This window comes from Orbicella franksi, chromosome 7, assembly GCF_964199315.1.
Source record: "Orbicella franksi chromosome 7, jaOrbFran1.1, whole genome shotgun sequence".
NCBI lineage: Eukaryota > Metazoa > Cnidaria > Anthozoa > Scleractinia > Merulinidae > Orbicella > Orbicella franksi.
The window spans coordinates 12,266,461-12,338,361 of NC_138151.1; the positions used below are offsets into that span (position 1 = coordinate 12,266,461).

The window sequence follows — 71,901 nt, forward strand, 5'->3', positions numbered from 1 at the left end:
GAAAAGCACTCTAGCCTTGTAAGCACTGGAAAAACTGCAAATATGAAACAAGAGGCTGCAGTGTGAAGATGAACAACAGGACAGGGATGCAGATAGCAAACACTACCCGAAAGGTTCCCCCCATTACAGATGCTTTACCAATAATCTTGTCTTATAGCAATGCAGGATGTGTATGCTTGAGAGATAAATAAGGCTTATATGAAAGACATGCAGCTAGGATTTGCCTGTCAGAACCTATTTCTATTTTAAACAAAGCAATATACCAAACATTGGAACCAATAATGAAGCTGGTAAACGCACTAACCTACTAGTGTTAAGACTGTCTCATCCCACCAGCAGCATGATGGTGTTAAGGCATTGAACAGTGCAAAATGCAGACCTTGATTTGAATCTGGTCAGGCATTGTTCACCTGGCAAAAATCAGAACCTGCTGCCTGCAGGCTTTAAGATGAGACCATTCTCAGGATGGTGTCAATAACTAAACCTTCATCTGGACCCTCATTTCTATGAGAAAATACAATATTGTGCTGAAATCAAAGAACTCTATGTCAGTCAACTCATTCATGCTTCTGGCAATGAAGTGATTTGGGCAGTAAAATTGTTTATTAATGTTGGTGGAACATCAAGAAGGATTGTAAATGCACAAATGTATTTATCCTGTACGATATGATGTGCATGCACTTTAACATTATACATGTACATGTATTAATGTTTATAAATATCTCTTTAACTTAATAATCTATTTTTAATTGTACAAGGAACAATAACTTAATGAGTAAGCCCCTAACAGACACTTGCACTCTGGCCATCTCTATCCACGCTTATGCAGTCCCAACATCTGTAGACAGCCTGTCTGACTCAGAAAGTAACTCATCCATCCCTTGCATTAACTTATGTGTTTGTATTTAACATAATAATTATTCACCTCTTAAATGGCATCCTTCCAAATAGATGTATACACTAAAGCAAGCTATTATTTTGTGGTTAACTTTGTTTTTAAGATTAAACATGTTACAGTTTGAAAGGCTGCTTTAATAGCTGTTGTTATAATTATCACTTGTACTGTACCTTAACCAATCAGTTTCCATGTTGATATCATATTATCCTGTGTTGAAAATCCAGGCTCCTTTTTATTTGATGATGTGTGCATTCTGTGGAAACAAACAATGTACATGTAAGAGGTTACTCTTCTAGTAATAATTAAAACTACATTACTTACATTCATTGTACATTTATAATTGAAGTCTGTCAGTGACTATATATACAAGTTTTGTACATGTACAAGTACTCTGCACCCTGAATGTGCATGTGTCATTGACCAATCAAAATTCAGAAATTATATTCATTTGATCAACAAAATTCTTTGTTCATTTCAACATTTGGTTCCCCAATTGCAGGTATCCAATCACAACTAAATTTTGTAATTGGACACCATCGCCATTCACATATCATTCATTCATGCTTAACTGGCTTAATTCTTCTTAATGTTTCCTATAGTGTTAAAAACTTATGGAAAACACTACTGAGTTGTTTTTCTCAATAAAAGTCCTTTAAAGACGTTTTTAATATTGAACTTTGTTATTGACGGTATTATTAGTAATCTGTCTCATTAGATTTCAAATTACTGACACAATTACACCGTAAATTGTGCTTGACTCAGTCCAATTACTGTACACATTGGTTATTCTACAGTGTAATTGACAAAGGGTGATGTCAAGATGGCTGGATATTAGCCAAGTTATTTAATTGGACCAAAAGAGTTACATGTAAGGTCCATAAAAATGCCAGTGTTCAGCGATATTGCCCGAACAAGCTTCATCAATATAGGAATTATGGGATAAACAAATTTTTCTTGTGGGACACAGTACTTAATCCAGCATGGCAACATAGACCATCTTGCCCGCTGGGATAGCCAATCACAGGGTAGGATTTGGTAAATCTTGCCTGCTCAGGGAGCTACATGTAGCCATACAAGAATAATATTGATATAAAGAGCAGCTAAAACTGTACCTGCATTCAGGGATTTGTAATAATTATTCTGCTTTGAAGGATAACATCAACAATTTACAGGGAGTGTCATTACGGGCCGGGCACCAGGCAAATTGACCGGCTGTGAGGATGATTTTGCCTGCCTGGTTTGACTATGTACATGTAGAGGAAAGTTTTTCTTAGAAGGGTTGGTAATGGGGTTAACTGTTTAGCGTACAATGTTTTTTTTTCTTGTTATCGAAACCATAAACGAGATCAAAAGACTCAAAAGAATCAAGACGCATCTCAAGAGAATCAAGACTCATTTAGAGAGATGGTGGTAACTTACTTCTGATCAATAATGTAAATAGCAAGATATGAACTGATTACTGCATTAAAGATGATCAACTTTTGAGCATATGTGATACTTACACAGGCAAATGGGGGGAATTTCCACAACAAGTAACAACATTTTTAGGATACGAATGTAAATTTTAGTTTACTTTGACTTCATCATATAACTTTTCTGGAAACTCTTTCTACCATGTTATTTGGTTTGTTGTGAGTCCTGTTGGGATTTGACCCCAATTTGTACTTATTTCAGAACATATTCTGAGCTTGTGGTCTGCCTGCAATTCCATATTTGCAGTTGTCTGGTTGTCCGTGACAACTAAAAAAAAAAAAAGACATAGGAACAACCAGAACAACACAAAAAACTCTACTCTTACTTTACTCCTACTCTACTTTACTCTACCAGAAAAAAAAAAAAAAAAAATTTCTTAAATTTACTTATGAGTTCCCTGTATTCTGAGTGTTAATAATCCTTTTGGAATTTTTTAGAAAACAGATAAAGATCTGCAGCTTTCTTTCATGATAAAATCAGCATTTTGGTCTGCCATCTTGGATGCTATGGTATTCTCTATGAATGAAAGGCAGCCTCAATTTTCATTTTGTCAACTGCTGATGCTCTGTATTGCATTTGCATCTGCAACAACACGTGGCACGATTGCATCAGCTGTTTTGATCAGGAAATGGTGTTTAGTAATGTTGACACTTTGGAAAAACAAGCCAAATACAAGCAGTATTAAAGAGCAAAAGCATTCCTTTCAGTCTTCATAGTGGCAGTTGATTAGAGCCCTTGGTTTTCATTCGTACCTGGCCAACAGCCACAACTACGGACATTACTGGTCACATGAAAATAAGAAAAAAACGAAACTTTCCATTTACATGCTGTTTGTTGCCATACTTCCCAATTGAACGGGCAAGTAAAATATTGCCAGGACAAGTTTAAGGACGCAGTGTGACCCAGTGGTTTAGGGCCCTGGTGTTGTAATCTGGAGGTCCCAGGTTCAAGGCCTCCACCTTGCCACTAGCGGGATTTGTTTCTCAGTCATCCTGAATTCAAATCCCTTGTCATGCTTTGTAAATACCCACCTGGTCTACATCCTGCCAGTTGGGATTTTTAACTACGTTGTACGTTTATTTGACACAATTATTTGTTTCCTTTGTTTCAGTAGCATGCCTGTAGACTACATGTAGCTAAGCTTAGTGCTTGTATAGTTAAGTGTATGACCACTATAAATACATGTAAGATTTACATTTTTTACATTTACATGTTCAAGCTGGCATACTTGCCTGGCTGACAACTTGGAGAAGAAAACAACCTGGATCCCTGAATTGTAGTTACCAGTTCCAGGGCTTCTCTCTTCGCTTTTTTGCAAACCTACATGTAGCACAGCTATTTGATACTAGTACCGGTAATTATTTGTTGTGAAGACCAACCTGCTGATTATAAGCATTTTATGCGATGACTTTGGTATTCAGCGTGAAGCCCTAGTGATGGCAGGTATATTTTGCAGGTTGCAGGTTGCAGGTTGCAGGTTGCAGATTGAAATTTAATTATAACTGGAAAACCACTGGCACTTAAAAGAAATGTATAGGTGATAGACTTACCGTGACTGTTACATGACCCTGTTTACAGTCACTCAGAACTCAGAACGGTGGCTTTCACCTGGGTGCCAAACTGGCCATAGCGATGGGAGGAGAGCATATTCCTATGATTTTAAGCCTGCAATGAATTATTGTTTTTGAAGAAACATCTGAAATATCATCTGAAATATCTGCTGAATTTGGTTTCTTCCCTGTGAGTACCAAAATGAAAGCACACTGAGCTTGTGCAAGTATATTCCGTCGGTTGAAATCTTATATTATCTCATTTCTTTATTTATTTGCTTGATTTGTGATGGCAATCTTCTGTTGCTGAGGAAAGACCCGAGCCAAATCTGGAATCGATGGAAACATTTGTGGAGCGGCCATCCAGATGGATTTGAAGAGATTTCACTGATCTCGGCGTGTCGATCGATAAGTACTTATAGCAGATCGATCGTGTTTTCGATGGACATGAGAACATCGCTCACACCAAGTGTGATCACAAACATGTTGGGAAGCGTACGAAGTCTCTGGTTTCTGTACACGGCGTAACAAGTTAGAAGATTGGCAAAGAAGGCCTCGAAATTAATAACAGCGTGTTTTCACTATGTGAAAGAGGCGAACTACCTTATGTAAGAACCCCTGACGAGTTTATAGGTTATTCATTATTTTTAGTCCCAACGGTTTTCCAGTTATAATTAAATTTCAACCTGCAACCTACCTGCCGCCCTAGTGAATCGGAGAGTGTTCAAATTCACCGTCAAAAGACTCTTTCTGCCACTTGCATTTACTTCTGCAAGTTGCTTTCCAGTTTCAAGGAATAAATCTTACTTATGATTATATAAGAACAAGCCACAGAAGAGCAAATAAAAACAGAAAAAAGCCAAAATGCCTTACCCTTCAAGAAACAACTGCCGCCATATTTTTGAAAATATCATGCTTCTGGACACGTGACCTGAGATTGTGATTTTAGTGTTTGATGGGATACTCAACCGGATGTGACATCACGGGCGCGAAATTCCGAAAAATTGTGAACGGGGCGGGACAAATGGAAAGGAAATTTTCCTGGGAATGTTTCCAGAAAAAACAGAAATCGTTGACTTTTCAAAAAGCGAACCATTCAACCAAAAATTCAGGAAATTCTGAGAGAAAATTGAAACGGAACAAAAATTCCTTCACATTTCAAGGAAAGTTAAATTGCATTGTGGCGCGGTTTCCATCCACTGGCCATTGGCCGAATAAAACATAGTTCACATGTCCCCGAACCCGTCATATGGAGAGAGTAGTCCTGGTGAGGGAAGTTCCCGGGGGGGGGGGGGGGCGGAGGGGGACTCCTCTATAAAAAGGACGGGGGTGCCCGTCGTACCTTTTAGGGGTTGAGAAAAGCAGTTTTGATTTCCAGAAGAGTTCCAAATATTCCAGATTGTAGTTTATCGTCCAGATTAGTGGAACGAACTCAAAGGATAAACAATTTCTTATGTGACTTCCCTTTTTATTGTTTGTTAAACACATGACGGTCAGTGTTCCAGCGTTAATCATTTAAGAAATAGAGGACATCTACCCCGTTTCTATCGAGTTTTAGTATAATTCTACTTGTATACTAATGCAAATGCTGTAATCTGATTGGCTGAGCCATTGCACACCGATTAGCCATTAGTGAGCAGTGGCTTGATTTTTTCGACAAAATTGCAACGTTTCCTCGTTTCTCCGAAGTTTTGAAAGATCAAATGAATTAACAAAATTCCTGGCACGAATAAAAGGAGGGCATTAACGGTTTCTTGAATTAAAAAAGCTCGAAATTTTTCAAAGAAACTGATAAGCGCGCGTACATAACTGAATGTCAAATTGACAATTAATTCAGTCCGTGCGAATTCTCTAAGCGTGAAGTTTAATACTAAAGCCCCGGCCAAACGATCGCAACATTTCAACGCAGCATATCGCAATATTGTTGGGCGCAACATGTTGCGCACGTTTGGCCACCCTGTTGCGACGTGTTGCGACACGTTGAGTGTTGTTGGCTCAAATTTGAAAGTGGTCAAATTTTTCATGCAACATTTGTGGATGTTCTATGATGTTTTAGTCATTTAGCGAGGTTCGTACAATAATGTTGCACCCGGGCACGCTCACTAGTTCGATTTTCAATACTCAACAGGTCGCAACAGGGTGGCCAAACGCACGCTACATGTTGCGCCCAACAATGTTGCGATATGTTGTGCTGAAATATTACGATCGTTTGGCCGGAGCTTGCAAATGTTGGGCCAACAATGTTGCGATAAGTTGCTCTGATATGTTGCGATCGTTTAGCCGGGGCTTAAGACCAGAAATAATTCTAATAATTCGCCATTTCCACATCCCCCATAATACACATTGTTTGCCCCCCTCCCCCCCCCCCTCCTCCAAAAAAAAATTCTACATAACCTTTGTTTCCCATTTCTCCTGGGTATTACAGTCGTCCCAAGAGAAACTGAAGACAATGCTTATGCAAAATTTTGGGGGCAAACAAGATGTGTTATGGGGGATGTCGGAATGGTAAGCATCAGTTGTCAAAAAGTCAGACATATTAACTGTTCCAGCAGTGGTCAGTAGTAGTGAATCATGTCCTTGAAGGAGTTCTTAGTATAACTGATAAACAAACAGGTTATGCTTTTAAAAATCTAAAAGCCACAGCTTGATGAATATACATAAGGGTCAAGACAAATTGGTTTAATGTAGCACATTACTCATACATTTAGCATCATCCTTCTCCTAATTAACAATAACAATAACATTTATTACTTATATTGCGCTTTTTCTATTAAAATAGTCAAAAGCGCATTACAATTAGATAAATTGTTACAAATTACAAATTGAGAATTAAAACTACCAACGCATCTTGAAATTTAAGACATAAAATCCTATAAGATATTCAAGAATTGAACTTACAATAAAATCTTAACAAAAGGCCTTAGAGGCCTTAGAGAACAAATGAGACCATCGCCATCATGAATTAACTCTCCGTTAATTGATGTTGCCTTTCCCTTTGCTCCTTCCTGTAACGTTTAGTTCCTACAACTGGTAATATCACTTAATGTATTTTATTCCAATGTACTTACTGAGATTTTCGCATAGAATCGATTGCATGAAAAACTCATACGAAAATTTCTTCATTCAATCACAATCGCGAGACGACTTTCTCACACGTGGGAAAAGCGTTTCATCCAATCAGAAATTAGCTGTCAAAATGAATCAGTCAGTTCGCAACGCGTTCGCGTTGTTGTTGGCGCCTCTTCAATCTTCATTCACAGAAGTTTGTAGCGTTTCCACAAGTTTACTCCCGCAAATTAGCTATAAACCACAGACAATGGCGGAAAGTTCGAACAGGTTTATCGCTTTAGATAAACAAAAAACGAAAAGACTCGATCAAAAACCCGACTAGACGCTTAAGGTTAGCTTGCTTGGCGAATTCCTCAAACAGAAGGAAGAGGCAACAATAGCTTTAAAGAAGGCAAATATGCTGTAAGCATTATCGACGACAAAGAGTTTTATCAAACAAGGAAATGTCTGGAAGCTCAAAGCAAACGACTTAAAAAAAAGTAAGGCAAGGGAAACAAATCAAACGCAGCTGATCATGAAGCGTGGACTGATGACGATTGGTTTTTGAAGAAGCGACAAAGTGCTTGCACACAGACGGAGTGAATGGAAAGTGCTTGGTACGGTATTTACGCACTCGTTGTTTTTGTATCAGAAACTCGAGCGAAAATACCATACGCGAGCACTTTCCATGAAGTAATCTATATAGTATTTTGTCAACACTTCAGTCGAAACTGAACATATCCAGAAAATGGCTTTCCACAGCGCATTGGCAATAAGAGTTCAGAGATTTTCATTTAATTTTAGAAACATGCATAAATCATTTTATCTTGATTGTGCAGGACTCAGATAAAGTAAAATTACTCTTCGTGTTTTATGAAAAAATAATATACATTGTTGGAAAAAATAACAAGAGCAATAGCAGAAACACGAAAAAAATTGTCGTTTTCTTATACCTCCCAACCAAGAGAAGATCAAAGGAAGAGAGTGAATCCCCCATACAGGCCTTATACCAAAGGTAACCTCTCTTAAATTATTTTTAGCCAAAGTACCCGGTCCGCTCAGGCGTTGCGTGGATTTTTGTGGAGGATTTGTTTATGTATCGTTTCGTTTCGAAGCGAAGCGAAGGAAACCACCAACGCTGTGGAGACGTCTTCGTTGATATTTTAATATCAAAGGAACAAGTCTTAATACATCTCGAAACATTCATAGGAGTTTAAGAGACAGATGTTCCCTGAACAAACAAAAGAACTGAATGAACGGCATAGAAATGAGCAGTCAATCGAGTGGAAAGCAAACGAACGCCCGCATACAACGCAACCGACTGACAAACAGATGGTCGAAAGTGCAGACAGAAGCTCGCCGCCCAAAGAGCAAAAGGAGGAGCATAAATTGATTAAAGCAACATCGATAACAACGCCGAGGACACTTGTTTGTCTATCGCTTTCAGAGATTTAAACACAGCATGTAAGACAGCGTCAAACGTCGAAAAAGAAATTCTAAAAATTAGCCGTCGCAGTTTAAGTTCTCCCCAATATGTAGAATGCGGCCTTTTCGCGTTGTTGTTTTGTAAAGAACGGCAAAGAAACGAACAAAGAATTGCACGCGCACGCGTAAACAGCCATTCTACTCGTTGCCGTCTTGGTTTGAACAAAAGAATGAACAGCCAAACGAACACAAAGTAAACGAAATCTCAGCTGAGCAAAACGACGGCCGAGAGGCGGTGCAGAAAAAAATCTGTGCTATATGAAACGTCTTTTGAAAACTCAAAACTTATAAAATGACTTTTCGCCACATTTCCCGCCATTTCGTCTCTGGTAGTTTCGAGAAAGTTGCTTGGGCTGTCCACGCGTCGCGCGAGTAACATTCTCGGAGGAACTGGGTACGATGTCTAAAAATAACTTAGGATGGATAACCTTGGGTACAAGGCCCATAAGGGGGATTCGCTATCTTACCTTGATAATCCCTTGTCCCGACTAAAATACGTTTTCTGATTGTAGGAGAACGTGTCACGTGCCGTGGGTCAAAACTCACTAACTCCCTAAGGCAAACAAAACTCAGTAACTCTCAAAGGAAACATCAACTTGAACTTTCGACTCGCACGTGATCAAGTCGTGCTACTCGAAACCGCGGCAAATTTGTGTGCCAACCGACGTCAAGGACACGATTTTTTCGCAGTTTTGGTTCTTCTATTTTTGAGTTGGGAGGTATAACAAAACACTTAAGGACTGGCCCTGCGGGAAACAATGAGGGAATATTGAAGTCGCGAGGTGAAACAAAACCTCTCGGGGAAATAAAACGTTGTTTGTTACACAGGTTTGTCAGCCACATCAATGACATCATCATCACTTGTGAAATCATCATCATTTGCGGAATTCCCTTGAAACTGCACGACGGCTACTCTTCGCCGACTTTCCCGTCTACGTTTCACGCACCATACCGTGACAAACGAAGCAATACCCACAGCGATAGCAACCCCAATTCCGATACCAACGCAATCACCCGGGCTGATGCTTTCTTGGTTGGTCTTCCTGGTTGTACCTATAACAAAAAATTAAAATATTGCTTGAATTGATAGTAGTATGCCTTTGAGTTTAGACAGTTTATTGAAATGGAGCTGAGCTAGGACACAAGCCGAGGATACGTTAATTCTGCTAAAAAACAAACAAACAAACAAACATGGAACAAAATTTAAAATTAATTATTTTATTAATTAGGGCAAACAGAAAATGAAGTGCAGTTGATGAGTGTCAATAAAACAGATACGATCTCCTCTTAGGTGCCTAATATAAGTATTTATATAGTAACCCAAATTATTCTCGCATTTTGATTGGTCCTCGCCTATGATCTATTAGAGGACAGACGCACGATTGACGTCGTCATTACGAAGTTTCTCCCTCTCTGTTTTAAAATGGCGGAAAGCTTTGAGAATTTAGATAAATTTTACGTCACTGGGTTAAAGATAAGGTACAAAAAAGTCTTGTTGAGGCATTGAACAGGTACGAGAAGCAGGAAAAAGAAAGAAAAAACCGTTTCTTTAGAAAGTGACTCACGAAAAATACTCGAGCAGCCTCAGTCGACAGTTAAGCGTTACTAAACCAAACACAAATTTGGTCTTGAAATTGAATTTAAGGTTATTCCTCAGTATTGCATTGCGCATCCTTACTGCGCACAATTTCACGCGTGATTAGCGCGCCCGCATTAAAAATATGGCGGCTTTTTGGACCTCTCCATAGAGGTAAATCGTCATTTTCTCGCAAACGAGTATGGTGACCTATCATTTTTTCTGTTGCTTTGAATTGAGTAATAAATTTCTCTGTGTAAAATAGATATGACCAATTCTCAGCGTAGAACAAGAAGCAATCGTCGGAAACGTGAATTTAGCAAGCAATCGTGACAACAATCACGGTGCTATTATAAGGATTTATATGGGTATAAACAAGGTGCTGTTGCTCCTAAACGAACATGGGGACCCCTCATTTTTATTTCAGAATTTAAATTCCTATAATATAAACAATCAATAGACAAAGTTTCACAAAAATCTCAGTGCAGGTTCTATTTCAGTGGAATGACCTTAAGGTAAGAAACCATTGCTTTGTCCCGATTTTATCAAAGCCAGTAAACAAAATGTTTATGAGATCAATTTATAATTATTTAAAAAATTCTCAGTCTCAAAATAATTGTTGACACAGACTGATGTCAGGAATGAAACATCAAAACATCACTTGCTAAAATCAGTTAAAATAAGCTTTTTAAAACACATAGCCTTGCTTTCTGATGCGAATGTTCCAGTCCGTTTCAGGGCACAGCAGCGAACAAAGTATAGCTCACTACAGTTCACGGCCAACTGAATCGCAGCTATAAGGTGTCCGACACTATCAAACTGATTTGAGAATCACCAACCACAGAGGACACAAGTTTCCACCTTCACTAACGCTCCTTTCATTCAAAACTCGAATAAGTCTACTCGCCGTAACTTAAGGCGACTTTGGGTGATTTTAGGAAGAAACAAAAGTTCGATTTTCTTTCGTGCGTGAAATTCCGCGCAATTAGTTTTTCCGTCCGTGTCAAATTTAATTTCATCGAAAGGATTTTGAAGGTCAGATTATAATTTCAGATATCAATGAAATTTTGAGTTTCCCTCGTAAATTTTCTTATCAAAAATGTTGATTATGTAAAATTGGCTAACATCCAAATGTCACGTAGGGGCCAAACCACCCCCCTAATGTTTCATGAAGCCTATATTTGCTTGGTTTATATATTTCTGAACCAAGTTCGGCAGATAAGCTTTCTTTGTTCTCCAGTTTATTTTAATTTGGAAGTTGTGACAAAATGTCAGATTATGACGTCATAATTGATGACGTCACCAAAACGTGCTATAATTTTTTGTAAAATCTGATGCAAAGATTATGTAATTGGAAAGGCCTTGACTTGAGGAGTAAAATGCCGAAAACCGTTTTTAATTATGATGATTATTTTTCGAGATATGGTAAATTAAATATTTTTTGCTGTACCCACCGGAATTTGCTTAACCATACTGTCCTTCTTAAGTCAGTCTCTCTGGTTCATTTTGTTCAGTTTTTTTCTAGGAAGGCTAATAATCTAGAAAAATAGAAAGCTTGATGTTGTCAAAAATCGTATGGTTTTAGAAATTTGATTTTCGGCTTTGTTAAGATGGTATTAACAGTAAAAAAATGAGTGACGTCACAGGTTATGACGTAACAAAACTAATTTTAACGCAATAACACTAGAGGGATAATTTTTTATTCCGATTTTCTTTATTTTTGCTTTAGTCATTTGGCGCATCACATGTGCAACATAGCCGCATTTGCTGGAACAAAATTACGGCTCCAGTTTGGGGATTTTTCTCAAGGGGGGGAATCCATTTTTCGCAGAGTTATTTTTCATTATTAAAAATGCCATATTTCATTTAATTTTTGTGATATGGACAAAATTTTTTCAGGTTTCAATTCCCCTTGATGTGCTCTTTCGAACACATTGTAAAAAAAAAGCATACTGAAAACTTCAAAAGTGGCAAAAAACATGACGTCATCACTGTGACGTCACAACTTTGACATTTACTGACATTTTTCATGTAAATATAATTGGCAATAGGTCTCCTGCTCATCTGCCAAGTTTGGTGTAGAAAGAGTCAACACTTTTTAAGCAATGCAAAATAATGTGAAATACCCAAGAACTGACGAAACATTTGGGGGGTGGTTTGGCCCCTACGTGGTAAACAGGGAAACATTCAAGTGAGGCAAATTTTAGGTAATTATCAAGATGGTATATCTCGAGAACATTAATCAAGCACCGCCTCGAAAGATTCACTGATAGTCATATCTTTTGCCTTCCAGTTGTCCGTTGTTTTGTCTCTGGGGAAACCAGGCTCTTAATTGTTTTTTTTTTAAATAGCTTCCCGGTAAAATCGAAGGACTGGACGACTTCTCTGTTCGGGCAATTCAAAAGTTTGGGGATAAATCCCATTCGCCCGGCCTAGTGAAAGTCAGTACAATTTACTTCGCTGAAAAAAATCACAACTCCTTGAAAACTAATTAAAGATTAGCAAACGATTACCCCGCTTGCAGCCACCAAAATCTGGTAATTCAAAGCCCAGATGGGAAAAGTGTCCATCCTAAAATATAGATTAAAAAAGAGAGGAAAACTCTCCATAATCTCACCTGCCGTACTACAGTGTACTGACACATGAAAACCGCGGGTGTTTTTATTATGTCAAAAATTCCTGAAATTTCGTTGGAAAGTCAAATGGAAAGGTCCATTTCGGTTTCTTCCGACCAGAATTTTCGGGATCACCTCTGGAGGTGATCCACTTATTTCGGTCGGACCGGTCCGACCGAATTTGCCGTTCCATTTTTGACAAACTGGTTCATTGCCCTACTTCTCTTCACTTATGTAGGGAATTCGGAAAAAGGAATAGACAATGGTAAGAGCCCGATTCCTCTTGGTTGGCCGGTTTGATCGGGAAAGGTCGTTCCATTTTCCTCGGGTATTCCCACTGGTCTCTGACCGGTCGATTTGGCATAATGGAGCATCCCGCATGTAATAAAAACCATATTAGGACATTATGCCCGTCAGTATTGGAGTTTTTGACGGGAACCTTTCGGGGCTCGCAAAAAGAGACTCGCGGCTCGCGGCTCGGGCTCGCAGCCTCGCAAAATAGCCTCCCCCTGTCAATTTTGGCATGGGAGTTAGCAAATGGCGGGCGTTTTAAAACACAAAATGGCGAAATGACGAAATGGCGAAATGGCGAAATGCAAAAATGGCGTAATGGTGAAATGGTATTAAAGATAAGAGCCAAAGTTATAAGATATTACCGTTCCACTGAAATCTCCATCTGTTGCCGAATTTATTCTGTAGATTAATCCCGACAAATAAAAGAACCTCTACAATCACAAATTCGCCGTCACGGACCTTTGGATAATTTGGACTCCAGTCTCTCTCTGTCAACAGGGCGCGGTTTCAGACGCCTAGGATATTCTTGATCAAAATGGCGGCGTTTAGTTTTGACATCGGAAGAAAACGATTTGTTTGTCTCGTATTTACCATCGAGCAGCGGCTATGACGTTATGCTCTGGATCTAGAAAAGGTAATATTATAGGCTTTGCTTGTCTCAGTGCAAAAAATTGCAAAAGTTATTAGTTAAAAAAAATTTATATGTATGCCTCTTATGATTGTTTTCTTTAATTTGTTGAGATTTATTTACCTGTACTTACAGTCCAAGTTGCTAACCATTTCATTTTTTAAAGGGGGTGTGACTAGTTACGGGAAAAAAGTTCTTGCACAAGAAAATTAGGAGAAGGAAATCTTATACAAATAAGCATGGGAAAAGGGGTAAAGAAAGTAGTAAGCAAAACAATTACAAGTTCCAATGCAGAAAAAATATTCCTTCTCGGAAGAAAGTTTCCACACCCCCACTCCTCTCCCTCTGAACTCAAAAATTAAATGCTCCGTCCCCAAACAGAATAAATCGGGCAACAATTGCAACTTTTACTGGAACGGTTATATCTTATAATTTTGGCTCTTATCTGTAATACCATTTCGCCATTTCGTCATTTCGCCATTTTGCTATTTCGTCATTTCGCTATTTCGTCATTTGGTGTTTTTCAAAAACACGCCCGCAAATGGCATGGCTTTCCAACGTTGCTCAGTCCTTTTCAGGGACCCAATCGATTTGTTGCCCTCCTGCCTCAGTCAGACAAAACATCCCAATACCATAATGAGCACCACATGCTAGGTTCCTTCGTAAGAACACCTCCTTTCAAATTTTACTAACTACTTGTCAGGTTCCAGAAAACTTTGACGACCCTGTTTATACAGTGAATCGAATATTTTTAGAAGGTTTTTACCACGGTTGATCAGACCACCAGGAAATGTGCCTACCAAGCTTTCACTAGTTTCCACCTGGCACATTACAAATGCCCAAAAAGACATTTCCACAACGAAATACTAGAAACCAGACAATAATTTACCAGACACACTGATCTCCGCCATTTTGGTTCTCCCAGTAACTCTTGCGCCGCTAACTCGCGGGTCTCGATCCCTGCCTGTGCCACGAAAATTTGAGTTCTCCTGCTAAGTGTTCCCGAATGTAGATTTATTTCAAATCACGCAATAATAAATTACTGTATTCAACTTTCGGAGAGTATTAGTTTGGCGATTTGTCTTCTTTCTTGTTTTTTGTAAACGCCTGTTGGAGTAATCATACTCGCGTCGCGTGAGCGCGAGTAGCTCGCGTGAGCTCGCGTGCACTTTCGTCACGTGTTCCAAAGATTGGCCTGGCAGCCATGTTTACTGAGAGTTATTCACAGATAATTTTCTGTATCCTAGTTTTCGATACAGTAGCGCAGACCACGTAAAGTGTATAAGATGATGTGAATACCTGGCTTTATCAAATGTACGAAAAGGGTACCTAAACATTCTGCTGCAAGTTGGTTCGTCCAATTACGAAATTGAAACGTTTACAGTTGGTCGAGCGTGGAAGTAAGATGCAAATAATGATTTTTGCTGGAGAAATGGCCCACTTTTGTCACTCTTTCACACTGGGTAAGTAAAGTATTTAAAGCGTAGACTCAGTTCGGTTCAATTGACTTTGGATGACCATATTTTTACTGCTCGGTGTAAAAGTGACTAGAAAGAATTGAGCCTTATGCAGAAATATCTTTCTTTTTTTTTTCTTTTTATCTTGATGATCTGGAACACCGTTCACTGTTGTTGTTTATACACTGCAGGTCTTCGAAAGATTTGATTCAGTAATATCTTACAAAAAGTAATAAGCTTAAATGAAATTATTGCGGTATAGTCATTTGTTATCTCTTTCCATAAATTATTTAATATATTTCCTGATGATAACACAGAGTGTCACCTTTTTGTATTAAGGTGGCTCGATTGGGTTTTTCAATAGTGACAACTTCCAACTTTAAATATAAATCACAACGAACTAAACCATAATTCAGGAGATTGAATCCGCACTCGGCTCTTGCTAGGGATAGACCAAAGTTTCGGGTGCGGTGTATTTTATCAAGATCGGAGTTACTATAACAACGGAATGACGTCATTGCTGTTTTTACTCACGGTCGATTTTCTTGAAATCTAGAGGTTTTCTTCCTAAACTATCTACTATCCTTGAAGTTTTTATAGTGTGCCTGATGTGTAGCGAGTTTAAACAAATTCTATCAGAGCGATTTCGAGAAATTTTCGCCTAAAGTTTTCGACTGTTAACATGAAACAAATCTAATCGAGTTGCTCTAGTATATGTTCTAGTTTTATGTTCTAGTGCGTTGTGATTTATATTTAAAGTTGGAAGGTGTCACTATTGAAAAATCCAATCGTGCCACCTTAACACTTTTACACAAGAAAAAAATTTAAACTTATTAGAAATATAAAGCCATCTGTGAGAGAGTATACATCAGATTATCATTCCTATTTAAGTATTGTCTACATGTAGAAACTATTCCTACTAACATGGGGGCTAGACAGGTACAGGACTATTATAATATTAGGTTTTCATGTATAAGGGAACCATGGCTTTAAGGCATAATACAGTAATTGCTGGGTCCTCAGCTTCTTAAAGGACCCTAGTCGGCCTCTGCTATTTTCGATGTCATCAAGATTATTGATGCTGCACGTGAAACGAAATCTTATTGCTTTACTGTAAGTTGTGTTCCTGAAAGTATGTCCCTTTATCTTTAGTAGTTTCAAACAACCTCGTTCCCAGGGTCTCTCATCTTACCGCCCCCTGGAGCGAGCGAAGAGAGACCCTGGTTGGGTCTGGTCACGTGTCACTTTGACAATTGAGAACATCAGGGAGGGGTCCTCTGTAATCTGCAGTTTGTCGCATTGAGCTTTGTCGCTGGCTGCGACCGCCACATTATCCGCGGCGTTTATCAGTACTGAGCTTTCAGGTTGAAATTTCGAATAATATCTGTTCCAACGTTAAAGGTTAAGCAAGTCTGTCTCGAGGCAATTTAGTGGTCGTGATTTTCAATGTTGCCGTCTTACCCACTGGATTTATGGAAAGTCAGTCATATTTCAACTGTGGACGTCGAGCAGCGCAATTTCATCCCATAGTAATTGTTGTTTCTCCTTTGAATACACTCGATCAAATTCATGCAAAAAACATAAGAACGTCTCTAGGAAAACGTATAGCTTTCCCAAAGTAAAGCTACGGCAGTCTCTGAAGAGAAGCTGGACGAAGATAAATATGATATTCGTGCAACGCACTGTGCTTGCAAACAGTTCTAATCAAATAGCTGGGCCCGGCGTCACCTGCGGCGTCACAATATAGAATGCAAGAAAGCAATATGTTCACGGAATATTTTAATCTTTGTCCCTGGAGAGCCAATACTTACAGCCTTAAAACATATCTTGCAATAGAAACGAACCTAAACAAAGTATAAGCACGGCGCCGGCATGGCAAATTACAGAGGTGTCAAACTCTGAGAAGCGACGTGCAGTTAACAGCGGAAACCATGCAGACCAACGACCTCTAAAAATATGCTGTAACATAATCAAACGACTCCGCTCTACTTATAATTTCCATTTCTTGTAATAACACGGCATAAAAAGTGCCCCTCAGAAACACGTTTAAAGCAAAGAAATGTCGAGAGATCGAAAATTAAATGAAAATGTGCACAATTCTCTCGAACCGTTGTCGTCACGTACACTAATTTATTAACGACACAATAAAAATTATATTTTTCATTTTCTAGCCTCCTTTTGGTCGAAGATAAATCCATTTTATCAGCAACGACGGCGAAATGCATACCGCGACGAGTTCGTTGTATCCTTCGCGCTCTGCAAAGTTCGGGGCGCCGACGGCGCGGAGAAACTTCAATAAATCTTTTCACTCTTTCGCTCCTTTCGAAGTGACTTTGGCTTTCAGTGATCAATTAAAGGCCCTGAATTCTCTAAAATTATTTAATCGCCGGTAACAAGACCTACACTTCATTCTGAGGTTAAGATGAGTCAAACATCTTCCATACACAGCCTCGGCCGCGGTGTGCAATTCTCCATTCACCTTCTTGAGGAGATTTTTACAATATGTAACGTCCTTCACTGAACCAAACAACCTTCAGCGACTTGGATTTTTGCTATCAGATGATGGATAGGTTTTCCTTGGCGTTTGCAGAATATTACCGTCGGACATTGCCGCAGAACATCATATCGTTCTTGGTTTACTTTGGTGACAACACATCCCGCACTCTCGTGGGCTAAGTATAGACAAAATTCCTACTAGGTCGCCCATCCCCTCAATAATTTAATTGTCATCTCCCAGATTCTGGGAGACACATGACCAGACCCAACCAGGGTCTCTCTTCGCTCGCTCCAGGAGGCGGTAAGATGAGAGACCCTGGGAACGAGGTTGAGTTTCAAAGTGATTTTCTTTGCTTCGACCGTGCTCCGAATAAAACATAATAGCCAAACTCTTGTAAGTAAACAAAAACAAAGGTGTGGCTGACTAGGGCGAGGACGCAATCCATTCAGTCAAGATTTCTCGGCTGAAGTTCGAAAATTTCTTGGTGTCGAATGGATCGCAACGGGTCCAAACGGTCTCGTTCGAATTCCATTCCACTCGCAAAACGAGTTCCGCACTCATTTAAATGGAGGATGTTGGATCACTGTTGCTCGTATTAGAGCTAGATGACGATTTCGACGGTGATATCAATAATATTGTGTGAGCTGATTCATGCTTAGTACGTTAACCAGTATAACGGGTTATTTTTAGCAGATCGTTCCCAGATATTTCCCGTATGAGTTCAAACACCACTTTCGAATGACGAAAAGAACATTCCCAATTCTCTCGGGAAATAAATCGTCTATAAGAGCCGTTAACAACCAAAACATACACTTGGCTTACGAAGCAGCCACAGACCTGTTGTAACTGCACATGGATGTACCTGTAACACCGATAGATCCGCTGTTAACAATCCATAAAAGCTGCATAATAAGTGTTTTCTTCCATGATGTACAAGAAAAATACCGAACAGCGAGGTACTGGGATTGAGAATGGGTCAGAATGGTGAAATGGAACGGTCCATTTCGATCGGATCGGTCCAACCGAGAAAAGTGATCCACCTCGAAAGGTGGACCGATTTTTTCGAAACTTTTCCGGCTCGACCGTACCGATCCATTCAGTTCTAGACCGAAATTTCCTGAAATTTTGGTTGAATGGATCGCGCCCTGAGGCTATGCTCTTTGGAACTGCGAAAAGACTCAATCTTCAGGGAGATGAGCTTAATATCTCTGTCAATGGGGCATGTATCAACAATACGTTTGTTTACGAGTATTTGGGCGTTGACCTAGACCCAAATTTGAACCTTACATCACACTTTGATAGAATTCACAAGAAAGCAGCCGGCAAAGCTAACCTCTTAAGATCAATTCGTTCCTCGATCGACCAAAAATGTGCTGAAACAATCTATAAAACAATGATCTTGCCTATTTTTACATACTGCAGATCACCTGGTCTTGGTTGGTCAGATACCCGAAAAAGTCTGATAAAGAACATTGAACAACGAAGTTTGAAAATTATTTGTGACAGCAATCTAAAACTACCATCAGCAGAGAACTTAATTAAACGCAAAAGCACTCAGTTTGTCTTCGACTGTCTTCAAAATAATGTTTGCACTTCCTTTAAGGGCCCATTAACCGATTTATGCGCGCGCTCGCGCGCGTTGCTAAGGAGGTGAAATTTCACTTCCGGTTACTTACGTCAGCCTGAGCGCAAAAAATAAAAATAACTCAAGAACTTCCAAATTTGCTCACATTTTAGATGCTTTTCTTTGTGTTTCACAAAATGCAAAGTAAAAAAAGTACAAGCAAAGAAAAAAAAAGAGAAAGGTAGGGTATAAAGATAGGCGCTGATAGGATAACTTCCCATATATATCGGGCGCACTTCCGGTTTCTTTAAATGCTAAAGGAAACGCGCTTTTCCCTTAAATCCAGCCTTTTTTGACGGATTTCGATTAAAGCCAACGTTGGAAACATAGCTATGCATTCCTTTTTCAAAATCATGCTTTTTTCAGAAAATTACGAACTTTTTAATATTTTGAAATTCTCTCAAAATCTGACCTTTTAGAAATGAAACAAAATCTATGCATAGCGTAATGAGGATTTAAATTAAAATATTAAATCAATGAAAAAAATTCCGATAAAGTATTTTGCCTAGGAGCCTTTGCGTTTTTTCAGTATTAGTCACATGACCATGGGCGTGGCCTGATGACGTCATCACTAGTGTTGCTGGTCATGAAAAAGTTAAAACACATGAAATAACTCTGAAGTAACTAGAAATGACGAGGTTACATGAGAATAAATTTTCCCTAGCAACGGCTCAAAAAGATCGGTTAATGGGCCCTTAAGGTATCATGGTAGGTGGATTGACAGTGTTTGAAAATCGCATTGTTACGCTGGCGTTTTGAAAGAAGACCCCATCAACCTATACATTTTCGGAAAGCTTAATAATTATAGAATACAACTATATCTTTGAAATTTTCAAAAAAAAATATATTGTCGCAGTGATATTAAAAGAAGTACCCAGGAACACTGTTTCGCTTAAACTGGTTCGCTTCCGTGCGTTAATTATCGGAACGGCGCGATTAACATGATTAACATCGGAAATACTTTCTCACACATCACCCTAAAGGGGGTGTCGGCGATTTTCCAGATGTAGTTTGGGTTTTTTTCTAAACCCTCCTAAAGTTTGGTAGTTTCAATGCGGACATTTCCTTCCACTAGAGAGGCCATAACTTTGAAACGGAAGGGAAATTAAACAAAGCCCGACACGCTTTTTCGAAGGAGGTATCCTGGAACATACATGCCGATTTTCAGCCAATTCCGTCGGAAGACGCGCGTATAAAACGAACAAGACGCATATCTGCGTAAACTTGGGCGTCTTTCCTGGCATATCGAGCTGTAAACGCCAGGAAATCGACGTGGTGAAGTCTTAGTTGTCTTTTGTCGATTGTTTCATAGCTCTAGCATAGTGTTGTATATTGCCCACTGTCCGTTTTTTTAGGCCTGGTCTGTGGTCTGCGTTTTTTTTTAAGTAAAGCAATGAAGGTTTTGGCAGTAAAATGCTAACTTTCAACCTATATGATTGCATTTGTGTCCATCTATGTGGCCAACACGATTTTTAAAAAATAGCTAAAGTATTACTTATTGAAATGAACTCAGATACTAAAATGTCATGTTTGTTCTATGGATTAACACTTTTCAACCCAGTTTGTTTCAGATATTGTTTTGAATGATTGCATTCTTTTGGTTATAGTATGATTTGGGAGAGTTTTTAGGAGGGGGGCGTAAGGGAGGTCCGAAAACCGCAAAACCGCGTAAAAAAACCGTAAAAACCGCGATACCGCATGGAAATCTACCAAAATACCGAAACCGTAGTTACAAATGTGTTACGGTGCCGTCATTATTACTTCTAGTTCGTCATTCCATTAGAAATACGACCTTATTGTAGTTTGACAAAAGTGTACGTTAATGTTAAATGATCATCGCACTCATAAAATTATACTGTAATAATTGACACACGTCCGTGGGACTGACTTCGTTAAGGTCCGGTAATACGGGCAACATTTTGCATCAACTTGTCTCGCAAAATTGTTGCATTGCAAGTTGAAACACATTGTTGCGCGTATTACCACGTTTGTGACCAACTTGTCTAGATAGATAGATAGATAGATAGATAGATAGATAGATAGATAGATAGATAGATAGATAGATAGATAGATAGATAGATAAACTTTATTTAAACACGATAATAATTAAAGCTAAAAGCTTGTGGGGTTGTTGTTGTCAAGTTGAGGCAGTATGTTGCACAAAGTAGATTCGAGTTCTATTCTCTGCAACAAATTTTAGTTTTGCTGCTCGTATTACCACTGAAGCTACAACTTGTCTCGCAACAAATTTGAATTCAACACTTGTGATTGGCTGTCGCGAAGCGCCGCAAATAAAAAAAAAAAACAAGGCGGACGGTGAAGGCGAGTCTGAATTCGAAGTAGACCAGTAACTCTCGGAAAGTCATAACTTTGTCCTTTACAAAGACCTCGAGGGCTATCATAGCCTTTGGGACATCTCGTTTGTCCCTTCAAAACAAGCAGGAAAAAGGCTTGGAAGAACTGTCGCAAAAACACAACTTTTCGCCGAACCGCCTGAAACAATACTGGGCTTCATACTGACAGAACTTTATTGGCACGGAAAATTAAGAAGAAAATGACGGCCAGAAGTCGAAGTGGAACTTCGTCGAAGGCGCCATCTTTATTTACACGCCAGTAAGCAATTATACCTGTAGATTTCTGCAGACTTGCAACACTGTATTTTGCTGCGAGACAAGTTGGTCACATACGTCGTAATACGCGCAACAATGCGTTTCAACTTGCAATGCAACAGTGTTGCGAGACAAGTTGAAAGAAAATGTTGCCCGTATTACCGGACCTTTATGCTGCTGTGAAACTAATATAAGTGCGCTCGCGCACGCACGAATACTGCTGAGTTACCCAATTGAAAAACATCGATGTTTACGACTTCAGCACTGGAAACCACTCGAATGTTACTCAACACGAGCTTTCCGCGACTTTACTGTTTGGTGAAAATTCGTCAAGATGCTAGTTTTCAAGCTCAAATATCCCGAGTACGAGTTCGGAACATCCATTTTATGTCGCATTTTGACTGAATCAAGCTTAAATTTCATTTAAAATTTTCCAAGAAGAATTTTGAATGACCCAAAGACAACGTAGTCAGTCCCCTAAGTCAGCCCCATTAAGTGTTCAGTGAAGCAAACGATTGTTGACGCGTATAACTCTCTAGAAGCGAGTTCTTGCTCCCAGAAGAAACGTCCCCGAGTTTCCAATCTCTCCTTGAAGTAACATCGTCTCTAGCTTCCCGACCATCCTCATAACCACTTCTTCTTGTTCGGCAGACATTGTCCCGTACGAGGCCCTGGCAAATACTGTAGGAAATCCGAGCGAAAGATTCCCAGCCCGGAAAGTCAACAGGTCGACGTATCATTGGATAAAACGGTTTTAAATTATACCAATTATTCACTGGAAAAAGCGGAAATTACAAACAGCAAAGCTTGCTTGCACAACAATGGTCCCTTGCAAAACATAAACAACAGATCAAAAGTCATCGGAAGCGTCAGGATCCGAGTAATAACTGTCATAACTGGAAAGCGCAGACGGCTGCAGACTGTTTTTTTACCGATTACCGCGATCGAAAATTTATGAAAACCGTAAACCGCCTAGTCTTATAAAACCGCAATACCGCAGGTTAAAATAGAGATTTCCACAAAACCGCACCAAAAATAACGCAAAACCGCATCACCGCAAACCCTTACGCCCCCCTCTTTTAGAGAAGAAGTAACTTTTCTTTTGCGGAGATTTTGGAAAATTTGTAGTTTCTCAAATTATCCATATCTCCCACACGGAAAGGATTTTTTCTAATCCCCCCACTCTAGAAATTCCAATTAAGCGTCATACATTTCCTTAAAGTTTTTGGCCTTTGAGACCACTGCCACCCTCAGGAATTTCCGATGCATTCTGCGGGGGAATATGGACATACTCTGGAACCACACAATGTTTTATTACTTTTTGGGGGTTAAAAGGGAAACTATAGCAAAGTTTGCAGGGATATGTTTTGTTAGCTTCATCCCCCCCTTGCAAATGGTATTGTTTTTTGGAAAAAAGGGAACTTTGATTGAAATTGGTGTTTCGTGGAATTTCTGTTTGTCAGTATGTTTAAGGGTACTTCAAGCTTTTTGAATGAAGAGCAATGTTTATTGAACAAATGATTACCAATAAATTCTGATCAATATTTCTTGTGAATGTAAATGCTTATGTAAATGCTTGTTTGCTCAGTACAGATAATCAGTCGCCTAGATAGCCAAAGTAAGCTCCAGATGTTTACACTATTTTCCGGCCGCAATGTTGGCGTACCGCGGAGGTACTCGTCTCTGTAAATTTGTGCGAAATATTTCGACGAATATCTGAGCTTGGGAAAACGTACAGAATTAAAAATTAGCGAAGTGTCATCTTTATTAATCTCTCATAACATCACAATTTCTTGATTTAATCCACTAAATGGTTGTCGAATAAATTTTTTATTGCGTCAGGATTGCGTGACAGTGCAAGCCAAGAATTGTTTTGCTGGGGTCAACGTACATGTACATTAGTTTCTTTCAGCTTAAATGTACAATAATTCGCTACATGGGTTTCACTCTTGTAAAGACACATAGCTCTGTTACAAGAAAATAACGAGAAAATATTGTTTAGTTGGAGATTTTATCTTTATTATACTTAACGAAGTTTCTCGGCGCGTTTTACTTAGGTGTACTCGAACAGATACATTCGTAAACAAATTTTCTAACCTTTCTGCTCTTGTTGCTCAGACGTTCTTGAGTTCGTACTGGGATTCTACTTGGTTCACGATCATACGATGACGCTTATGAAGATGCTTTTTATCAAGTTGAAGAGTTGATAGCCCCGGATGATGGCTCGTTTGGTATAACATGATTCTTGATAAATTCACTCAAAATGTTCGCTCGTAAGTTGATCTCTCGTATGGCTTGCAGACCGACCGTTCCGGAAACGCTTAATGTCCTTTAGTGTTGGTCTACCTCGAACGGTGTGTTCGTTTGTATATCATTTCATCGCCCCAGAAATCATGGAATCCTTGCTAACTTTTCACGACGACAACTTCTGTAAATTCCATGTGCTGTACGCATGCACAGGTGACGCATGCGCTTTAGATACCAGACGGCGATTTATGACTGAACGCAAACAAAAATGAAGGGCAATTTTAAACTTGGGCTCCCTTTGGGATACGCCCAAGTAACTAACAATGTTTATCCCTATATGCAGTTTTATTTTATCGAGAAAAAGACGAAAAACATTTTGTGCGATTGGTATGACTAGGTGTTAAAAATCCCCTCCGGACTGACAGATGTCGGCATGGGTCAGTTTACCACAACAATGAGTTATGACAACTTGAAATAAACAGATGTCTACAATTCTGGCGCGGAAACCCGTGACAGTGAAATCGTCCGAGAACCAACAAACTACCGAGAGTTTTATACAGGTTTGTATTTAAACTGCCGTGATCTCTTTTACATAGAAGATTTCGTCGGCGGCATTGGTATTATGAGGCTTCTTCGTTCTCCGGACAGTTTTTGAAACCATGCCTCGTGAAGCCAAAAATAGGAAATCTCGAGGTCTTCCCGGGAGGTCTACATCGTCTACATCTACATCTGCGCTTGACTCTCTCATTGCGGAAGTTTCGGAATCGCGTCCGTTCTCCAGCAATATAATTTCGTGCGGCTAGCACTTGTTGTATTTTGTCCTTCAGCTTCATTAGCGGGACTTGTGTCCTCGAGTTCTTTCAACCGTTCTTTTTGAATAGTGCGACCCACGGTCGCTCAGAGCCAAAGATCTTGTTCTACGCTGAACCTGTGGGTTCCACCGGATTTTCGCCTCTTCGGCTTCTTCGAAGACGAAAATGGGCAAGAAGTTTTCTTGCGTTTTCGTCCTGACATAAAGAAAATTTGACAAGAACGAAAGCTAACTTGCGATGAAACAACCGGATCGAGAACAGTTCACGAGCACAAATGATACATCACACCGCAATTCGCATTACATGTTACAACTGGGGGGGGGGGGGGGGGTTAATTTTAATTAGAGGTGTCAACGCGCCGTAAGAGGTTAATGGGTTCCAAAAATAGTTTTTCTCTTTATCTTAAAAAGTAAAAAAGCTTTTTCCTCCATTCTTTTTGCAAAATATTTATCTCAGTCTTCTCAATTTGAACAGCAAAAAGAAAAAAGAAAAAAAAAAGAAAGATTTTTCGCGTTTTTCGTAAAAATCCACCTACCATAAAGATTACTTCACTCTCAGAACACAAGGAACAATGGTTTATCAGTGAAACTACCTAAAGCTTGCCTTGAATTTCGGAAGAAGAGCTTTCACTATCAAGGAGGCAAGATTTTTAATGAAATGCCGATCGAATTAAAGCCCATAACTTCAAGAATTTTACTTAGAATAAGCTTAAGTGAACATTTTTACTAATTTTGAACGCCTTTTTTACCCATTGTTACCTTTTTCCCTTATTTGTACTATAGTTTCTTTACAGGACCCCTCTGATAACAGAGTTGAATACACTGTTAGGTCATGGTGTTTAAATATTCGTTGTCATTATTATTATTATTATTATTATTATTATTATTATCGTCATCATCATCACCATCATTATTATTATTATTATTATTATTATCATTATTATTATTATTATAAGTCCTTAAAGTCTTGCCGCTTTTAACTTATGGTGCCGAGTTCAATCCGTGAGCCTAGGGCAGTCATAAGTCTGCTAGATTACTTGATGGATTATTATTATTATCATCATCATTATTATTATTATTATTATTATTATTATTGTTGTTGTTGTTGTTGTTGTTGTTGTTATTAAGAGGAGTTTCAGATGGCTTCAATGCGTTGGGAACGAGTGCAAAAAAAAAAAAAATGAAATGAAATCGCACCTATTGATGTTACCTCTGCTGCACTCCCCCCCCCCCCTCCCTCCCCTTTCCTGTTCCGTGACTAGTACCCAGTTATACATACGGGCAAGGAGAGGCACTACGAGAGTACGAACACAATGCAATGATCCCCAATAGGGGTCCATTGCACCAACCACTGGGCCATATCGTACCTCCTCCTCCTTAGGGTTAGAGTGGAGTTTACCCTAACATGACAGTTATAGGTCTAATAACCTTCTACAGGGGCAGTTTGAGTGCGTAGAAACCTTTTTAACATTGCGTAACCGATAGGCGACTTTTAAAAAGCCTCCATGCAGTGTTGACCGCAACCGCAAGTTTTCCGAGCGTTTTTTATTTTCAGCTCCTGCAATATTCAAGGCAACGTCCAAGCTTTTCGGCTTACAGGGCCGCTCTGATGACAAAAACTGACTTGACGTTTCCAGCATTTTTTTTGAGATTTCATTCCACGAGAAGCGACTTTCGAGTCAAGTTTGACAGTGGCATGATTATCGTGGACCAATCACAATTCTTTGCTACGCATAGCAACCAATGAGATTGCTCTCATTTTGTATAGACACTAGATTACGTCGAATGGCCTTTTCGTGTTTGCCAAAGTGGGCAAAGGCCGGTAAAAACCGGCTTTCAAGTTATGTTGAAAGATTTTGAAATAAAAATGCTTTTTCTGTAGTAACTTGTTTCTTTATCGTATAAAACAAATAGATTCCATGTTGCGGTGCGTCTGTTCAGTAATAGATCACAGAAGACGTCAAAATGTGGTAAGAACATCAACGACACACTCGCCTAGCTATCTCCTCATGTGCCACTTTTTTGTTCTTACCACATTTTTACGAAATCTGTGATCTATTACTGAACAGACGCATGGCAACATGGAGTCTATTTGTTAAATTGACACCATGCTTAGCGTTCCACCTGGTTCATTGTAGAGGGAAGAGGAACAGGGGGATAAATCTCCCTTCTCCCTACTTTTTGAGCCAATTTTTCCCTCCTCCCTACTTTAAATATTCCTTAAAATTATTTCCCCATCCAGCTCCTTCCAGTTCCCCCACCACCCAGCATTTTCCTTTTATTCTTCCTCCCTACTTTTTTCCCCTATTTCTCCCTCCTTCCTACTTTTTTCCCCTGTTTCTCTCTCCTCCCTACTTTTTTGGGGCCATTTCTTTCTCTTCCCTATTCTGCTCCTCTCCTCTCGTTATAATTGTATAGAAAAATAATCAGAGCACGTACTGACTCCTAAAATAGGTGAAATCATGAACTAGCTAGTAGCTAAGTAGTCCTATATAACAAGGTGAGCACAGCTTCGGTCTAAGCGATTATAAGCATAAACAACATTGTGTACCTGCAGAGGATGCTTCTGAAGTGAGCTTTGATTCTGCAGTGGGTCCTTTGACTGCAAAATGAAGTAAGGTATACAGTCAGAATGAAATAGATAATTAGGGTTTTATTCTTTTTCCTGTAACTTGATCATCAAACGGGATGTACCAAAGTCACGTAGGGTAGAACCTGACTGGAAGTGGCTTTTTGGACGATCAAGGAGTCAGCACAACAGACGTATAAAAGGGCTTATATTTCTTGATAAGGGGTTTTGGGTAGTCTTATAAACGGAAGAGAGGCTTATTTCCGGTGGGCATATAAGCGGAACAAGAAAACGTTTCAGAACGACGAGATAAAACGTATCCGAGCAACAAATTAAAGCTAACAATTGAGAATTAAAACCTGTAGAATGTGTTTGTGGTGAAGCTGTCGATTCTCCCGGTGGACCATCAACTGTAAAATAAGGTAAACAAAAGGTAAGTAATACAACGATGCCAATTGCGACTAACATAAACGTCTTTTACTAAAAGGGTCACGACGTCAGAGGTAACCGCAAAGCAATTATTCAATCTTGATTTTAGGCTTCCATTAACTATAGGTTTTCTCGTCTTCCGACCGGGAAGATCCTACTTGCCCAATAGGCTAACTACACGGTCTGAGAGTAACCATCAGTAAACACAAACAGAGATAAAAACCGTAAAAGGAACTCTTTAAGACATTTTACTTCAAGATTAAAATACCTACCTCTAACGGTCAGTTGAATGTCGAACTTTGTAACATCAGCAAAGTTTCCCGCCGTGCAGGTATAAATACCAGCTTCCTGCGTGGTGGCATGGTGACGCAGTAAATGCTTTGGCCCGTTGGTTTTGTTTTGAAGCACTTGGCCTTTCCGAATCCAAGCTACCCATGGAGGAGGATAGCCTCTCACTTCACAGAACATGACAAAAGGCATGCTCTCAAACACCACATACTCCTTACGATTGTTTGATGCAATGACGGGCTCTAATAATCAAATAAAGACAAAAAGAGAAGTTTCATTTTTCAGCTCTTTACTACGTTCAAAGAATTCTTTATGTTCATCCAAAGACTATAGAGCTTTTGGTTTTAGTTTTCTATTATCATATTTCAGCTTCCCTTAACAACTTGTGGTGTAGGGGAAGAGAAACTCACCCATAACCAGTTACCATACAGTATATACCTGTGAAGCTTTAATTTCAGACAGAAAAATCCCTCTAGATCAAGGCAGCTATTTTTAAAGTCATGACTTTCTTTCAATAACCCTCGCCCCTAAGGTCCACCTTCCCCACTTCCCCACCACAGAGGTGAGTCCGATCCAACATAAAGTTTGTTTGCCTAGCTTTTCATTGAATTTTACAGTAATATTATCTAAAGCAGCCCTTCGAGCTCATGGATTTTGACTTGGTTCCAGCTACTTTAAATGGTACATGCTTGACTAAATAAAACCAATGAAAATCAATGAAAATCAGTGAAAATTCATTTTCCTTTGAAAATATTTTAGTATAATTGAAAATATTGGAAAGGACATGTCTACTCCTATTGAATAAACATTGCAACAAGCCCATCTGCCTTACAGGCGTTCAAGAGATATTTTTTTAATGCTTCCATCAATGAACTTAGTATAGTTACCTTGGGCGACACGAATAATTGTAGACCTGTGGTCCTGACGAACAAACCGTTCCTTGTGAAAGCATCTGACCCAGTTGTCGTCATCATCAAGCTGAATATCTTTCAATATCAGCGAACCATTGGGCTCTAGGCCAAATTTCGTTTGATTGAATATTTGGATTTTACCGTAGTCTACTTTGACGACCATTTCCCAGTCTGCTGTTGGAGAGCGGCAATCAGACTGGCACAAATACCAAGCAAAAAACATGAGCTGGTAGTCCATGCTGCATTGTATTGTAAGGTTTTCACCGATTTTGGCGGTGACCTCGGACGGAACATCGTCTTCCGTCGCGTCATTCACATTTGCGAACTTCGCTGAAAAAGAAAACAAAAAAATTACGATGTCATTACAACACTTTTGTCTTGTGCATGTAGCTGTGAAAATTTATAAAATGATTGGATGTTATTATGCTTTCTTCTAGGCAATATCTGACTTCAGGCATGGAAAAGCTTTTGTTTAAAAAAAAAAAAAAAAAAAAAAAAAATATATATATATATATATATATATATATATATTCACAAAGCTAACATAACATAATCGAAACATAAAGCTAACATATACAGAAAGAAATCTTGATCTAAATCCTTCACGTGACCGCATGCTGTGTTGACCACTTGGAAAAAAATGCAAGCTGAGAGTATGGCATCAATGAAACATTAATAGGATATATAATTGATTAAGACTGAAAAACAATTTAACGATATGAATATTCCAGGGTAAAGACCTTTTCGTATTCGTAGCTAGTAGTTTCATTTTAAATGGTATTTCAGTTGCGTCTCCACCCAAAGCGCACGTTGAAACTAGAAATAGCTATAGAGGAGCGGTCACGTTTGCTGCTAATGATATACATGCATGTTAATTTTGTACTCTCCATGTTATTGTAAGTGATACGGTAATGGCATCAAAAGAAATTTCAGCCTATTTTATGTGGTACATATTAATTCTGCAACTAATTTTTTTGTTGTTGTTGTAATTATAGAAAGCATAACACTGAACCGAATGTAAAAGAAATTATACATTTAAACAGCGAAACTGCGATCGACTTTTCATCTCTTTAGGCGGGTTGTTATTTTTATTTTAATTTATTCGTTGTGGCTAAATGACAGGCAGTCGGTCACGGTTTTCAAATCACTAAATGATCGGCAATCTGATATTTTTCTCAAATTTTAGGGAATGGAAGGAACCCATCCATCACCTGGCAGTTCTTAATAGACATATGATAGTTTGATTGGGATGGGTTCCTTCGATTCCTTAAAATTTGAGAAAAATATCAGACTGCCAGTCATTTAGTGATTTGAAAACCGTGTCACAAACCATGGTCTCGCTCTCTGAGCCGAGCGTATACCCAACGTTATATTTGCGATCTATACAGCTCTTCTGGATCGCTTGGCAGTTCTTAATCGACATATGATAGTTTAAATTGGATGGGTTCCTTCGATTCCTCAAATTTGAGAAAAATATCAGACTGCCGATTTAGTGATTTGAAAACCGTGACCGGCTGCCGGTCATTTAGCCACAACGATTCAGGGTCATGTGTACTTAAGGCATCTGTCGGCCGAGTATCGGTCGACACTATCGGTGGATATGTCGACCGACACTCGGCCGACATATCGATACTCGGTCGATATGTCGACTGACACTCGGCCGACATATCGACAGACATCGACGGACGCAACCGACCTCGATTCTGAAAAGACCTCAGAAAAAAATCCGTTTTCGGGTAGATCATGTACGGTCGGTAAACTGGGATCAGTTATATCGGCTGCGTATTGGCCGATATGTCGACCGACTGTCGGTGGGCGATAGTATCGGCCGATACTCGACCGACAGATGCCTTAAGTAAACATGATCCGCGATTTATTTGGTCAAAATCAGATTATTGTCCAGGGAAGTCAAAGATTACGCTCATGCTTGACAAGCACCAAAGTATTAATGCTAACTTTCATATGCTTATAATTGTACGATCATGTACAAACCTTCTCCATCTAAAGCAGAGACAGTGAAAATCCAGAGGAAAAGCCACGGAAATTTACATGTAACAGGCAACATGGTCGTAGCAACACCATCAAGACCTTTAAAGAAACCGTGAAAAAAAAACATATGATATCAATTACATTGCATTGGCAGCGACAAATACTTCGAAAAAAGTTACATACTTAGCCTCCTCTGATTATTTTGAGCCGTATATCACTTGTTCCTATGCATGAGCTTTTGTCATGGCTGGACTTTGGTCTTCGCTGTTGACTCAGCGTTTTTCAGCAAAAAATGTTGCTGACTAAGCATTTTAAAAGAGCGTGGTAAAATTCATTTGGTTCTTTTATTTGGACTGAGTTCATTTTCAGTTATTGCTCCGGTTGTAATATTATCTAGGATGAGTCTAAGAAGTATATTAAACACTGCTAAAGAGTTTAGACCGGTTCAACAAGTGCATGTTCCCACATTCTGAACATTTTGACAGCGTATAGCATCGAATTACATGCCGCTGTATGCAATAATGAACCACCGAGGTGTTAATTTCTGCTCAGTTGACAAAGACCTGATTAGGAGTATGAATGAAAAACATCCGATTGAGACGTTTTCATACAAGTGATATTGCTCAAAGAGAAGTACGTCTTTAACGTTCCAAATCATTCAGTTATCGAAGACCTCCGAGAGTGTCTGACCGTGACTGTAGCCGAAGAAATATGTTGTGATATCGACAATTACTCAAGCTCCCCTGTGATAACATGAGTAAAACAGCAAAATTCCTTACCTTGCAAAATAATCGCCCCAAGCGTATATTAAGTTGAAAATTTCCAGTCTTTTGGAAAACTAAAAAAAATTGTACGGCGCCGCGACAACCAGTGATATGCAAATCAGTCAGCAGTCACTTAGTCATTGTCGAAACTAGCCCGATTTCTATTGTACATTATAAACAATAGATTTCAAACTTGACAATAAGACTTGCACAAGAAATTGACAACTTCGAGACATTTCCTGCTAATTTGCATTTCACTGTGCCGAGTTAAGGTATCAGCCTACCCAAAATTGACCGTTTTGCATAATTTTGGATTTTTATATGATTCGATAAATCTTAGGAATAGCTTTCATTCAAAAAAAAAAAAATCCACAAAAAAATGTTATTCGAACGGGAAGTTATTAAGCGAAAACAATTTTTCCATCTTAATTATTCTCATTAGCCGCTGACAACTCTTGTCATCGCGTTGTCAAATAAGGAGAGGTTACGTGACAGCTAAGCACATGTGTGCTTGTGGCGTGTTTCACAAAACACACGCGATTCGCCATCTTGGAAGCTCTCAAAGTTGTCGTCTTGTGAAATCTATGAATGTCTCCGAAAAAGAAAAGAAGATCGTGTCCCTTTTCTTCGTGAAAGCTAAGACCAAAGGAAGGGAAGAAAGCATTTAGCTGTGAATCGGCAGCAGACCTCGCTTCGAGCGACAAAGGTTCTTTCTTCAACCAAGACGAATGGCTACAAGAGAAATCGAAGAACATGAACGCAGACCGGATACGAGTGAAAAGCGGTCGGTTGAAATGACTGCAAGCCGTTCTAAAATTCGGTTAGAAGAAGCCGAAGAAGAACAAGAAGATGCTGGATCGTGGGCAAGGTTGAATGGTTGAACCATTGTTTCTGGAGAAAACCTGCAAGAAAAGCTTCATGAGTCAGTTTCATGTCGATTCTGTCACGGAGACGTTGAACTGCAGGAGATGTGTCTTTGTTTCCCACCGCCGCGAAAATTTGTCTGTTTTTGGTTACCTGTCAAACTACTGTTGCTCAAGAAAACTGATACTTTCTTTTATCGATCAACACTTTATTTCCTTGACGCCTAGGTGTCGCTAATCTCATTGGGGTCGAAATTCTATTTTTACTTGTTTCTCGATATGAAAATTTTGGACGAGTTGTACATGTATTTTGAACTCCAAGTCGGCAGCCCCTGGACCAATTTGGCTGAAATTTGGCCAAATTGTTGTCAGATAGCTTACCTACAAAAGCGTGTCTGCGAATTTTAATTCTTTTTTTATTTCAAAGTTATAGCCTATTTTCCACTGGTGGTGGCAATAATTTCTCATGCCCGAATATATTTGCTTGTAAAAATAAAACGAACGCACATTCCAGAAATCTGAGACACGGTTTTTTTAGGCAAACGTGTGAAGAAATGAAAGCCGTATTAATCGTTTTCTTCCGTTTGTTTCTGTTGAGCGTGGAACTTAATGAATGAAAACACTTAGCTTTGCAAAAACCTCCTCATTTTTTTAGCGCATTAAAGTTTTATACATTTAAAAGGGAATAAGCTGTAATCAAGATTATTCAGCTTTCAAAAAATATACGGTTTATAGGGGTTTGTGTTGAAACAAAGAGCGCTAAAACGATCCGCGCGCAGACGGCCCCGGTTGGTTGGCTGATACCTTAAGCATCGTAGTTTTGCGTCAGGGGGTTTTCCGAGAGATTGAAAGCAAAGTAAGTACTCAATATACGCTCCATTTTTTTGAACTTGAAAAATCCCAGTTGTTGGTATGGATGGGAGATTCACTCGATCCTTCGATTCCAGTTAGAATTTTTGCGAATCTGCTCACTGAGTGAGTAGTTTAGATTAATCAAAGTGGCTATGAGCCACTCAACTTGGAAAATGGATCGTCTGTGAACAGTGACAATTTTGATGCCACTGACTTGAAGTTTTAATCCGTAGGTTAAGTTAAAGTTAAAGCCCACCGGCATTGTTAAGAAATAGTACAAAACGCAGCGGTAAGAGAATACACGAGATGTAACACTGTTGAAAACATTCATGAAGTTATCGGTCCGAGAGACCGAGATAATTATAAAGAAAGTACCGTTACCAAAGCAAGTAATAATTCTCAATTTCATTCCTCTCATGTTTTTCGTTCTTTATTCTCCCAGCCAGTATCGATGTTTCTTTTTTTCTCTCTCTTTGTTACCTTTTCTCATCTTAGAAATTAAAAAAATTCGTTCAGCGTAGAGTCACCGATACCACAAGGACAGCACCACGTCTCGACAGCTCCACAAAGTTAAGCCCCGTTCTGCGAGGTTCGTATTTGGATGAGTGACCAAGTGGGGCGAATACCCCGTGTGGTAATAACTTATTGTTTTTTTGGTTTTTTTTTTGGTTTTTTTTTCTTCCCCTTTCCAGGGCGATATTAAAGACTGCAGAACTCCCAGCCTTGTGTAATGTTGTTTCTTCTATTTATCAACTATTTGTTCCTCATTTCGCCGTGTCCGTATTTATGTGTACTTATTTACAATATTTAATTAATATCGTATAAATAAACAGCTGAATTCTCCTCAGTTCTCTTGACTGTTGATCGCCTAAAACATTTCATCACGACTTGAATCATTCGAAAATTCATAGAGCTCGTGTGATTGAATTTGAAGGTTTGACTTTTCTCCTCATGTTTTTCCGGAGAATTTTGTTTTGAAAGGGCAACCTTTTTATATTTCTTTCATTATACTGTCTTTTTTTCTCCTGCTGCTAAGATGATTTTGGAAGCCAACGTTATTTTAAGGACCGAAAATTGAAAATTCATCAACAGGTTTGCGTATGTTTATTCAGTCTGCGAACAGGCTCCCGGCGAGGACGGAAAAAAGCATTCGGCGAGCGCGGAACCAAAGAATTCGGATAGCGAAGCGATCGGGGCGGGGAGCCTGTTCGCAGGCTATAAATTTATTGGCGGAGAATTTGGGAAAGGCAATAAAATATTTGAAATAAAGAACTAACAGTAAAAGCGCACGACGTTTCGACCGAACTTCGAACGTCATTGTCAAGCTTAAGAGCGAAGACAAAAAATTGCATAAGTATAAATATAAAACAATGAGCCGATGTAAAACTATGAAAATGTGTAAAAAGGGTAATAGTCTGCATACGAGCCAAGTGGCCCACCAGGCCGGAGCTTATCCCGGTTTCTGTAGTATGAAGCAACTAGGAGTATTTCTACCCCTCTTGGAGATTCCTTTGAAAATTCTTTCAAAGTGAACTCGCCTAAAGGCTCGTGCAAGTTTTAGAGAATTTTCAAATATCACTCGGCTCGCGCCGCAGTTTAAATCCTTAATTGCAATTGCATTAACTAAATACGATTACCTATACTAATCCCTGCCCCCTTAATTGTAACCACGTTGACCTCTCTCAAGTTATATTTAGACTACCACCGGTTGCAGAAATCCCAGATAAGAGGGCTGTATCACCCATAAATGTAATAAAAACCACAAATGTAATACCAACCATAAATGTAATAAAAATTAACCATAAATGTAATACTAACCATAAATGTAATAACTTTTATAATTAAGTTTCCATATAACGCGCGCTCTGATTGGCTGAAAGTGCGTGCTTTATCAGAGAACAGAACACGGGTTGATGACGGTAAGTTGGCTTTCAAATTTTTGCGTCGGAATTTTGACAAATTTGCGCCAAATTAAACATCCCCTGTGATTCAGACAAACGCAATGGAAACGAGCTAGTTGTCTGTAGTAAATATGGCTCACAGAGACCATTGTTAAAACTGTACTAAAATAACAAGTTTTGCTAGATTCCCGCCGACAAAACACGTAACGAAATAAACAAATTCTCAACCTAAACAGTGCTTCGATAAAAGACATTATATTTGTTACGAAGGCAGAAATTATACTTAAGAAGGAAAACAATGATAGAAAACAACAATTGAAGTGTCTCTGTTTATGATGAGAAGCTTTATTTTTGTAAAAATGCTCAATTGCTCAAACAACACTTACATGCAGTGTAGTAACGCTCGTTCTCCGGTCATCTCAGCGAAGTGAACCGACGAGTGCGCAGTGCAAAGCTTGCTCTGATATTCTCTTCTGTGCTCGGAGTAGAACCAGTGGGAGCCGTTTAGTCTTTCTAACTTTTACGCTAGTTCGGGCAATCTTGCTGCATGCGGCTACAAGCCGTAAATAACTGTAGCTCCTTTCAAATTCAACTCGGCATTTCGCATTTTCATCCACAAGCTTTGAGCCTCGCGTTTCGTAATTTCCACTGGAAAAGTGCACGTTTCCATGGGCCACGATACGGCCGGATTCCTCTGGACTATAAACCTTCACCTGCCTTTAGATCCGTATTTAAAAATTAACTTGAAAGCGAACTTTGAAGGCATCGTTCTTCTCTCAAAAGCCGCTCAAACTACTCGAAACTGAAAGCTTAGCCGAAGTCCAGTTAGTGATTGACAGCTGTCGCTTCGTTAGCCAATCAAATTATTTGAACAATTCTAACAAGGATTGTGATTGGCTTATTTTAACGTGCTTTATCAGAGAACAGTGCACGGGTGACGCCACTTTTGTTCGTTTGGAAAATAAAGTTTGGTTTGAAAATTCAGCCAAATGCGTGGGGGAATTATTAGATTCTTTATCATAAAACAAATAAAGAAGCCTCGAGTGTGCTTTGTTCTGTTGTAAAGCACTTAGGAAGCGGTAGAGCACTCAAGAAGTGGGGAAAAACACTCGACTTCGTCTCGTGTTTTCCCCTACACTTCTTTCGTGCTCTACCGCTTCCTGCGTGCTTTACAACAGAACAGAGCACAGTCGAGGCTTCTTTATTTGTTAATTAACCACAAATGTAATAAAACCACTAACCATAAATGTAATAAAATTTGCCCATAAATGTAACGAACTGAAAACCATAAATGTAATAAGGCTTAACTATAAATGTAATAAAATGCCTATGACTTCCAAATCAAGGGGCTACAAACTTGCCATTCTCATTCTTCGTGAAATTGACTTGAAATTTTCAATAAGACCCCTAAAGGCCTGACTCCTTAAAGAAACAAAAATACTATTTCTTCGTGTGCAGTCCTAAACGAGGTCCATACGGCGTGAAATATGGCGGTTTTTCCCGAGACACCCTAATGAGACCAAACTTACGAAAGAAATTTAGACCCCAAAGTATAGGTCCAGTAAGGTTTTGCTATAAAGAGTGACATAGTGTGTGTGACACCTCTATAATACGGACAACGGACTCAGAGATCAGAGTACACCTTATTCCGGACAAATCCGTCTGTCGTGTGATTTCCGGATGAAGTCCGTTTCGTTCCAGAATTCCAGAACGTATATATAGAAATTAATGAGGCACTCAAATGTGGGCGTAAATAAGGACATTTCGCTCTGTCCCTTTGGTGTACGTATGATAGAGGTTTGACTGTATTTATATACATCTACTCGGATTTGCGAAATTGTACTATCCGGTGCGAATGTTTATGTGCTTCCGCGTTTCCGTGCGTCCGTGCCGAAGTTATTCGGCCTTCAAGCCAATCTTGCCACATCAACGTTTTGTCCCACATGAGTTTAAAATACAAACCACGCGATTATGTGTCCAGGAAACAGGCGGAAGTTTAGCCTTGACTGCGGGCCCAAAAATAATTGACATGTAATCATGTCAAGTATAAATCCTCGACGCATAACTGCGTGCTTTGAAAACACAAATGTGTAGATGTTTTTTTTTTTTTACGAAACGTTAGAGTGTATGCAGAAATGTATGGAGGTATACTTGTTTTTATTGTAAAACTCCCTGATGACGCGTGCGCTAATCACAGCTAGAGTAATTTCACAGGCAAGTGAGAAAATTTCGGGATGTCCCAGCTTCAAGCGTGAACAAAGCTGAAACGGCCCAGTATTATCTCTTCCTGTTGGAACTTTTATCGTCACTTGTTCGCCATTTGTTTATCGGTTGGTAGGCTGATTCATAGGCTAATGCTTAAAGTTTTGAAATTAAACCCTCTTACTATTAGAATTCTGTTGGGTATGACAAGCTCGCATTTGCTATGCAAAGTTCGGGAAGTTGGCGAAAGTTGGCTCATTCTCGGTGTAAAGAACCTGCGAAACTTATATAAAACAAAAGAACAAAGAGCAGGAAATTATAACAAAATCTCCAAAACAAGAAAATTTCTCACAAGTCCTAAACTTAACTTTTTAGCGAGTATTTATAGTTACTTTCGAAGGAAACTTGTAAGGGAAACAGAAAGTTGCTAGCAAGCAAGCAAGCAAATATAAGCGAGAAAGTAAAGAAAATAGTTTATGAAGTTTCCATGAATATGATAACAGAGTATGCTACTATATGACTACTTATGAAAAACCATTCGTCACTTTTTGAACTGCTTTTTCGCGCCTTCCAATCACACGTTCTAAATAAAAACTCTATTGTTCTCGTGTCAGTGAAACGAATAGAGAAGGCACGTTGCAACAGACTCTCAATTCATTCCACGAGCTGAGATATCAGAAGCTATCAGAACTGACTGGAGTACGTTTATGAAGATGTTTCTTGCTTTAAAGGTGGTGTGTTTGCTTATCGTGGTGTCACTTTATGTCAGTATTACTACGGCAAATGGCGAAAATAAGCGAAATCGCCAGATGTCAGCTGTGGATGATGCCGTTTACGACACGCTCGTCCAACTTACAAAAAGCGAATTTGATGTGCCAGTCAAGCAAAGGTCTGCTCAACAAAGAGCGTCTTGCGTTAGATTTTGGAGAAACAAATCAAAGTTTAGCATCCAGAGTGGAAATGGAGAGGAAAAGCTGTTTTTTGACGGGAAAGCGGTCATGAAAAAGTCCGAGCTGCGAGATGTTGTCAGAAAGGCATTAAAACATTGCAAGGGCATTGGGGCAAGGAAACTAAAGCACCGACTAAAGAAGAGGTTTGAAGGTGTTAGCGAGCCGCAGCTCCAACAAGTTTTATCAAGAAGCAAGGCTAATCAAAAGGTGAATGCACGTTTTACCAACAAGGCCATTTCACGATCAATCCGTGCTCGAGCAGTGCAGGTAAGATTGCATTTTGTCGTGTAAAACAAGTAATATCAGACTGAAAACTAGTAGCTTTCCTTGATAGTAAAAGTAAAATTTTCAAACCCAGTTAAGTGGGGTATATTAATTTATTTTAGGCGGAATTGAGAACGTTGACAGGGTTTCTTTGCTTTTTTGTCGAGAGCGTCGCATCAAGGGGAAAAAGCGGCAAAATCATTGCGGAATTAAAACAAAAAAAAAGTGATCTTAAAATAATACGACTCGACGTTGTTCATGACATTTATCAGAGAGATTAAGCATGACGTGCCACTTCTGCCGTCTGCCGTTTGGCGTTTGTACGCCGAAATGAGTAGATTTGTGTTTGTCGTGAATGTGTGATTATTTTCTCTTTTTTTGTTATTTCAGAATTCGATAAAAAGGCTGAAGAAAGTGAAATGCAAGCTCGCGTTTGCCGTTTGCCGTGTAACGTCATGCTTAATCTCTGTAATAGTTCCATTGACCTGGTAACCTGTAGACCTGTAGCCTGCCTGTCGACCACTGTGACCAAAAGATTTTTTTGGTTTCGTTTTGATTTTCATGCAAAGTCCATATAAAAAGTGGAGCGTTTTCAAAACAATACAGTAAACGGCGAAACCGCATCGATTTCAAAACGTTTAACGGTTAAAAATTGACAAACAAAGACATTCAAACATCGCATCTTCATCTTTTGCGTCAACGCAAAATAGCTCCTGACACCACTTTTTGTTTTTCCTTTTAGGTACGCCATCAAATTGACCTTGCAGACATGCAGCGTACGGCAGCAAAATTGCACGGAAAAACATTTCGGTACAACTTGACAGTACAGGACATTTTTAGTCGGCACGTATGGCTACGCCCGCTTACTGGAAAGGGGAGCAAGCAGGTGGCAAAAGAGCTTCAAGAACTTTACTGTGAGGTTGGCCCACCAAAGGTTTTGCAATGTGACAATGGAGGAGAGTTCAAGAAGGCAGTTGAACAATAATAATAACAACAGTTGTGTCGGAAGCTGGAAGTGAAGATTATAAGAGGCTCACCGTACCATCCCCAATCACAGGGCAAAGTAGAAAGATCGCACCGCCCGTTGCGCAAGAAAATCATGTATGACCTTGGACATATGTCAAAAGTTGGAGTGAACTGGGTTTCTCAGCTAAGAGAGTACCAGAAAATCCTCAATGAAGAGCCAATTGATGTCCTCGGTAGTCAGTCTCCATTCGAAGTTTTTTACGGAGGAGAGGCAAATCCAGTAACACAGAGATTCCCTGGGGGCTGTTGCGGCAAAGAGAGCAGCTCATCCAAAAGTGCAAATGTTTTACCAAAGGACAATGATTTTACAAAACAAAGTGATCAAACTACAAAAATAAGAGCCAAAGCGAATGCAGCAGACAAGGTTTGGGATGAACGATACATCCAACGAAGAATGAAAAACAATCCTCCCTTAAAATACTCTGTTGGAGAAACTGTTCTGATCCGTTTTCCGTTTTCCAAAAAAAGTCGGACTGCGCCAAAACGTCGTTTTGTAGTAGAAGGAAAAATCATTAAAAGAAATTTACGAATTGCAAAATACAAAATATGGTTTGAGAATCCAACGACGACTGAAAAGCCATCAGTGTACTTGGGTATCAGTGGAAGATATTACAAGTTTAACAGCCGAAAAAGAAAAACGCAAAAAAGGTCTTGCTAAGGAAAGGCTAAAGAACAAGGGAAAGAATCTAAATAGAAAGGAGCACCTATCAAGTCATCGCAAAAAATTTTATATTCCTCTTGAACGCAAGGACAACCATGAAGCATTTTGGGATCAGGCCTTTGATATTTCGTTTAATCCTGCTGGAGATGGTAACTGCCAGTTTGCAGCCGTAGCTCATGCTTTGCAAGATGTCGGCATCTACAGGTCAAATGAAACACTTCGGCGCGAGGTCGTTCAATATTTATCAGACAATCCCAATGCCGTGGATGGAAGTCCTCTAGAGCTATTCGCCGCAATGCCATGGTCTGAATATCTTAATACAGTAGCACAAAATTCGACATACGGCGATCAGTTAACTCTTGAAGCCATGGCTAACCTTTACCTCGTAGAGATAATTGTAATTTCTAGTCTTGGTCCTGAGGGAAGAACTGTCATTAGTCCTCAGAACTGTGAACCTGTGGCTCGGATTTTCCTGGGCCATTTTTCAGAGGATGAAGGTATACACTATGTCTGCTTGGTCGCTAATAATGGAGTTAATCAAGAAAGCGACGAAGAAACAGAACAACAAGAAGAATCGCAAAAACAACAACAAGAAAAACTAATACAACAGCAAGAAGAACAACATGAAGAACAACAACAACAACAAGAAAAACAAGGCGAAGAAGTTGCGGAGGAAGTTAAACTGGAATCGCTGCCAGAGGAGATCCTTGATATGATAGTAAACCTATCCTTGACAGGACATAAGCGAACAATTGTTAATACATATGATGCCCTAAGCCACACATCAACCAAATTCAAAAGATTAGTTTCTTGATACATTAGAAGACTACCGAAAATAAGCGCTAACAGAGACATGAACCCTGGTCCCCACAGCATGAGACAGATTCTTAAGCAGTATGGAAGAGGTAGCGGACTTGTGTTGGCGTTAAAAGAAATCATAAACAGTCCTCAGTGGATAAATGCTTGGATATATGTTCTTTTCACTGGCGTTGCAACATGGATGTACGTAACAGCCATCTTTTGGAATAAAGGAAAGAAGTAGGAAAAAAAAGGAAGGAAGTAGCTATTGAAAGCTACTTGCCTTGTACTTTCCAGGACATCGAACGGAAGCACTAGGTTTTTTAGGAAATGTAAAAGACTGTTTTCCACATATGTTAAGGCTACTTTATATATTCGCAATCGACGATAACAGGTATAACGACAATGCAAACCTGACTCTTTACGTAATATCTTTAATAATTAGTTGCCGCTATTGCGTTGACGTTGTAATCAACCGAGTTTTGTTCTATAGAATGTTGTTTAGTATTTTACCCTTGTATTTCCCATGTGCCTCAAGGGATGTCTAGCATATTTTCTCCGTTTAAAAAACATTTCAGCAATACAAAAGTATAGAACTTGGATCACCTGCTCCACCCAACCAACCTGCAAGTCAGCAGTTCTAGTCCGAGAGTCCTATCTCTGTCGATTGTTCTGGCTCCAATAAGGAACATCCAACCCACTCCCCCTCCCCCTTCCCCACCCTACCACCCTGCTTGACACCGAAAAACGTCGGCAGGAAAGCATGGGCACGCGGAAACGGAGAACACAAGTTTGCAAATCCGGGTGGATATATGGGAAAGTTTGAAAAATTAAAATAGGCGTATTCCGTATAAAATGATGTTTGACTGAATTCGTCTTGACTCAAAGAGAACCTCAATCTCTTTCAAATGGATGGAATACCATCAACCACCAGCACTTTAAACGCTCTGGTATATAGACTTTCTAATCATACTTGAGTACTTCCTTAATGTTCGCAGACCATAATTATTACTTCTTCGGTTTTGGTCTCTGGGTTAATTAAAATACTAACTAGATGTAAGAGGCCCATGTCCTGAAGTAAGAAGTGCACAAAGAGAATGACAAGTTTGTAGCCCCTTGATTTGGAAGTCATAGCCAGTTTATTACATTTATGGTTAAGCCATATTACATTTATGGTTGTTCAGTTTGTTACATTTATGGGCAAATTTTATTACATTTATGGTTAGTGGTTTTATTACATTTATGGTTTTTATTACATTTATGGGTGATACAAGGGCTTTTACTGTCACGGGGATTTTGCTCATATGGATTGTCCAGGTGGCTTTACGCGAGTTTGCATACTCCATGAAGACACAGAAAAACTGGGTACCATGTCTAAAAATAACCTGCTGATGGTAAAATTCTATTTCATGAGATTTTGAAACATGTCCTTTACAGGACACTTGAGTTGTAAAGTTGCCACTGTTGGTAAAAAAAAGTTATGTTATATCGCATATCGCACCCAAAACTCATGAAAGGTGTCATAGCAGAACTAGGAACGTGGGAGCCTCCGAGATCGTAAGATATCGTGTCTGGTAATCCCGAAAGTGGCTTCCTGCGGGTACCTACATTTACTCGCGCACTGTAATTAATGTTATATATGCAAGATCAAGATCGTACGAGGAGTGGATGATTAAGCAATAATATTTAAAAACGTTTGATTGGAAGAACTCTTTAGAAAACGTAGAAGAAAAGAACAGCGATACTAAAGCAAGGTGGTGCGAAGGCCTTTTATTGTTGTGTTTAAAGGTGGTTTACAGTTCTGGACACTTCTAAGAACACAATCGATAATAAAATGACTAAAAGTTCTTTTTTAAAGCTCCTGTTTGTTTCTAAACTAAGAAAGCTCGATTTATGTTTGCGCGAAAAAGAGCCATTGATATAAACTATCCCCAAAAGCGCTTGAAAACGATTATTTAACCGTGCAGTTTGCGGAAACGACTTCACCGGCGTCTACTCTTCGTGAACCAGCAAAGAGGGCTCATTTCCTGATTGACGCTTACGCCTGGTCACAAAAATAAGTGCCCCAATGAGCCCCAGTGTCATGGTACCCAGAATTCCCACAAGCACTCCAATCAACAGGATAGTCTTCGGACTGTCCTTGACCATTTCTTGGGACTCGTCTACTTCCATGGCTGCAAAAAATATGTAGTTATGAGAGTTAATAAATCAAGTAAATGAATTACTGGTCAAATCCTGGTTTACAAGGGTTTTAGTTTTCTGCAAATAAGGTCGATTGCTTTTTTTTTCTCTTAAAACAGGGAATTTACTAGTCCGGCTATTTGGGTCGTCAGATCAGGCAACCATTCTTGTCACGCAACGTCATTCAACGTCACGCAACGTGACTACCCTAATAATGGCTCCGAAGAAGACAACGAATTGACTTGATGGTCCATTTACAAAACGTTTTTGATAATTTTATCTTCGTGATGAAAGGTTCGGTAAATGTCCACAATTTTAACCTGTAGTTACCTTTCCCTTCATTCTCCTTTATTTTGATCGGTCCGACATAAACAGCGGCACGTAATCCTTCCGTCACGTTCCTTTTCTTCCTGGACGCATTTTCGCCTTCTTTGCATCCCTTTTCACATTTTGACTCCTGATCATCAGAGCGACAAACAGTAAGCTTACAGTGGATGTATACGTCCTCATATCCTGACTTGAAGCGAAATGCCAAGAAGCTGAAGCTCTGACTGGCTGACTTCTTGTACTCGTACTCGAGGTATTTGTCACTTGGGCACCTGCCAAAAGAAGGTACTTCATTTAGGGGCTATCATTCTGTCTTGAGAAAGTACACCTAGTACAATTTGAACTCCCCATCATTTTAATATTGTTTTTAAGCCATTTTAAGGCTACTTTCTCTTGTTTTGTGTGAATCATTTGCCTAAAACTTTCGCCTTTTCTCCAAACTCTTGCAATCTAACATTTTAATTGCTTTTAGTGAGTTCAATCACTTTTTGGAGGCATATATCGAAAAAAGGTCAATTATTTCAAGTTCTTAAATCGTAATATTTCATCCTCCTCAATCGCAATTCTTCCTTATATATTCTCGTATTTTAATTACCTTTTCAATGGTGTTTTACACCTTTGAAAACCGTTATTTTACTTTCAAAATACCTGAATTTTTGAAGTACAACTCTTTTAGATTAAAAGTCACTTAAAGTGCCTCATAGTAAATGGCGTGGTGTTTAACAGCTGAGCCAATACTTACGCTTCCTCAATGATTGGATGATCTGGTTTAGCATCGTAATCAGTCGAAGGTGTTGCTTTGCATTCATCCGGAAACACGTTCAGATCGGAGTCACCTGTCTGTACCTGCAGGTTTATGTACAACCGCTGGCCAATGCCAACTAGAAGCGGGTATTTCTCGACTTTTTCAGAGAAATTCTTGGTGGTGTACATGTTCATGATATAAGTAAAATTACCGTAGTTCTCTGTCAAAAGAAACGTTAAACATGGTTAAAAGTGGTTTAACTAAACAAGGTTAAAAATTAGTTGCTGATAGCGTGCTCACCCCACAACTAAACTGGGTAAAAACTTGTTTGATTAACATATGCCGAGCAAAATAATTTGAAATTTGTCTCAGTTCTCAAAATGATTGCAAAGCGTAATCGAAAAATTGGAAAAACCTAAACTTGATCTAGTCAAACTAGTAATTGTTTGGTCGATGTGAATGGTGCATTAGACTTGATTCAAATTACTTATGAAACTGTTATGACAAACCAGATTCTCAGATCCCAGTTTTAATTGTTGTAAAACAGGCTTGTGCCGAAGGTTGGTCAGCTCAGGGGAAGAAAAAAAAAATCATATAGTGTTTCCGAGCATGGTGGGTACGTCAATAATTATGATTTATTATATCTCTCGATTAATACGCGCGCTGTGATTGGTCAATTTAGCGGGCCGTAATCTACTGTACGGCCCGCTAAAATTTAAAGCTGTTTTTGTTGCCAAAATGTTTCGTGCTTTATCGCTAAGTGTTCTTAACATTTTTAGCAGGGAAAAGTTTAAAACTTTCTTTTACTTCTGAAATTGTGTATTAAAACTTACTAACGATTTCAAATTGACTAGCTTAGCTTTCGAGGTACGTCAGAAATTTGAAGCCGTTCTGTGTGAAATCGTTCCCGAACCCGTCAGAAACCTGGTAGAGATATAATAAATATCTTACTAATCTCGTTTTCTCGGTCCGTACTGTAAGTTAAGGATCCTCGTTTTTTCCCCAAGGCAAGGGTTTACAGCAGGTTCTGTGCCAAGGCCTTCAGTGATATACCTCAAGATTTTAAACCACTTTTTCCTCAATTAGTTCCAATGTGCAATATTCTCCCCCGGTGGGAAAGTTGCACAAAGCCGACGAGGTGATCTATACCAAATTATTAAAAACTGGATCATCGGATAACGCAATTCAAGAGTTTTCATTGGCTTAGCCATCATGGTATATGAGCCATAATATCATGCTCTAAAAATATGGTAAGTGTATGTGCATTGTTGGGTGACGTGTTTATTTTTATTTCATTTTAGTTTGCTATAATTTGGAGGAGTTTTTTAAAAAAAAAACAATTATTCCACGAGCGCGCGTTGGATACGAGATGGACATAGCTAACGAGGCGTGTAGCGCCGAGGTTGGCTATCTACCTCCTCATATCCAATGAGCGCTCGTGGAATAATTGTTAAATAGCCCCTTTTTTTGAAGGTACATAAAATCACCCAGTATGACCAATTTGTACGCACCTGTCTCGGTTATCATCTGAATACGATTGGGAGAGTAAAACATTTTAGAAAGAACAGCCTTCTTTTTGTAAGAACACTGAAAGGGCAGAACTCTTGTACTTTTCCGAGTGATGTGCTCCTCCTCCTCCACGTCCTCTACCACTGCAATGATCCTGTTCTTGTAATGAATCGCTTTCCCGTCATCCTCCTGTTCAGTCTTGCATTCCTCCAAACCGAACCTAAAGACAGCTTTAGACTCATCTCTATAGAAGGCACCGCAAGCCTCGTCTTCAAGATGAGTCACATTAGTGTCTAGGCCAGGATAGTTCTTGCTTTCTACTGTCACCTCGATGTAGTCGGCACGACACACTACTTCTAGCTCTACACAGATTAGTTGTATAAAAGAAAAAATGTGGGTTTTAATCTTTCTGAATAGCACCCTTTTTAATCCTTAGCTGTCGTTATTGCAATAATAATTATAATTATAATAATAACAATAATACTAATAATACTAATACTAATGATAATAATAATAATAATAATAATAATAACATTCAACTTTATTTATCGAGGGTAGCACAACAATAATAACGAAAAAACTCTCGAATATATTTAAAGAATAAAAAGATGACGTGTTAAAAATCAAAAATATAGAGAGCTCCTCAAATACGCAACGGTAATATCAAAAACTAAGATATGAGACACACTGTAGACCCCTCATCCATTTTGTTTCCTTGCGTGTTATAACATGTATAAATTCTAAGATGGTCTCGGAAAGTAAAAATAAAATGCAAGATAGTAAAATAGCATTGAAAGTGATGATGTTGAATGTTCAGATTAACCTCATGCCACAAAGGCGGATCCAGGATGTTTCAAGGAGGAGGAGAGTGGGGGGGGGGGGGGGGTAACTGGTACCTTCCGATTGCAGAATCAATGGGGCTTCTCCCCCAAACGTTGCAATTTGAGAACTGAGACCTAACCCCCGAAATACTAACAATGTCAAAGTACACATTTCGATGAAGTACCTGTCTAGAGTGCTTGCATTTATTTCTGCTATAATATTTACGATCTTTTTCATTTTTTCAATTTATTTTCTTTTTGCTTGCTTCTCTGAAAAGGCAATGGCTAAGTACCCAATCGACCTCCCCCTCCCACACCCTAAATCCGCCCTGTACCATTACTGTAACAGTACTTCTCTTAAACTCACTTGCTGCAGAATCAATCACCATTTCTCCAGCAGCCCCTTCACCGGTGGCATTGGTCGGCGACTCTAAATTGTGATGAAAAAGGAGAAGGAAAACAAAGACAGAATCGGTTAAAACAGATCATATCTCAAAGACTCCCTCCCTCTTACCAAAGTCATTAATTAGTTTCTAAAGAATTTGTCGGGCTGCGTCGACTGGCAAGTGAGACACTTACCTGTCTGTCAACTTGAAATTGATATCGATGAATTAACTGCCTGGGTCGGGTTGTTCGAAAGCTGGTTAACGCTAACCCAGGATTAAAAGTTAACGACGTATTAAAAATGTTTTTCACTGCTCACGTTTTGTGTGGTTTGAGCTTAGTCGAGCTCAAAACTGAAGGACAAACATTATAAACAGAAAACCTCACCGAAAAGTTACAAAACTGAAATCAAAATTCTCGTTAATCTTGGGTTAGCTTAATCGGGCTTTGAACGACCGGGCCCTGAGTGAGTATGCGATACTGACTGTTCGAGCGATAGTCCTTCCAATTGACGTTTAGCTACGTTTGCCCTGATAAAGAGCCAACGCGTGAAACCACCTTAATTCACAAACTCGTGATGGTGGTTAATTTACCTTTATCGTCTTCAAATTACCTAGATAAATAGCCAATTATCTCTCTCAAAACTCATTGTAAATGGAGACTGTTGCCTTCTGCCAATTCCTTTTCATTGCATTTTGTCTTTAACACTTTGTTTTGATGAATAGTTTGGGCCAACTGTACTAGGTCAGTCACTCATCTACGTCATAGTGATTTCGGGATTCCTTTATCAGTCTGGAGGCCTGTTTGAGGGTGTTAACGAGAAGGTGCAAGTGCAGGAGATTCATTTATTTTGCATGATATATTTCTTGATACGACACCCTGTCTTTGGAGAGTTCGTTTTGAAGTCGAACTTGAGCCAAATCACAGTAATTGTTGCTTGAAAATCAGAAAGGACCTTGAATAGCGGTTTAATTCCTTTGTTTTTAAGCTATTAACTGAAGTTTGCTGCCACTAAATTACTTAAGTTTTGCCTTTTTTCAGTCTGTATATATGTATACATAGGTGAGATAGTTAATCTAGCAAGAGCAAGGTGCAGCTTAAAGTACCCGATTGTTTCTGATGATGTTTAAATGAACTGACTGAGAATATGTCTCTGTGTGTAACTTGGACACACACTCAAACAGTTCAGTTCACAAAGGTAAGGCTTTAGGGTAGTAAGCTATATCACCGCAAGTTGTCTTGATTTGACCAAAAATTTCCAATCGCTTAGACAAGAGTTCATAACTGCGATGGTAGCAGCCTGTTTCTCTCGAAATCACGAAGGGAATATGAGGCGAGGCGCATTAACCTTGCCCCAATGTCACTTCCCAATCTCATTAGAAACTGGAACGAGACATGGGTGGGTTTCTCCACACTGCCCCTTTGCTGGCACACTCGCAACAAAACCGGCAGACAGTAGTCTGTATGACCCGTTTTGGTCGGTAAGGCTTGCTGCGTGATTTTGTCGCTGTTTATTAGTAAAACCGTTGGTTTTAATTCGATTTGGTTGATATTTTACATATTGATTAACTGTTTCAAAAAGAAAATGTTTGAGACGTCTTGCATTGGGAAATTTAAGCCAAATTAAAGTAACCGTTCCAAGCGAGTTCGTCGGCTGCTTCGTCTGTTAAACTAACACAACCGACCTAAAACAGTGGTTCCCAATGGGAAATGCGCCCTAAAAGGTAATTAAATAATTGCTTTAGCATAGCAAAATGCATGCTTAGTGTTGTCATTGTTTGGGCTGTGTCAATCACCCGTGAAAAAAGGATTCAATAAATAGTAGTCAATAAATCTAACATTGCTGCGCTGTAGGCAACCAGGGTCTCTTCTTTGAAATTATATGCCGAAATCTCAAACGTTATTTTTGCTGCAATATAAACTACGTTGTTCGATGACCAGAGCTTCAGGCTGAACCGGCACTGGAGAAAATTTCAACTTATTCATTCGCCTTAGCGTACTTTGTCCTTCTTGCGTGTACATTGAGTGACTGTTCTTAAATGGAGAACAATAACGCTTTTAAATTCGCAATAAGCCACCCCTATTGCCTCCGGATATTTTTGTTCATTTGTTTAGCAAAATAATTATATGGAGGCCTTACTGTAGAAAACTGTATGAAATTTGGATTATGACCAAAGTAACATAACTTGAAATATAAAAAAATCTTGTCCAGTTACTTGGTCATGAAAACCTTTTCCCTCAATGAGCCGTTATTTCAAGTTAAAGCACCTTTGAGCAAAAATTGTATTTGTTTCCAAGCTCATGTAGTTATTGTCGAACAAAAGGGACAGGCGGCGTACATTAAACTTGGAAGTTGTTCAAACTTCGATAACGTAAGGCAAGGAAAGCGCTATTCAACGAATTCGACACCAATATGACGTTCTTGAAGAGTCTCCTCGCCGAGGAACAGTAATGGCTGACATTTATTTACAAAATGGAAGAGAAAATTTCTCGAGACAAGCGCGTATTTCACTTCCATCCACTACATCCTATGCAATCGTTTGTGCAAATAAAGTACCCCGGGAAGACGCGGAACGCCAAAAAAAGATAGATCAACATTGAAAGTGAATTATTGTAATAATATATATCATAGAATGATAACCATGGCTGTTAATTGGTAATTAACGAGCAAACGACTTTCCCGCCCCTTCGATTACAGTGTCAATTAAAACAAGCCAAACCGGAATGTGACTGGAACTCACCTTGAGCAGCTGATAAGTTGAATACCACTGTAAGGCTTAAACCAAAGAGAAGGATTTCCTTCATTTTGAAAAGCTGTGAAGTTGATGCAAACTGAACGAGCACCGAAAAAGCGAGCAGTAAGATGAGAATCGCACACCCTGTTTTATTAGCTCGTATGTCTGGCTGCGCATTACCCATAATACCTTTACTGCTACGGTATTGTTTTCTGTCAGCGTGAATACTGTGCAATACGGTGGCCACCATGAGGTTTTCAGACACCAAAACATATTTAATTTGTACAGAAAATTATGCTGTGGTTAGAAACATGCAATGCTACAATTAACCAGCGCCGCAAGCTTCTTTTCTCACGGACCGGAAACGATTCCATTCACGCTGTGGTTATAAAAAATCATCTTTTGCTGAGCTATTTTTATAAACCCTCCTTTTACTGAGGCTTTCAGATCGCATTCCTGTTCTTTTAGTCCTTTAGTTTAATGTTATAGTCGAAGCATTCAAGGCAATAAAATACATCGATTAAGGATGACTTCATTTGATCTGTGAAGCAAAATAATTTGTCTTTCTCTGCACTGCAACAAGGAAAATAAAACAAAGGATCTACAACGTAAATGGTACATTTGTTCCGTGCTTTCACTTTTTTGCGTTGCAGTCAATATTCCAGTGGTTTCCTTGGCCTGCACATTTATTTGCCCAAACTTGGTTATTAATACTATAATGAGTTTATACTAGGTTATATTTGTCCAACGAGATGCTTTTTTTCTTGGCTAGCGAGCAAATTACGAGTAGCTAAAATTTATGCTCAGTTTTTAGTTGTAATGATACAAATAACGGTGGAATATTTTGAGAGCAATATATTTTTTCTTGTTCTTTCAAGGCAATCAGATGCAAATTTTTTTCACACGAAGAGAAAACCTTGTTCATTGTCAAAACCAACAAAGCTGAGGTTACTGAGGTGAGGTTACCAATGCATCCCTTGCTAGTTTCGCCTATCGATTTAGAATTCTGTTTTAAGAAGTAGGACGGCCGTGACATCATCCACGCACTGAATTTAATTAGAGCTTCATTAAAGGTCGAGGATACGTGACTTGAAGTTAAGAGATTTTGACAATCAGTGCTTCCCCTGGATCTGGCAAGGAATCCATATGCTATATGGGAATTCATTATATCAGCTCATTATATAACTTACCTGCTTTATTTTGGCCATGCAGGGAAAAGATATATTTTAACGGGAAAAACACATTACCTTTACGCGCGGAGATTCGGAGTAACATAATTCCATCATGGCCATCCATTAATTGAACTTATTAATAGATATTAGCCATTAATTGACAGACAGCAAGTCGGTTCCACACTCGTTTAGTTGAATTCATTTCATGAATTTGTCGTTCACGCAAAATGGCAGGAGCACATTAGGAAGTGAGGAGATCAAAACTTCCTATGGCAATCACTAGCTGTAAATGGATTATAGAGTGGCTATTTATTACATGTAAGTAATTATATGCTTTCCATTCTTTAATGAAAGGTCGTGATGTTAAATACATTTCCTTTTCACAATTTCCAACGGAATTGATCCGGCCTGGCCGAATTTATTTGTAATGAGATGAGCTTTTAGTATTTTCTTGTACTTGTAGATGCATGGTGAAGCAGGAAGGCTTGTGAAGAGAACAGGGAGGAAAGCAAATTATTAGTAAATGGCATTGTATTGATCTATCACAACAAGAGCCAATATTTCAATATTGGGTTTGAAAGGGTTAAAATGACGAAGACCAGTGTCCAAAATCAGAATAATTTAATTAATTGTTTGAAGATATATTGCTAAAGCTTTTGAATTTCGTCGCGTCACTCCCAAATGAGGTTCGACAGCACTTCCATATTTTGCCCCTACCACACCCGAAAGTGCGATTTTTAATTTATTTTCCTACAATTTTAACAAGAACAGCCACAAGTCGAAACCGGGAGACAAAAATATTGACTAACAAATGGACTACATTTAAACTTGAATTGGAATACAGCGTAAACTATGCATACATTGTATTAGGGTAGATTCAAATTTGTTAATTCGCAGCCGCAGAAATCATGTCCTTCTTCAACCAAAATAAAAATGATCCACTATAAGAGAAAAAATGCTCTTAGAGATAGACCACTCACATTTTGATGTGGAGGGTATTTGGTTGATTTGGCTTAAAAGGTTTCTGTTGATTACATAGTGGTTGGGTCGGGTCGCCATAGACATCTTGTAAGGATAGCTGAAAATATTGCCTTTAGGAAAACCATAATAAAAATTGAGTTTAAACGTCCTAGCAGTCGGTCACTTTTATCTTGCTTGCTGTTGATTGCTATTTCAAATTAAAGTCAATACGTGTTTTGTTTTTGTTATGCGTACAGAATAATATTTCAAAACGTATATATACCGCAGGCTAATCCAATCTTAGAACGTACAATAATGTACTTGAATTTCGAGATAGGTTTCATCGAGGACGTTTCCGTCTTTTAGTGCAAAGTGGACATTAAGTCTGTAAAGCATCGAGTGTTATTTTTTGATCAATTATTTTGATCTGAAATTATTAAAATGTGCAAATGTCTCAATAAAATTCCCGCCAAACAGACCTTTTTATATTTTACAACTAGATATTTACAATGATTTAGCCACTTTGAATTTTTCCTCATTTTGTAACTGTTAAATGTGTAATCTGACTTTCACCTTTTTTTGAATTGAATTATTCCTTAGAAAAAGAAATAACTCTCATTAGTGTCAGGGTAAACAGATTCACTTGAAACTCAAATTACTAAAATCATCTGGCTCATTAACATAAATTTGTAATCAAAATGAAATGATGTGAATGATTGATATTCAAACAGTTTGATAACATCCGTATTAGTTCCCTATAACCTGTGGTTGTATTTCAACTAGGGATCAAAATGGCAAGATTATGTTTTACATTGGTTTGGGTCACGTTACTTCTTCAGGTTATTTCTGCTCAAGAATGCGATTCGTTTTTTGGAAACGGATTTGACGACCCAAACCACCAAAGTCGAATATTTAAAGGAAAGCGTCTTTCGGTGGATGCAAAGAAGCCGACATATTTAACACACCCTGTATTTACCTCACTGCAATGTCTCGACTTGTGTTTAAGATTTGACCAGTGTGTCTCCTTCGATTTCCTGGCTTCTCATGAAAACATTTGCAGAATGAATCGAATAACGCAACACACGATGCCTTTAGTCGAGGACAGGAATTGGACCCACTTTAACTTGAGCGTCGTGTACCTAAGAAAGGTAGGTCAAATAATCAATTTTACAACTTCAGGGCATTGAACGATCAATATTCTAACATTCTAAGTCTTTTGGCAACTTTTAAGCGCGGAAATGGAGGTTGATAAGCTAAAACTAGACTTCTACGATGCACATTCATAATAAACACATGCATTATTTTTATGAATAATGTTTGCTCAAGAGAACAGTTAAATGAAATATTAACTGTCGTTTATCCTTTCTCAGTTTTGGAATCTGATTGCTTATATACAACTTAGTTATACTTCAAAATTACGGAGTAAATCGTTAAGTGCTTATCACTCGAAACAAGATAATTAGCTTTCAAAAGAAAGCTATAATTACCATACCAACCACCATCTGTGTCTCCAAAACGTTTTTTAGATACTGTTTAGTTAATTGACGCCCGTTTTATTTTATTGTTTTTAAAATGGCTTCTATTCTGGGAAGCACCCTAGACGCTGAACTGATTGTACTGTTAGCAATACGTCGATGTATTACTTCATCCGTAGCAGAAAGCAGAAGGCAGTTATAATATGTAAACGTATTTAAAATCATATACGACGACACAGCGACAATTTATTAAGGAGCTTAAGCAAACCACGACGACGACGGCAACGAGAACGCGCACCAAACAAAAGGTTTAATGAGCAAACCAATAGCTGTGCACGTGCGCTATAAATCTTTGTACATTTCTTTGCCGTCCTCTGCAAAACAACAACGTGAAATGACCAAGTTCTGCGTCGTCTACGAAACGTGGACGACGACGGCTAATTTTTCGTATTTCCATTTGGAACTGAACTCCGTCGTTGCATATTTAGCTTAAGCACGTTTTTAGAGCCACTGGCGTACCGAACAGATCTAGACAATCGCGAATTTCGCTTGTAAAATATGGGTTCATTTTTTACTAAGCATCGTCCTCGGCGTCGTCGCCGTCGTTGCTTAAGCTCCCTAATGTGAGTCAGCTTGAACGAACTGTGAAATATAACACATAAACGTTTTGATTTAGAAAACGGGAAACCACCCACAAAATTGCAGCTGTGAAGATAGCGAGGATTTCGCTAGCTGCAAAGAATAATAAATGGTTCTGTAGTATCTCCTTACGATTTGGCAGTTATAATGCTACTAATTTGCGATATGAAAAGGTAAAGAAATAACTTTACCAAAAAGTTCCTCATGCAGAATAGACGATTTCAGAAAATTAGCATTAATTTATATGACGCAATTTATAATGTAACCATCGCAAAGTCAATCTTCTCACGTTTGAAGATAACGTGTTATATTCATGAGATATATAGTTGGATACAAGCTGGCGACCATGTATTATTTTGTTTATTATATAGACATCGTGATAACGTTCTGACGTTTTCGACGATTTTCCGAAGATTTCCGAAGATTCTCCAAAAATTGTCTGAAGGCCACGAATTTTACGAGTGGTGTATTTTCCAGTAAAACACTTGTGTCTATATAATAATGTATTTCATTGGCTTAGCCATCATGGATTATGATCCATTATACCGTGCTCTACAAATATGCTCAGCGTATCTCATTTTTGGGGGGCGCTTTTGGTTTATTTTAGCTTAGTGCCTAAACGACCGTGCTCCCGAGAGGCGTAGCTTTATTCTCGTTGCTCGGAAAATTTCGACGTTTTTAATACTATTTAATATGTAGAAAATCAATTGAAAGTCATTTATTTGAAGGAAATCGAGCGAAAAGTTCAAGACGGGGGAGTAATTTGAAGTAACAGTTTGGTGCTGATGTGACGAAAACTTTAACATTTTGTTTTTAGAAATACTTTGCTGGTTTTTCAAGACGTACCCTATTTCATAACAATATCCTTGCATTCCTTTATTATATCTTTATGTTTTCTGATATTTTCGAGAGACTGACAGTTCTGAAAAATCTTAAATCATAGATGGCAGAACCAAATAAGATGGCGAACATTTTGAAATGCGTGAGGTCTTTTTGATGTGATTTGTATGCGTAATCAAATAGTGACTAGTGAAATTATTTCCTAATTTCACGAGTATGCTATTTGCCTACCTTTTAATATCAAAGGTGACAAATTACGTATACAATTATGGGTTTTGACTTGTTTATAGATCGTTTTCACGTATTCGTCACTTTTTAAAATCCAAAACTAAAGAGCCACCAAAGTGGTTATCCTCATCAGGCATAAGAGGCGGTATAATTATATCTATTTACAATTTTACAGCTCAATAGCGTGCTTCGTATGGAAACCAGAGCATTTTGAATTTCAGGGTTATGGAGGTGCGTGCCACAAGGCTACGATCGAGTTTATTGAAAAATATATACTTATCTCATGATTTTGAGCTGTTTTAGAAGTTAGAGCATTAGGAAAAGTGTTTATGTAAATGTTTGTTTGTTCAATACTGATAATCAGTCGCCTAGATAGCCCTAGTAAGTTCCAGATGTTTACACTATTTTCCGGCCGCCATATTGGTGTACCACGGATGTACACCAACATGCATGGCGTTTTTATACTTGGCTCTGTAAATCTCTAGTCTGCAAAGCATTTCGACGAATACCTGAAGTTTGGGGAAGCGCACAGGCCTAAAACTTGGGGAAGTGTCTCATTTAGTTATCTTCTATAACATTACAATTTCTTAGCTTTTTACACTGGATGGTTTTCGATTTAGTTTTTTATTGCGTGACAGTTAAAACGAACTATTGTATCGAGCAATTTCGTAACAAACGTACGTCGCGTCTTCATGGCATTTTTTAATTTCACACCTGAAATTATGAATTAACGCTGACATTTTACGCCAAAATTTGTCACCCATGATGTTACGTCATCATAATTGACAAGTCATTATCACTCAATACAAGCTAAGGTTGTTTACACCATATATGTCAGTCCTCGCTGCTCAATGACCTCTTCTGGTAAAATGGGAAGTACCTTGTACCCAACCATAAGGCTCACGAATTTCACCTTTTTGGCATCCCGGTCTCTATAACATTTCATAGTTTTTGTAGTAATTAAGTTCATCTAAATCTCGTGCTGAATTGGAGTTTAGTCATAAATCATTCCCTAAAATTTTGGGGAGTATGAATTCGTATTTGAGATACCGAGAGTGCCAAAACATCTGCCCTCTCGTCTCATTTTCCCAAAAGACCAAACAAAGCAGGGTCTTAATAGCGTTAATAGAGCAGACCAGTAGTTAACACTATTGATGTTTAAATGTAAGGAGTTTCTTCTCAATTGGAAGGTTTTTTTACCAATTAATACTGCTGAAAGAGTACTCTCAATAATCGAAAAATTGGCTAGACGATTTGCTAGATGTTTTTTGAATGTACTAAAGAAACGTTTTCACTTTTTTTCTCGTGCTATTGTAGGTTTTAGTACGATGCCACTTGGGACGCTCGAGCCAACAACAGGCGTTTGTGATTTTGTTTACAAAAAAGAGCGTTCTTCGTTGATAGTCGGCATTGAACAAGATTGCATTACATAAATATATTTATGAAGTTCTTTTCGATATAACAGCTTTATTTGATAAGCCGACTAGTACTTTTAGATCAAAGAACTTAAACGTTCCTAAATATAAAACAAAAAAAAAAGGAAAGATAAATTTACAGGTCAATTTTGCCTCTGATATTTCTCATTCGCCGTTTTTTCAGTCTGTTTTTAAAAGAATAATCTACTTTGGATTTTAAACTCTACAAGATGTTTCCGTTGTGAGTTATAAAGTGACACTTTGTCAATCATTGCAGTGGTTATTTTTAGGTGCTTGAAAGAAATCTTCAAACGACACTCTTTCAACATGATCGAGACGGGTCACCGTTGCTTGATGTTCCAATAAATGTTGGCCATGGAAATTTGTTTGAACATGGCTTTTGATTATTGCCCCATAAATTTGTAAGTTGGAAAGTCGTTCTGGAGAAAAAAAAGATTAATTGTAACTGTTGACTTACTGAAACAAATCGATTTAACTATATTCACAGCATGACCTCAATTCTGATTAATTTGCATATTATTAGGAATTTAATCATTTGTTTGTGAAAAAGCTGCATAAACTACACTGAACGTCTGAAGTCGTTACTTAGTTTCTCATTTACGCATCGACCTATACCGTTGCGTTTGACCAATATTAAAAGTACGTAAGATGGCTACTTTATTTTTTAAAATGGTCTTCATGGTATTTTATCTCGGATTGATGGAGCTTGCAAGCCACAGTACGAGCTCTGCTCAACCTGTCAGCGCATTCATAGAATTTCAAGAAATTGTAAGGATTCAAACCTTCAGTGGAAAGCGACTGACTTCTCGGGACGCCAAAGTTTTTGATCGTGGTGTGTTTACCAACTTGCAATGCTTGGATATCTGCTTAAGAACTGAGCAGTGTGCTTCGGTTGATGTCAAAGAAACAAACTCGAAGAAAATCTGCCGGATAAATCTCCCCAGCCAATCGTACTATCTTGAAAACAAAGACAACTGGTCACATATAAACATAAGCGGAGAATATTTGAGGAAGGTAAGATTGGATATGTGAGAATCAGTGCGACCATCATCTTTCACCCAGCCATGCACTAATATTTCAGTTGAGGAACAAATATTCTTATTAACACTTTCGGTAAGCAATACAGGAACATTACTAATTGCAAACTCAAATCACAGATCAGGTATGGTCAGTTCGAATGAAAAATATTTTAACTTTAAATTTTAATTTTCTTTTTTGGTTATTGTTTTCATTTTTTTATCAGCTTCGATCATGCATGTCAAGTCTGGTAAATATATAACGGTTATTTATATCATGAAGTTATATCATGGATAATATTCCATGAACCTTAATCGCCATAACGCATTTTGAATTGGTTACGTTTTAACACAGAAGATGTAAATTTGTTTATTTTATTCGTGACCCAGCGTCTGCTGAATAAAAATGTCTGTTTAAACACTAAAATGCTAGCGCCTCTTTTGGTTTGATTACTTTCAATTCTTTTCTTTTCTTGTGCATTGCAGACGCCTTCCGAAATCACTTATCAGAACGAATTTAAATCCATATTCCAAACAAAACTAGGCTCTACCTGGATATTAGAGCAGACGGAGATACACTGAATTACATTTTTTTAAGATCTAGCTAGTGTGATAGAAAGATGTAGCTGGGAAAGTGGCAGCTGTTGCTAAATATTTACTCTCGGTGCTAAAATATAAAGAAAAAAGGAAAGGAAAAACTCTGCATGATCTAAGACCGTGTGAGAATAAACGATTTCATTTTCTCACGAATAAGAGTCTAAATGCTTTGATTAAACTAGACATCCCTTTCAAATCACTTTGAATGTAAATTAGTTGAACGTTTTGTTAAATCACCCCCGTTCTAGCTAATCACAGCAAGGCACTATATACCGGCAGTGTTCCTATAGAGAGGAGATCAATGTGCTTCATTAGTTAACCTCCCTTTCACGCAGATCCAGGCAGGGAACGGAGTCAAAACATTCACCTATAGATTACCGTGTACCGTGGGTTGTTATGGAAACGCCACTGTACATGTTCGATTATCGTGTTTCTTAACCGATAGGGGTTTGTAAGCTATTTCCTTTTTTGCTACGTATTTGCGATTTAATAGAATATTTGCAAATTAGGCTTAATTTGAATTGCTTAAAAATCACCAGAAGTGAAACCTGATAATTGTCGTATTGTTTTTGTTTTGTTTTGTTTTTTTCACCGACCAAACTCAAATGTGATATAGACATACAGTCTTACACTTGTAAGACCTGCACTTTTCTCTAATTCGGGAGTAGCCATGGCGCCCTGCACGCAGTCAAACTATGTCTTTCTTTGTCCGTTCTTCTTAAGATTTTTAACTATATTTATCATTATTTTCATTTATTCAGGTTTAATTTATTCTTCTTTAGAGAGTGAAGATTAATGGAGAGTATAACAGAATTACGAAAAAGGTTTCCATTCTAGACTAGTCCAAGTTGTGGTTTTGGGAAAACCACTAAATAACATTAAGACCAAAAGCCTCAGCTTTCCATGAGATACATTAAGGCGTCAATGAGGTGTGCCCGAATCACCTGTCGCTCAAAGTCTAATTTGAGTTGTAAAATTAAATGCATATTTTTGATATAAAATACTAATTTTCACATCCAAGAAAAATCGACTTCGCTCATCAGAGTGAATTGGAAAAAAGCAACAAAGAAACATCTCCTTCTTAAAAGGGAAGAAATACGGCGCAATTGAGATAAGAAGTACCTTTATATTCTCTTGTAGCAACATATGGATGACGTTTGATAACTACAGGAGTGATCGTATATAGGTTAGGTCAGGTCGGGTCAGTTTCTCGAAGGTCCTCAAAAGAAAGAATCTCCTGGTAACTGAATCGAGCCTAGCGAGATTAAGTTAACCCGGTAAACCGCGAAATATATAATAGCTATTTCATAGGAGTTGTTTCTTTTAATAAACAGATTCTGATGTCAGAAGTTGACGAATGCCAAGGAAAGGAGACAGGTAACTTTTTTTCGTAGCACAAAACTTAATTGTAAAACTTGTCTAAGTGTAAAAACTTGAACTGTAGGGAAAATGCTTGAGGTTGCCTATACCAAGATTTCCGTAGGATTACTTGACAATTTCTAAAAGTGATATTAGCTCATCTGGATTCAATGTCTTGATCAAATCCACAGATTTCCAAAAGAATACGTCGAATTAACAAATCGAATGTGGTTTCGCGTGGTCTGTAATTTTATCGACAACGATACTCGTCATCACAGTGGTCAAAATGTTCTGCGCCTCGTGAGTCCACGTTAAACCATATTCGATTTGTTTTTTACCACAATATCAGCGTCAAAGAAAATGTTTTTTTCTTTTTCAAAGCGCGAGCTGAAAAAGGCATGGCGTGACATTCACGCGAGCAGCGTTTTCTGGACTCTTATCGACAAAGGCAAATTAGCCAATCAGATTGCGAGATTAGTAGCAATTGTGGTAAAAAGCCTACTGAGATATAAATTACATAAGTTTCTTTTGCAGGTGAAAGTAGCTACATGACACAAACTCAGACGGAATTGAACGACTACTGTGCCACTGTTGCACCCAATGAAGAGTCATGTAAAAAAAAGAAACAACAAGGAAACTGTGCCGGTGACTGGAAGGCTCGAATTCTTAATAACCAATGGTGCTGTACTGATCCAGGCCATTCAAGTCAACATTGCTGCTGTCCTATACCTCAGTAGCGACCTATTCTGACTGGGCAATATTGTATTAAAGACACAATCAGCATGTAATATAGAGGTTATTTCACGGTACAAGGTATTTATCTCAATAAAACAACGCGCTTCCAGCCTTCGAAAGAAAAGAAAGATATATCGTGCAAATTTAACCCTTTTGTGTAGTTACGCACTTTTTAATTAACGAGATATAAACACACAATTAAGGAAAAATACGCACAAACATATACACGCGTGAATTACGTACATGTCGTTAAGCATCTTTTTTGGTTTAAACTGCTTCCTGAGTTATTTGCCTCTTAATTATAATAAGTCATGGCATCTCCAAGTACATGCAAAGATACCGTAGCCCATAACAAATGCCAAGAGAACAGTGACAGCTAATGAACGAATTTGTTAGAATTAATCACACAACAAAATAGAAAAAAGAAACACGTCTTTACTTTCATTTCTTCCAGCATGGTCGCGTGTCCTTAAGCGGCGGAAATTACAGTGGAGAAATAACGAAAGTGACCGCAACAACTGTGAAATAATTGGAATACAATAATTGGAATTGCAAGAAATATGTTATATTGTTTAGCTAGCTTATTACATTTTGTTAACATGGATAAAAACACGTAATAGTGATTTTCGGGTTGGTATAACTGAGGAATATTTTTCCTCCTGATTAAAAATTGTTCAATAACAAGATTGTTTTCGCTTATGCTTCAAAAATGTTTTTTCTTTGTTATTTACAAACCTTTTCGAGTTTATTTTCTTTCATTCATAACCCAAATGGATTCTATTATCACTATGTTGTTTTTCCTGCCAGTGACCACCACCATGTCTTTTCTTCTGACCACATTGTTTCTTTTTGCCACATTGTTTCTTTTTATCTAGATGTGTTCTCGTTTCCCCAAGGCGATTTTGGAAAAAAATCTTCATCGAAATTTACGTGTTCCGTCTTTATCACGACATTTGTTTTCCACCAGTCAACAGCATCGTGTGTTCTCTTTTAACCAATTACTAGAGAGATCCGTAAGCTCTTCCATCATCATTTCATAAAGGGTTTCGCTTTTAACAACGGTGAGTTTCCAAAAGTAATCACCAAAGAAGTATGTTCTCTCTTTTCATCTCGGTTATTAGTTACCAATCTACATGTCTCTGCTTTGCCACCAAAATGTTTTCCGTTTTTTCAACCAATCACCAACAAAATCCCTTTTTTGAGACACTGATCTCTATTTTACTGTTTTTCAAATCTCAACTTAAGTGTGTTCGTTCTTAGTTAGTTCTATAAAGTTATATAGTTTTTAGCTAGCTCTGTAATGTAATGCCCATATTTGACAATTCAATTTTTATGAGGTGAGAGTTGATTAGGTGGAAGGCCCAATCAGCTCTTATCTTAGAGCAATGCAATTGAAAGCAAACAATAATCTAATAGTTTCAGTAAAATTCTAACATAATTTCTTTCAGGCAACGACTTCCAAATATTTCCCAATTCCCAAGAAGACTTGAGAAAGGAAATTGACCGTTATGCGACTTAGCTAAAGCATGAAGTTAATACTACTCAGAATATGTGGAAAACCAGTAGTCCAATTTCGATACATTAAGATTCGGCCTCAAACAATAGACCTCAGCACGAGGCTCCGGGGAATAAACCCCGCAAACTCTGTAGTTATTGCCCAGAGCCTCGTAATGAGGTCTATTGTTATAGGCTGAATTTCAATACATCGAAATTGATCTATTGAAGATCGATATTTTAAGCGAGCTAATCTTTCTTAACAGTTAAATTCTTCGGATATATTCAAGGCTAAAAACTTGGTTCTTGTATTTCACCTTTCTTAGGGAATAGTAAGTCGATTAGATTACTCGGTCTTGATTTCTATGAGGTGCTAGTTGATTTGGCCTCCAACGTCATCGTTTGCAACTATCACTTCAAAGAAATCTAGAGCTCATAATCTAATTGTTAATTAGAACTTTGATGTCAACTCCAGAGCCGCGTTTCTTGGTGACGAGAATGATCGACCATGACTGTTCCCAAACGCTGTTGGGGATCTGACTTTACAGTTTGGCTTATTAACATATGCTTAGAAAACTAACTCTAATTCGAGGACCACCTAGTCTTTCAACGCAAGGAACCAAAAACCGCAATAATTTTAGCATACGATTAAGTGAAACGTGAGCTTTTTTAAATCAGGTGTTTGTAGGTGAGTTAGAATTAGCAAAAATATAATTGCGACAGTTGATAGAGGGGAAGCGTACATCCGTAAGCAGACTTTCTGTAATCCAAAATTGATATGATAACTTAACCATATTAGGTTTGGATAGTAATATTGGATTGGTACATCTGAAGAAAGTGCAAAACCCTACACAGGTGTGTTAATTCCATTATGAATACGAAATCTAAGATACATTTCAGAAAAGAAAAAAACTACAAAATATTTGTAAACAAAGTGATGTGCAAAACAAATATAATGACACACAAAAAAACCTAACGTCCGTTTAGAAATAAAGAAAAAGGAGGAAAATTTTTAAATTACGGACTCGACAATCGAAAATCTCCCAAAATACTGGAGGAAATTGATTTTTTTGAAGACGAAGGCGGCGGATATGAAATTATTATATAACAGAAAATTTGAATGACAAGGGATGAAGCATGTTGTTCGGTTTTATTACTTTTTATTACATTTCCCTTAGTTAGATTGACAATAATAAGTATTAGAGACGTCGGGTCGGTTAATGGAACTTTTTTCTCCTGATTAACAATTGTTCAATGACGAAATTCGTTTACCGAGTAAAAAAGCCGCATCAGATCTGTGTTTCCTGTGTTATTTACAAAACTCGGTAAAAGAAGTCGGACGCCAAAATTATGAAACCACGTTTTGCAAGAGCGTTGACCGTAGCTTGTTTTGTTTTAACAATCCACCTACTGTGTGAATCGTGCCAAAATTCTTTTGTAACCTTTAAACAATTATTGCAAACTCGTCAACAATACGGACGGTCTCTACCAAATGCAAGTATCAAGCTTTCAAAGAAACGTGTCCACAGCAAGATGGAATGCCTCGACATCTGCTTGAGACATCCACTATGGTATGGCTTCCAGATGAAGCACAGGCCATCGAATAACACTGCAAAACACTGGGTTTGTAAAATAAACCGAAGCATAAACTCGACTGAAGTGAAAGTGGTAAAGAGCAGTGGATCAAAACACTGGATTCACTTCAATGTGAGCTCTCGTGAGCTCCACCAGGTTAGTTCCTCGGGTAATAGTTAACAGAGGGAATGGTTAAGAAGCCCGGTGTAAACATCAAAGAAGCAAACAAACAGGTTAGGATTTATGTTGGAAGGTCCTTGACCCTGCACGTCTTTTGTGTTATGCTCACAGTCTATGCATGAATTACTGACATAATCACAATGCTTCTATTGGTTAGTTGTATGAGAACATAAAGCGACCTTTTGTCACGATTTTGCCGGGTTAACCGCCAAAATAGCCAACAAAAACAGGCAACAAAGAACTTTGCCAGGTTTCGTGACCATTCCCATTCTTAACTATGCTCAGGTAGATTTGTGGTTGTGTTATCTAGTTCACTGTTTTGGTTGATAGGATGCCAGGGCTTTTTGTATTCTTGATTGATCATTTGTGTCATCACGATTTATCAGAATTTACAACACATATCAATGTGACGTCGAGCCCACTTGCACTAAGTTATTTGAAGCTTCCAAATAGAACAACTTACGCTGGTTCTAACCTAACAATTCAAATGATTATTGAAAAACAATTTAAATTAGCACAGTAAAATTTCAATAAAGCAACTTATAGACGAGTACAGTTGTTCTCGAACATTGGTTGGGTCCAAATCACGGCACGAAAAATTGGATTTACTCTAAATTTGATCCTGATCAAAGTCGAAGTCAAATATGATCACAGCTTTGATCCAAACTTTGACGCGCGTCAAATGTGTGTCAAAAATGTCATGGCTTTGCCGATACATTTGATCCATGACAAAGAGGAGGGCAAATGTGATCTTAACTTTGACTCCACCTTTGACCCACGTAAAAGGGGGAATTAAATATCTTATGGATTTGCCATACATTTGATCCCTGCCAAAGGCGAGGTCAAACATGTCAATAACTTTGACTACAGTTTTGACGCGCGTTAAAGGCGTTCAAAGACACCACGGCTTTGCATACCTTTGATCTCTTATGTCAAAGGCGTTCAAAGGCGGCATGGCTTTGTACAACTTTGATCCTACGTCATGTCATGTCAAAGGCGAGGTCAAATATGGCCATATCTTGCGACTCCGCTTTTAACGCCCTAATAACCTGCGTTTTCGTATTTTTTTGCTGTTTTAACGATAAAATGAAAGCTTGCTTTTTTGTCAATGTGTATTTTTTTAATAAAAATGTTTTCACTTGACCTGGAGGTGGCACAAGGAAACAACTCGAAAACAGCGGGAAAACGCGGCAGCCAGCGGCTTCCCGCATTTTTCTGGCCAATCGGAATAAAGGTCAACGAAGTCGGTTGTGAGGAAAGCAGACATTTTTCTTCATTTGGCTTCATTATGGCGGCTTTGGTGAAATTTTCGTTGTGTTTTGGACCAGGAAAAGGTAAGTCTCTGAATTTCGTTCATTTGTTTTCAATGTTCAGAGAATAACGGAGTTTAAAAAGTAAATTAAACGCAGCAATGGCTACATAAAGAGCTGTGAATTGCGTATATTTATGGCAAGACAGATCCTCGGCAGTGAAAACAATTTGGTCGATGATTAATTGCACTTGACTGAATCACAGTTGATCGGCAAAGCTCTTCGTTAAGAAAGACCAAACTTTATTTTCAATTCACATATACTTATTTACAAAAGTTGACAAAGATAATTTTTTTTTCTCACTCAGTCAAGTCTTGTGCATTAAATTGAAGTGTCTGTCATAGCATAGATTTTAGCATGATCAGTGCTTGAAATAAACGTAACTTAACAATTAAGCTTAAACTTAACTCTATTTACGTATAAATGGTTGTGCACAATGCCTCTGGTAATTTCTGAGCTTAAACAATTCCCTTGAAAGAAAGCTCATGTAAATATAAAGGAAATTTGCATTGAAGGAAAAACTCAGTCAGCCATACATGACAATCCATCACGACCTGACTTAATTGTCATATTCATTATACCATTAAAAGAGTTGTTGACTCTGAAAATTTAATCTATGGATAAGTTTCTGCTTTTGTCTCTAGTTACCATTCTATTGAAAAAAAGCTCTGTTTGTTGCCACAGTTGAAATTATGATGATGTTTGTTCATTAATGTAGATAAATGACTTCACTGGGTTGAATTTAACAAATTGCATGTGGTTTAGTGTGGTCTGTACTCTTATCGACAATGATACGCACCATCACAGTGGTCAAAATGTTGTGGACTCACGAAGCGCAGCTGAGTGAGTCCACAACAAATTTTGACCACTGAGATAGCGAGATCAATAGCAATTGTAGTAAAAATTTGTTTTGATATTTGTTGTATCAGGCTTATGGATCAGTCATTTGGAACTCCACTATCTCCTGCCCAACCACCCCACCCTGAACCTGCCAGCATTTGACATTTTGAACTGTCTCCAGGGCTAAGAATGGTGTCATACCAGGTGATCAAATGCACCTACCCTGTGACATTTGCAAAACTGAGTATAAATAGAAATGTAGATTGAGTGTCAACCGAGGTGTCAATGGAGTGTTGATTGAGTATCGATCGGGTGTTGATAGAGAGTCGATTTAGAGGATCGATCAAGGCTGGTATCAATCAACACTCGACCACGGATGCCTTTAGTACACATAATCCAGCTTATCCGTTAGTAGGTGAAATTGTTACAATGTTTGATAAAAAATCAAACTTGCCATTAGTTGCAAATTAAAAAGCTGACCCCATAATAATATTATTATGCGACCTCTCTGGACAATACCAGTAGTTTTAGAGTTTCATGTCTTGATCTTTTGAGCAGTAGACAATTAAATGCCAATAAATATGTGACTAGTGGAAATTTGCTTATGAATGTTGTTTTTATCCTTCAGCTAGCCACTCTAGAAGAACTCAAGAAATTAACAGAATAAATTCTGGGAGAGGATACAATATGCAACTCTGTAGTTCATAGTCAACTCAGATGCAGTTAAATCATGCAATGCTCCAGAGTGTGCAAACATCAGAACATTTTGGTAAGTAAAAGGCTGGAATATTCATTTGTTATTTCTATATTTTGTAGCATAGACCATCTTATAATTTCTTCAGCCACAACTTTTAATATCTTTTTCCAGTAAAGAAAGGATATAAATAGATTTTGAAAACCTGGCTATAGCTTATTAATGTCATTTTAATTGATCATTTTTATTACAGTCTCACTCTGTGAAAAAAAAAAGTTGTTTCTTTTTGGTTCATTTAAGGGCAAGTAAGGAAATGTTGTCTTTCTTAAGGGACAAATACATCAACTGGCTCACCTGGATGAAAATTAAGTAATTAAAATGTTATTGAAAACATGCAAGGGGTGGGAATCTTTTTGGTAAATGAATCAAAGTTGCAGAATGTTGCAAACCAGTCTCAGGAAATGTTGGTTTTTGACTGGTAAAAGCTGAGTTTTGAATCTAAATTTTGAGTGGTTGTCTGCAATATTGACTGTTTTGGTTTGGCCATCAGGTTTCCAAACCAAATTTTTCCAAGCAAAATTAATAATATGATTAATTCATAACTATTGATGGGATCAGTAGAGAATTTAAGGCGTAGAGGATTTGATAATAACTTAGTAAAAGTAAATTGACAAAGACATTTATTTGCTTTTACTCAATTTAAAATTTTGTTGGCAAATTTGACTGGATAATAGCCATTTCCCTCTATGAAATGCGGCTGCACTGGGAATCATAGTGGTTGTATTCATCATCTTGGACTGGATTTTTGTTTCAATGAATGAGCCATGCGATTCCATGCAGGCATGTCTCATGTTAAATCATTTAATTTCAGGAATTTTTTTCAGTGGAAAAAAGTGTACAAGTAGTTGCTAACTGTTTACTAATCAAATGTGCAATTATTTTGATATGTTTATATGCTCCTTTTCACATATGATCTACAAGGAAAATAAGGAAAAAGATTACACCACTGAACATGAAGAGATCTGTGGAAATTACACAGGAACAGCAATATTCCCAAAGGTGTTTGAATTCCTCATTTCTTGTCACAGTTTATGTCAGATTTGTTGATTTTTAGATTGCTATTCTGCAACCATAAAAGATCTTTGTCGTAAGAGGTCTGTAAGATGTCTTTAAGAGACAGGCAGACAGATGGACTGGTAAACTGGCTCTAGGCTTTTTGTTTATTTGTGCCAAGCTTTACACTTTTAAAATGACCCCAAGTCTTTGTTCTCTTATGAAATTCTAGCTGCAGGGGATAACCCTTGTTCAGCTGGTGAAATTAGCTTGTTAAACTGGCTCTTAATGACATACCTGTGTGACCAAATCTCTGAGTAGAGTGGAGAGAAATACAGAAAAAAGGCTACTATTGACAGAAGCACAAACCATTCGAAGGAGGAGTAATGATCTGATTGGTCACGTTTTATTAATGTGATATTAGCAAAACTACTATAGGCAAACGTTAAGGAATAGAATGCCAAGATTCACCCTTAATATTCATTTCCAACGTTTTTGTCTGTTTGCTTCTGTTTAGACAAATGCGGACAAGCAGTGGTCGACAGGATGGACTTATTCAGTGAAGATGCGTCGATTAATTTCGTCAACGCCTTAGACTTTGTCAAAATGTGTCTTCCCTAGAAATAATGGGGATTTAGTTGGCATTGACCCCCAACAAGGCAGTTTAACCACTTTGATGAGAAAGAAGTGGAAAACACTGTATTCCATTCCACTTATAATGCAAGAATGAGTAAGTGCAAGAAGCAGAAAAGGAGAACTGCCAAAACATAAGGAGTTCCATGCAACGGACTGTACGTGCCATCTGGAAAGGACGCTTATACACTAGTTGACTTTTGTGCGAAGTTTGCTATATCTTTCCCGAAATTTTGCGGTTGTCTTCCCTATTGTCTAGTCTGGTCTAGTAAATTTAAGGAACTGAGAATTTAGCCGTAGTACTTCAATGTTAGATAAATGCACTTTGTACCATGGAAGATTTGTTGACTGTTGTTTTCACGATAGACAGAACAATGTTTTCCTTATGATCAGTCTCATTACGTGTAGTTTGAAACCAAGCCTGTAACGTGGCTTTTTGAAACCTGAAGCCCAAAACATTTACGTAAGGTACTTGGAGGTATTTACTCTTGATAAAAACGGGGAAAAAATTGAAACTGAGATGAAGTTGAACATATTTATTTTCTTAAAATTAGGCGCAATGATCTTTCCGGGCCGCTTTTCCGTTAACATTTGTCAATAGTTTGGTACAAAATAACTTTATTAAAGCTGATATATTCTTCAAAACTTGTCAGACATAAATCAAGAGTACGGATCTAATAGCATCTTTCGTATGCGGAGCTACAAAGCTAGTGTAGCAAGCAGAAAAAAGCGTATAAGATGTGGATCGCGCGAAACGTGATCAACGGTCGCGCAGCGCGAAAGAGGAGCGCGAGCGAGAAGTTCGGGCGAGACGCGCGAGCGCGGAACGCGCAGAGTACCTTTGACAAACCTTTGGCCTGCGTCACAGGCATCTTCGACCACGTCTTTAGCAAACCTTTGACTCGAATCGCAGACAAATTTGATTACACTTTTGACCCGCCTTTGACAGTGCGCAAAGGCGTATCAAAGGATCACCTTTAACCCTAAAAACACAGGCGTTCAAAGGTGAGTAACAACGGCCTTTCACGCCTTTGATTTGGTGGTAAAGGTTTATTCACAGATGATCTTTGATTCGCGTCACAGATCGTCAAAAGCGTGCAAACGCAACCTTTACAAAACCTTTAACAACACATTTGACGCGCGGTAAAGGCGATTTTTCGTGCCGTGAATGAATTCGATTGGAATAAGCAATATTTAAATGCGCGTGCAGTTAAGGATTCAAACTACGAGTGATATTTGGAAATTCTCTCAAAATTCATTAACAATTTGAAAGAATTTTCAAATATTGAAAAATTGTACAAATCTTAATTCCTCAAACCTCGTTTTTTATATGACTGAGAAAACTACGAGCGCGAGTGCGCGTTAATTTGTACTGGCACAAATTAAAAGTTAACAATGCATTGGCTTGCTCCCAGCCAATCGCAATGCAATAATTTTCTGAGTCATAAAATAGAAACAGTTCCGGGATTTTTTATGGTTACTACTTTTGTCTAAGAGAAAGTGGCAGTATAAAACAGCTGAAACAGAGATAAGAATTGTGTAAGAAAATACAACAAGAAAGCAGAGGAAAACAAATCTATGCTTATCTTTTATTTTCACGGTCAATATGGTATTTTATTTCCCCGCCCGCAAATATTAACTACAACGCCATGAGAACAGCCACTGTTCTTGATTTTGAGCACTTTTTTAAAACGTCTTGAAAATGGCAGTATATATTTTTTAAACGTTCGCTGCACACACGTCAAACTTTACTTTGCTTCGCTAATCTAACATTATGATCTGTTTGTACTAATTTACGATAAAACGGCTAATCCTGGTTTCACTAACTGGTCTATGGGTACCTAGGACAGGAGTCTTAGAAGTCTGATGGAGTACCACGGTTATCTGAAATATAACTAGATATTGTAACTATCGATTCGCTCACTTACTCAAAAAGGCTGCTAAGTGGCCCTGGGAAGCTATAACCAAACATGTCAAAACTGGCTCGAAAAACAAGATGGAGTACATTGATCCATTCTAAAGGAATTTGGGAATAAAAATCTAGCATCCTAAAAGCTGCTTTGGACTTATTATTGGCGTGAATATTGAATAGTTCTGCCTGCTCAGACGATAAATTTGCTGCCTCTTTGAAGTCTGATAAGTCCTGGTCGTAAGTTTCGTAATGACCTATAAAGTCATAGTTGACGGCACACATTCCACATACGTTGACGTAATTGTCCCAGTGCCAGTCCATAACCGGGCTACTACTGTTGCCTTCTTTGGTGATTAAGCACTCAATGAATTCACGAAAGGTTATGTCATAGAGCGTTTGAAGCGCACGCTTAGTGGCATTCGGCCGAAAATTCTTCAAAATCGTCGATGAGTGAAGCCGCCAAATATTCAATCAGTTGGTTTAGACGAAATGAAATAACTATTTTGTGCAAAATACATAAGAATGAAACATACAAAATGAGGATAATGACTGCTTTTGAATTTTCTGGCCAGCTGAAATGAATTTCTTATTTTGTTGTTCTTTTGTTTTGTTTTGTTTTCTTACCTTTTTTTTTGTTTTTTGACCTCAAATGAAATCGTTTCCAGGCAATCGCAGGGGTTCTTCACCTATTTATTTCCTCTTATGTTGAAACACAATTTTAACCTTGTTATTGCCTTTTGTGATTTAAATTTTCTTGTAACACTTCATCGAAATGACATAATTAACGCTATCCAGATCAGCTCTTTTTTGATCTTATCCAACCAGGGAGTTTAGACCTGAATCTGTAACTTCGAAAATATTTAAGCAATGATAATTAAAGTTATATAGGTGTATAGGGTATATGGTGCTTCTGTAAACGTATCTCTTTAGGAAGGTAACGTGGGTCGAAGACTTCTTGCACGTGGTAATCAATAACGTAACGGTCCGTAACGATAGCTAAACGGCCGCCATCTTGGATTTACTATCTTGTTAACATCCCCTTCTGAAAAGGGTTAAAATTATGGAGGTCCTTAGGCTCGTAGCCAGGTTTTTATTTCTTTTACGGTTAATTTTACGGCCTACACTAAATGACTGTACATGAAGCGATGAAAAGAAATGAAGGAAAAATAACAACTGGCAGATTTTAATTTCAATCATTTGGCTCCAATAAACGTGACTCCAGTCGACTGCATCGTGTATGATTAAGTCGCAGCGGTGACTTTTTTGAAGTCTTAAGTTTTTATTTTTATTTTCTGTAAGGCTGGTTTTCGTTAGCGACGAAGGCCTAGTTAGAAATCGCAGTCAGAAGCGCAGAGCAGTACGATCTGGTGGAAGTCAAACCGACGTAGTCCGAAGCAGAACACCAGCATGGCCCAGTATCGCTTACGACTCCGTCGCTTATGATCTAGTGAAACCTATATTGCCGAAGTCGGAGGCAGAAGCGTAGGAATAAACCAATCAAAATGCTCGATTCCGGGCCTTGTGATTGGTTATTCTTACGCTTCTACATCGGAATCCGATAATCTAGTTTTTCACTGGCTGGATCGTAAGCGAGGGTCTGGTAACCGTAATCGGAAGAAAATGGAAACGTGCTGATTCTTCCGACACCGATTCCGTCGAGCTTATGAGACCGACTACAACTCCAACGCTAGTGAAACAGCCGTTTTAGTATTTTTTAATTTGTTCGTTTTTTTGTTTGCTTGTTTTCATTTTGAAATTGTTTGATTGTTTAG

General features: G+C 38.4%; 3 protein-coding genes and 1 long non-coding RNA gene across 10 annotated transcripts in view; 1 reads left to right on the forward strand and 3 right to left on the reverse strand.

The window, feature by feature from the left end:
- The window catches only part of LOC145492166 (uncharacterized), an 8,950-nt gene extending 6,354 nt beyond the window's left edge, over positions 1 to 2,596 (reverse strand). The window contains exons 1-2 of one of the 5 annotated variants that reach the window (XR_014049953.1): positions 1,069 to 2,596; positions 305 to 504 (exon numbers count right to left, since the gene is read on the reverse strand). This is a non-coding gene — a long non-coding RNA (uncharacterized LOC145492166). Of the gene's footprint in view, positions 1 to 304; positions 505 to 1,063 lie in introns of all 5 variants that reach the window. The other 4 variants (XR_014049952.1, XR_014049950.1, XR_014049954.1 and 1 more) reach the window with 4 other exon arrangements.
- A 4,271-nt stretch (positions 2,597 to 6,867) lies between these two features.
- On the reverse strand, positions 6,868 to 31,861 carry LOC145492792 (hemicentin-2-like). 2 transcript variants are annotated; one of them, XM_081472178.1, is made up of 7 exons: positions 31,778 to 31,861; positions 31,002 to 31,097; positions 28,986 to 29,339; positions 28,083 to 28,340; positions 27,741 to 27,791; positions 27,364 to 27,414; positions 6,868 to 9,507 (listed from the first exon to the last, which is right to left on the reverse strand). In XM_081472178.1, the coding sequence occupies exons 2-7, from the start codon at positions 31,072 to 31,074 to the stop codon at positions 9,275 to 9,277; spliced, it is 1,020 nt and encodes a 339-aa protein (XP_081328304.1). In that variant the 5' UTR covers positions 31,075 to 31,097; positions 31,778 to 31,861; the 3' UTR covers positions 6,868 to 9,274. The 2 variants fall into 2 exon arrangements, with proteins under 2 accessions (XP_081328304.1, XP_081328302.1); XM_081472176.1 differs by lacking the exon at positions 31,778 to 31,861 and having other exon boundaries at positions 31,002 to 31,184.
- An 11,088-nt stretch (positions 31,862 to 42,949) lies between these two features.
- LOC145492882 (ZP domain-containing protein-like) lies at positions 42,950 to 50,051 on the reverse strand. Its single transcript, XM_081472258.1, has 6 exons — positions 49,988 to 50,051; positions 47,230 to 47,292; positions 46,044 to 46,403; positions 44,530 to 44,752; positions 43,791 to 44,059; positions 42,950 to 43,453 (listed from the first exon to the last, which is right to left on the reverse strand). The coding sequence occupies exons 1-6, from the start codon at positions 50,049 to 50,051 to the stop codon at positions 43,272 to 43,274; spliced, it is 1,161 nt and encodes a 386-aa protein (XP_081328384.1). The 3' UTR covers positions 42,950 to 43,271.
- A 2,840-nt stretch (positions 50,052 to 52,891) lies between these two features.
- On the forward strand, positions 52,892 to 61,297 carry LOC145493206 (uncharacterized). 2 transcript variants are annotated; one of them, XM_081472622.1, is made up of 3 exons: positions 52,892 to 53,261; positions 59,679 to 59,721; positions 60,238 to 61,297. In XM_081472622.1, the coding sequence occupies exons 1-3, from the start codon at positions 52,905 to 52,907 to the stop codon at positions 60,438 to 60,440; spliced, it is 603 nt and encodes a 200-aa protein (XP_081328748.1). In that variant the 5' UTR covers positions 52,892 to 52,904; the 3' UTR covers positions 60,441 to 61,297. The 2 variants fall into 2 exon arrangements, with proteins under 2 accessions (XP_081328748.1, XP_081328747.1); XM_081472621.1 differs by lacking the exon at positions 52,892 to 53,261 and adding an exon at positions 57,110 to 57,745.
- The last annotated feature ends 10,604 nt before the right edge of the window (positions 61,298 to 71,901 follow it).

Excerpts from the sequence above, each read along its gene's own strand:
- LOC145492792 (XM_081472176.1), bottom strand. The coding sequence starts at position 31,125 with ATGTTTTTTTTTCACGGTTTCTTTAAAGGTCTTGATGGTGTTGCTACG. Across the intron at positions 27,792-28,082 it reads CATTCAACTGACCGTTAGAG|TTGATGGTCCACCGGGAGAA; the intron begins GTAGGTATTTTA and ends CTTATTTTACAG. Across the intron at positions 9,508-27,363 it reads TTCAGAAGCATCCTCTGCAG|GTACAACCAGGAAGACCAAC; the intron begins GTACACAATGTT and ends TTTTTGTTATAG.
- LOC145492882 (XM_081472258.1), bottom strand. The coding sequence starts at position 50,051 with ATGAAGGAAATCCTTCTCTTTGGTTTAAGCCTTACAGTGGTATTCAAC. Across the intron at positions 44,753-46,043 it reads TCAGATGATAACCGAGACAG|AGAACTACGGTAATTTTACT; the intron begins GTGCGTACAAAT and ends TTCTTTTGACAG. Across the intron at positions 44,060-44,529 it reads CATCCAATCATTGAGGAAGC|GTGCCCAAGTGACAAATACC; the intron begins GTAAGTATTGGC and ends TTCTTTTGGCAG.
- LOC145493206 (XM_081472621.1), top strand. The coding sequence starts at position 57,380 with ATGGCTACTTTATTTTTTAAAATGGTCTTCATGGTATTTTATCTCGGA. Across the intron at positions 57,746-59,678 it reads GCGGAGAATATTTGAGGAAG|ATTCTGATGTCAGAAGTTGA; the intron begins GTAAGATTGGAT and ends TTTAATAAACAG. Across the intron at positions 59,722-60,237 it reads ATGCCAAGGAAAGGAGACAG|GTGAAAGTAGCTACATGACA; the intron begins GTAACTTTTTTT and ends TTTCTTTTGCAG.